Source organism: Natator depressus, chromosome 18 (assembly GCF_965152275.1).
Source record: "Natator depressus isolate rNatDep1 chromosome 18, rNatDep2.hap1, whole genome shotgun sequence".
NCBI lineage: Eukaryota > Metazoa > Chordata > Testudines > Cheloniidae > Natator > Natator depressus.
This window is the reverse complement of record NC_134251.1, coordinates 10,486,115-10,558,203: the sequence shown is the minus strand read 5'-3', so window position 1 is coordinate 10,558,203 and position 72,089 is coordinate 10,486,115. Positions and strand designations below refer to the sequence as shown.

The 72,089-nt window shown below is 41.8% G+C and overlaps 2 protein-coding genes across 9 annotated transcripts in view; both read left to right on the top strand.

The window, feature by feature from the left end:
* The first annotated feature begins 13,148 nt into the window (after positions 1 to 13,148).
* Positions 13,149 to 43,328, top strand: PDPN (podoplanin). 3 transcript variants are annotated; one of them, XM_074975175.1, is made up of 6 exons: positions 13,149 to 13,426; positions 29,196 to 29,281; positions 30,449 to 30,578; positions 34,631 to 34,669; positions 35,389 to 35,500; positions 40,543 to 43,328. In XM_074975175.1, the coding sequence occupies exons 1-6, from the start codon at positions 13,357 to 13,359 to the stop codon at positions 40,547 to 40,549; spliced, it is 444 nt and encodes a 147-aa protein (XP_074831276.1). In that variant the 5' UTR covers positions 13,149 to 13,356; the 3' UTR covers positions 40,550 to 43,328. The 3 variants fall into 3 exon arrangements, with proteins under 3 accessions (XP_074831276.1, XP_074831278.1, XP_074831277.1); XM_074975177.1 differs by having other exon boundaries at positions 35,389 to 35,494; positions 40,543 to 43,325; XM_074975176.1 differs by lacking the exon at positions 40,543 to 43,328 and having other exon boundaries at positions 35,389 to 35,504.
* A 28,414-nt stretch (positions 43,329 to 71,742) lies between these two features.
* The window catches only part of PRDM2 (PR/SET domain 2), a 118,389-nt gene continuing 118,042 nt past the window's right edge, over positions 71,743 to 72,089 (top strand). For 4 of the 6 annotated variants that reach the window (XM_074933951.1, XM_074933946.1, XM_074933950.1 and 1 more), the window contains exon 1: positions 71,743 to 71,865. The gene's annotated coding sequence lies outside the window, so the exon portion shown is untranslated. The remainder of the gene's footprint in view (positions 71,866 to 72,089) is intronic. The other 2 variants (XM_074933952.1, XM_074933947.1) reach the window with 2 other exon arrangements.

The following is a 72,089-nucleotide window of genomic DNA, read 5'->3' as shown; positions in this document are numbered from 1 at the left end:
TGTAATTTGCTTTTGAAACTCAATATCCAAGACCAGAAACTTTTGACAGGTCAAAAACCTGCCGGCGTTCATCCCCTCCAGACTGGGCTACTGCTGACTGTGCGGACAACATGGAAAGTCCAGCTTATGCAGGCTGCAGCCTGCCCCCGACTTCCCTAGTATGAAACTATACAGACACTCATCGCTGAATCCTAGTTCACTCTGAGTGTCAATTCAAGGCCCCAGGTCCTCGTTGGGTTGAACCCTGGCTACTTCAGAGATTGCCTCTCCATTAACAACCCACCAAGACTGCTGTTATTCCAGAGACAATGCAGCTGGCAGTGGTCAAATTTAAGCTTTTGAAAGACAGATGTAGGACATTTTTGGTCAAAGGCCTTTGACCATAAAACAATGTTCTGTGGAGCCAAGACTGAGTGTGACCATTTTCAGACATATTAAAAGACTGACCTTTTTGCCACAGCTTCCTACGGTAGCTGAAGGTGAGGAAGACAGTTAGTAACAAAGCAGAAAGTACAAGAAGCCAAAGAGAAGAGAAGTGAAGAGCAGGTGGTCATCTCAGTGCAATTGCTAATAACTGTATTTGGCACTTACATTCTATGGTGAGGGATGCTAAGAAATACCGAAGACAGATAGATCTGGAACCTCGTGGAGGAATTTTGTGCCAAGTCTATTGTAAGATGCAACACCTTGGCTTATGTCACGTATCTAGATCAACTGACTGAGCACAAACAGTTGTTTTTATAGCCTCTTTTATATTCTTAAGTAACAGTCAAGTAAATCTAAAAACAGCCTTCAATTGGCTTGACATTAAACCCACATTGTTTGGAAATTTCCCACGAAGAGTCTCCATCTCTCTGTGTTTCCGCTCTTAAAAAAATCTTCTCTCTCTCTCAGGGTATGTCTTCACTTCAAAGTGAGCCTGAGTCAGAGCACCTGGGTTATCCTAGCCTGGCTGTGAGCATCCCCACTGCAAAACCTTATCTGTGTTACTCTGTCCCCTCTGTTTCTGCACTCGGCCATGTGGGTCTGGGGGCATGTAGCATTTTGTGTGAGTGCGCGGAGAGGCTCTAGGCTTCTTTCCCAGTCAATTGGGTCAATTGAAGGAGAACTTGTCTGTCTTTCAGGGAGAATTGTGGGAAGGCATTGGAGGACTATCTGAACTTGAGTGATATAGCCTACTTCGTCAGTGCAAAGTGGGTAGATTCCAGCCCGAGTTAAAGCAAAGCATGGGCATAAACCTACAACTTCAGCTCGGTAGGCTAGCCCAGGCATCTCCATACCCAGGTAAAAGGTTTTTGTGTGTGGACCATAGAGGGGGTCGGACTAAGTCCTGGGTAAGGGCCCAGGTTAACTCTGAAGTAAAAACATAACCTCAAATGTTTGCTTGAATATAGTCTCATGAATATAGTCTCATGTACATTTTCTCTGTCGCTTTTCTTCCAGTTTACCCTGTTGAGTTTCCTCTCAACCCATATGAGATACAAGGAAAAAATGTATTACACACCTTGACTTCAGATCAGTGTACATGCTTGCTGTTGTATTCTGTGGTCCCTTTGTGGAAGTGATAGGCTGCACTCTGCTTCTGTCTGAACCCATGAATTTCTCATTTACAGTAGCAGCATGAAACAGTTTTGCTTTCTGTTTTTGTCTATGCATCATGGGCCAGCTGGTGCAGATTTGTATAGCTGCCTCAACTTCAACCAGGCTGTGCTGATTTAGATCAGCTGAGGAGCTGGCCCCTAACCTCTAAAACTGAGGAGTAAATTAGGAAAAGTAGTAGAAGTAAGCTAGGATTTACTGTTCTAATTTGAGATCTCTAAGGCCCAGCACTGATTCAATGTTCTGATTTAATAATCTCTCTGAACTCTACATCTAACAGTCATGGCTGGGCTGACAGGCCTGAATATATTATTTTATAGTCAGGAGTATTAATGTTCAAGGAAGGATATTTGATTGTTTACCTTAGCAATTGTCTACATAATATACAGGTTTATGGACATCCATGAAGTAGAAGGTTTCAGAGTAACAGCCGTGTTAGTCTGTATTCGCAAAAAGAAAAGGAGGACTTGTGGCACCTTAGAGACTAACCAATTTATTTGAGCATAAGCTTTCGTGAGCTACAGCTCACTCTAGCTCACGAAAGCATATGCTCAAATAAATTGGTTAGTCTCTAAGGTGCCACAAGTACTCCTTTTCTTTTCATGAAGTAGAAGAATCTAGAGTCACCAGTCCAAGCCTGTCGGGCAATTTCACATTTCTAAGTAGTCAGCTTCCATCGCCTCCCTCTTTTTCTTTAACTTTACATTTATCTGTTCCACATCTGACTTCACATCCAGATGATTATGCTCGTCAGTCATGAACAGATATCTGCTTTGGGGCCATACAATAAAGCTACTGTGAAACAGCAAACGGAAAGAACAGAACACAAGAGTTTTCAGAGCAGACACCTTCACAGTCTCCCACTCCCTAATCCCTGCATGATGGAAAGTTTGTTGGACTGACATTCTTACATAAAAAGAAAAGGAGTACTTGTGGCACCTTAGAGACTAACAAATTTATTTGAGCATAAGCTTTCGTGAGCTACAGCTCACTTCATGGGATGCATGGGAGCTGTAGCTCAAGAAAGCTTATGCTCAAATAAATTTGTTAGTCTCTAAGGTGCCACAAGTACTCCTTTTCTTTTTGTGGATACAGACTAACACGGCTGCTACTCTGAAACCATTCTTACATAAGTCCATCCAGCCCAGCATCCTGTCTTCTGATGGTGGCCAATAACAGGTGATTCAGAGGGAATGAACAGAACAGGCAGCCACTGAGTGATCCATCCCCTGTTGTCTGATAGCTTCTGGCTATCAGAGGCTAAGGACACCCAGAGACTGGGGCTGCATCCCTGACCATCTTGGCTAACAGCCATTGATGGACCTATCCTCTAAGAGCTTCTGTGGCGGTTCAATGACAAGACAGAACACAGCTTTTAGCAAGCAAGCACGCTGGTCTGTGCTAACGGGCTTCCCCCTGTCAGCTTTCCACCTTCCCCTTTATTCTCTCTCTCCCCCCCCGCGCATTACATTCTCCAACAGATAAAAGGAATACACTGGCTTTGTTTAACATTCTTATTTACCAATTTCTATCTACCGCATTCCTTGCTCTCGGGCCTTGAGCCCAGTCCTGAGAGGCTTCCCACGGTTCATGTCATCTTGGCAAGATTCCAAGGTTGATGCCCTTGGATGGAGCAGTGTGTGCACTACTCCTACACAACACTCCGGGTGTGCCCTGAATGTTGCCAAGCGCATAAACCTTTATGAATCCTACAAGCTTCTCTAATTCTTTTTTGAACCCAGTTATACTTTTGGCCTTCAAATGTCCCCTGGCAATGAGTTGCACAGGTTGACTGTGCATTGTGTGAAGAAATACTATACTTCCTTTTGTTTGTTTTAAACCTGCTGCCAATTAATTTCATTGGGTGACCACTGCTTCTTGTGTTATGTGAAGGAGTAAATAACAAATTTTATTCACTTTCTCCACATCAGGCATGATTTTAAAGACCTCTAACATATCCCCTCTTAGTTGTCTCTTTTCCAAGCTGAAACTACCCAGTCTTTTAAATCTCTAATCATATGGAAGCTTTTCCATACCCTTAATGATTTTTGTTGCCCTTCTCTGTACCATTTCCACTTCCACTATATCTCTTTTGAGATGGGGTGACCAGAATGTCACACAATATTCAAGGTGTGGGCATACCATAGATTTATACAGTGGCATTATGATATTTTCTGTCTTACTATCTACCCCTTTACTAATGGTACCGTTCTGCTGCTACATATTAAGCAGCTGTTTTCAGAGAACTATCCACAATGACCCTAAGATCTCTTTCTTATGCAGTGGACAGCAGCTAATGTGCGGTGATACATGCAAATTGGTCTGTTGATCATTTATTCTGAACTGGAAGTATACACAAAGTTTTGGAAAGTATATGCAAAGAAACACAACTGGCAAATAATGTAGGTAAAATCATTTAGGGAACAATCCAGTACCCTCTGAAGCCAAGGGAAAAACTCCCATTGACTTCAGTGGGCTTTGGATAAGGCCCATAATACTCACCCCCTTTGTATCCACTGGAACAAATGCGAGTCAAGGGTTTTATAACAGAATGGGATCTGGCTTTGCAGACTCTAAAACACTGGGTAGGCCAAATGCTTTCATAGAAATGAGTTAACGCAGTGACTCCAGCTGAAAAGTCAGCAAAAACTGGCACAGGACCGTGGCTATTTAGAACCTCTTCTGGGGCCTGTCCCACAGCTCACTGAAGTCAATGGAAAGAGTCCCACTGATTTCAATGGACTTTCCATCAGATCACTGGTGAATGTAGACCCATCTCTGAGGGCTGATCCCCATTTTTCTTTCAGGAAAAGAACCCTTGGAATCTTGCAACTTCTACCTAGGTAGCTCTGTGAAATGGGGCTATGTCAACTCTATGATTTAATGTCTGACACCGAACTGGTTTGAAAATGGGTTGTTTTTATTTCCATGGAAAATCTTAATGGAAAAACTGAAAACCTCTGCCTGAAAATCCAAAGTTTCTGATGGGAAAATCAAAACAAAATATGCCTGAGTTGTAATTTGGCTGCAGCATACCTCAGTATTCCCCTTTGGGTCAGGCTCCTGGGCCAGACTGCATGTCCCATGATGCACCATGGTCTCTCCTCTTGTGAGCTGCCACAGTGCATCATGGGAGTCCTGTGGCCACAGTGCATCTTGGAAGATGTAATCCAGACAAGGAGCCTATATTGGCAGTATTACATGTTCCAAGTTCAATCTAAATATAATACCATGAATGTTGCAGTCACATTAATTTTTCCAGCACAAGGTAATCAACAAGGCTTAAATGGTGATCACTGTATATTCGAAAATGGATATAAACCATAAAAATAAAATTCTTTCTTTAATAAATGGTTTTTACCTTTGTAAATTTCAAGGTTTTTTTTTCTCGTCAGTCTCCAAATGGATTCCTACAGCTTCCAGACCCCGTTCAAAATAAAAAGCTTTGGTTTGGCTTTGCTGTGCATATTAGTGTCTATTTCCTTGCAGCATCACCTGTACCTTTGGCTTCTGCCTTCTGGCCACTTAAATGAACAAATGGGTGTTCAGTCTTTTACAGTAAGAAATGAGGTGTTTGACTGTTTGGAGAACAGGTAAAGGATTATTGCTGGAAGTCTCTGAATGTGAAAAATTCCACACTGATGGTCTGAAATTGAAGAGGTGTAAATCAACAAAGGATTTGTCCTTTTCACTTCATTTCCTGCACTGCATTGAAATAACCATCAAAGTACCCTTATGAACTGGCTAGTGCATATCTGCGTCACTGCCCTATACGCTGTGGCATCAAATAAACATTCTCCTATAGCTCAAGTGGTAGGGGCCTGGGCTCTTGAAAAGGGAGACTTCGGGTTTTCTCTTTGCTTTCCTCCCATGCAGTTTCTAGTTGACAGAGCATGCAGGGTTAGGGTTAGGGTTAGTTTCTGGCTGGCCCAAGATTTGTTCTAATGCTTTTTTGTTTACAGTGCAGACCCAACTGCTGCTAGAATTTGTTTCTGCAGAATTAGCTCCAATGCAATTGGGACGCTGTTTCCTGTCCCCTTGAAGAGTTTCTCTAGAAACCCAGTTTATAGAATGCACGTCAGCCATTCCGCAGCACTAGAAAGTATACTGGTAAAGAGCGACTGAAGCCTACAATTTGTTATCCTTTGCAAACTAGAATGAACTTGTCTTTTCCCGTTGCCAAATTTCCTGTTTCTGTATCCTGGGGCAGCTGTGGGCCCTGCAAAATTGGGTCAGAAACATAAAAGCTGTTTTCTTCAAGCTTTATTAATTTTCAAGTCATTTCCTGTTTTCCCACTGCAGCCAAAACCACCCCTTTGGCAGGTATTGAACTATGAAAACCCCTGATTCAGATCTGCAGCCACTGAGTAAATGGCCTTGTAGCTGAAAGAAGAAGCAACCCGGAATGATAGCTACCAGGTTTCGTTATTCTGCTTCAAAATGGCAATTTTGCTTTAGTGTGGACAAACCTTTCAGGAAATCACACCCACTCCACAAAGGTCCCTGCCTGACTCTTTGAATCATTTCCTATCCAGAACCTCCCCTCCAACTCGGGTGACCAGATGTTCCGATTTTATAGGGCTTTGTCTTACATAGGGACCCTATTACCTCTCATCCCCAGTCCTGATTTTTCACAGTTGCTATCTGGTCACCTCCAACTTCTTAGAAAGTCATGAACAGGGAGGTCTCTTCCCATACACTGAATGCAACCTTTTGAAAACGGAAATAAAACATGTGTTCCATTATTTGGGCTTGTATTTATTTATTTATTTATTTATATAGCACCTTCAGCTGGGATGGAACCATGAAGTCCAGAGGCTTCAGAAATGGCCTCTGATTTTGGGTGTCCAGCTTGAGGCACCATGGTTCTGATTTACAGAGGTGCTGATCACCCACAGCTGCAAAGAAAGTCAATGGCAGCTATGCATGGTCAGCTCCTTTAAAGATCAGGGTCTCAGGATGGGAACCCCCAAAACAGAGGCATGGGGCCACTCCAGATAACATAGACATAAAAGTTTAGGGCTTGACTCACAACTTGCATCTCCTTTTGCTAGCAGAAGCAGAGGGAAATCATCCCAGAGAGAAAGCAGGAGTGTGGTTCTGCTGCTATCATTCCCTGAGATTTCTTCAAAGGCAAATTGAAGCTACACCTGGAGCTCCATAGGAGCCTCCCCTGGAAGCTACCCAAGGAGCATGTTTCCCAGATGTCATTGCCAAGCCTTCTCTATGACTGGTCCTGCTCGATTCCTGGGCAGCATTGGGCCCCCAACAGAGTAGGGATTATGGCGGCCTTGTGCAGCAAGGTCCCCTGTCCTTCAGATGGACTTTGTGTCACTGGGGTCTGGATTCATCCCATGGATGTGAATCGCACCATCAATAGACAGCAAGGGATTATTTAATTCACCAGAGCAATACAGCCATCTCTGGGGTGACATATGCCAGTTGTAAGGAGAGTGGTCACTTTAGATAAGCTATTACCAACAGGAGAGTGGGTTTGTGTGTATGTGGGGCGGGGGGGCGGGGAGTGGAGAGAAAACCTGGATTTGTGCTGGAAATGGCCCAACTTGATTATCATACACATTGTAAGGAGAGTGATCACTTTAGATAAGCTATTACCAGCAGGAGAGTGGGGTGGGAGGAGGTATTTTTTCATGCTTTGTGTGTATAAAAAGATCTTCTACACTTTCCACAGTATGCAACCGATGAAGTGAGCTGTAGCTCATGAAAGCTCATGCTCAAATAAATTGGTTAGTCGCTAAGGTGCCACAAGTACTCCTTTTCTATATGCCAGTTGTAACATCACAAATCAACATCACACAAGAGCTCACAACAGGGAGTTAAGAAAAAAGCAGGCAATTAAACTTACAGGGGAATTTGCATACAAAGAAGGTGCAGCAGGGCCAAATCATCTGTGAAAAGCCCAGTTAACACAGCCACAGATCCCCTGGCCACACCCCTCCGTGACTGTGTGCAGGAAGCCCACACACCTCTGTGCTCCATGGGTGACAGCCAGGTTCTGGCTCTCTGCACTGGCCCCCTGTTTCAGGCTCATCCCTTCCTGTGCAGCAGATTCACACTGATTCATCTGGGGTCAAGCCCTTCCCCATCTGCAGAGCTGGAAGCACCTCATTGAAAAATATGATCTGAAATCTGAATTTTAAGCTCTGAATCTTTCCATTGACTTCAGTGGTCTTTGGATTAGGTCCTTCTTGCTAAACCCCATGATTCAGAAGAAAAACAAATGATCCCAGAACTCATAATGCTTTTGTTGCTGAGACATTAAACTTTGCTGGATGATCTCTCTCCACCTCCAGCGTCTCTCAGCCTCTGCTCTCGCTAAGTCAGAGAGACAGCCTGGCCTCCCAGGAGGCTGTGTAAATGACTGATCGGGTCAGAAGGAAAGAAGAGCTTATGAAATGAAAACAAAATAGCAGCTTGTGTTCAAGGCGCTGTCTCCCTCCTCCCCTAAAGCATTGCCATTAAAACCTCACAGAGCGGCCCTGTGCAAAACCAGGCAGTTTTAAAGGGTGACTCACCCACTCACAGCCTGGTACATTCCAAACTGAAGAATCTGACTGGTAAGATTTTAGGCTTATAGATATGGGACACCTCTGGCACTCATCTGTGGAGGTCCAGGCACCAGTTCAGTAAAACATTTACGCACATGCCTAAGTCCGTCCCTATTCAGCAAAGCCCTTACACACATGCTTAAATTTAAGACTGTGCTTACACCCCATGAAATCAAGTAGTTAAGTTAAGCACCTGGTGAAGTGCTTTGCTGAATAGGGTTGAACTGTAGAATTGGGGATGAACTGAAGTCTCTTGCTCCACTAACAAAACATTACTTCTCTTTATTTTTACAAAATATATTGGCTAGATTAGTAGAATAACGATATGTGGTGAATGACAGGTTTCAGAGTAGCAGCCGTGTTAGTCCATATTCGCAAAAAGAAAAGGAGTACTTGTGGCACCTTAGAGACTAACCAATTTATTTGAGCATAAGCGAATAAATTTGTTAGTCTCTAAGGTGCCACAAGTACTCCTTTTCTTTTTGTGATATGTGGTGAAATATTTTTTCACAAAGAGCTCTGATTTCAGTGGAGTTATACTAGGGAGGAATTTAGCCTGTTATCTACTTTTAAACTTCCTATCCCTTATCCTAGGTGCATGCCCATACATAAGGAGATTCCCCTTCTGAAGATGATTCTTTAAAACTGTGATTTGGGTTTGTGTTTTTGTTTTTTTATTTGTTTGCTTGGGTTTTTGTTCCATCCCCAGGGTCATAAAATGGCCCCAAATCCCAAATTCCTTCATTTACATATTTCTTAGGGACCTCTCCTTCCATTTTCTCCCTTGGATGTGAATGAACAATTTTCATAAACATTATGCAAGGGAGCCATGCACATGCACCAAAGAAAAGACAGAGTCTAGAGAAATAATTTGTCATAACTAACAAGTGGATGGGTCTCACTAGTTAGTGCTAGCTGAAAGTGGTACTAGCTAAAGGCAGTATACTCCACTGATTAGCACATAGCACCAGGAGTTAAAAGATCTAGGTTCTATTCCCAGCTGTGCCACTGATTTGCAATATTTCCTTAGGCAACTTCCTTTCCTTTTTTGTTGTGCTTGGAAGCTGACTTCATACAATTCTTGATAGACAGATAGATAGAATCCTCTAAAGTCTTTTTCTGATGAGGAACTGGCTGACTTACTGGTCAGAAGAAATTGGTATATATCATAATAGGCTTAGACAAAAATGTTCAGAAGTAGCCACTGATCTCTGGAACCCTCTATTTCTTGAAAGCCCAACTTGAGACACTTTCTGTTCTATCAAATAGAATTAAATGAACTTTAAAGAATAAAGTTATTTAATCCAGCAAACCATATGTCCTCCTTCAGAAAGATTCTCATTCTGAAGCCAACAAGAGATACATCCATGAATCTGAGGACAAATTTGACTCTCAACATGCAAAGTTCTCAGGGTACTGTAAATAGGTTCATTGATCAAGGGGGAAAACAGGGCTAATGTCCTGGAAAGACCCTGAGTTTTCCATTTGTTTTTGTTCCAAATCAGAACAAAACCAAACCATTTCAAATTCTTCTAGGTAACAATATTTTCAAATATTTTGTCTCAAGTCAATCGAAACGTCTTGTTCCGATTTTGACTTTTAAAATTGGATATATTAAATTTTATACAATAATATAAAATAAAGCCCTAGACTACAAGTCATTCTGAAACCAAAAAAAAAAAAAAAAATCTAACCATTCTGTTCTGATAAGGTCAAACTACTTTGAATATCTTTTTAAAATGAAGTGTCATTGAAATCGGCACATTCCTGTGAAAAGTTTCATTTTCAACAAAATCGCATTTTCCAACAGAAAACATTCTGTTGGGAAATTTTTAACAAGCTCAACCCCTGAATAATCCATCCCAGGTTTTATAGGTGACTCAGGGCATGCTGAAACACAGTACATGGAAATATTTGTTTAGTTAGTTCTATGAAGACAATAATCCAGGCAGGCTATAGTCAAGAAAAGCTGCTAACTCTTAAATTAACATTGAGCCTTAGTGTTTAATTCTAATTTCCTAGTAATCTGAGCTTCAACAAGGAGTATGTGGCTATGGGCACTTAACTTACTTTTATAGCTAAACCTTTGGCACTGAATACAGAATTGCTGGAAAATGGGATGTGTCGTTGCTGGAAAAACGGAATGACCAGTGCTGAGACATCAAGCCAAATTCATCACCGGAATAAGAGGATCTTCTCCATTGAAGACACTTATGCCAATAACGCATCCAGCCCCTCACTTCTAGAAGTCCTATCCTTTGGAAACAAGCCCTAGGAATCAGAGTAGCAGCCGTGTTAGTCTGTATCCGCAAAAAGAAAAGGCTAGGGAGGCTGTTACAGATGATGAGTCAATGGGGGGAAGAAAAGGGAAACTTTTCTATTTGTTGCCTCTGGTTCAAGAGGACCATCATGTTCTCCAAAGCCAAATTAGTGGATGGAACGAATGGCACTGAAATCAAGACATCTGTAATTTTGATGGATGGTAGCAGAAGATATTGTATATCATTTTCTGTGGAGTAAATGATTAACATTACATTGTGCAGATGGGAATCAACAGCATTGATTAAGGGGCCTGGTATGTAATGGGTGGGAGGGAGAACATACATAGGTTTTTAACCAGTAAAATAGCACATAGGGAAATTTCAAAAAGACTATAATCAAAATCTTTTAAATAAAGGAGGCTAAAATAAATAAATAAGTAAATAAGTGCTGAGTGTTTTAAAATATCATGAGGTTAAACAAACTTCCATTTTTAATCCAATTTCCAGCTGACATTTTTGGTCCCCTAGGAAGGGGAACATCTTCCCAAGGCCATATACTTACACTGCTGTGAAGCACGCTGCCCCCAGCCAACCAGCTCACTGGCAACCCACCAGTGCTGTGTATTTGCTTGGAAAAACACCCAAAAGAATTCTGTTTATAGCACCTTTCATTTACAGTTCTTTATATACATGGTCAAATTTAGCCTCAGTTTACTCATCTGTACCTACTACTTACGGGGGCTGTGAGCCTTCATTCATTCATGTGTGCGGGCACATAGCTCCTGCCTGTCTGAGGACTTCACAGAGGCTGCTTCCACAGGCCCAGGGTAGATGTGTGTGACAATTAGTTTTGCCCACTTCCCTGGATTTATCGGGTAAGGGGATTTTGGCTCCGCCACTGAGACCCGCACCCCCTATATCTGCCCATCCCCTGCCCAGCAATTAATCCTGCTCCCTCTGCTCCCAGTTCTGCTCCCACATCAGTTCTGCCCATTCCCCCACCCCATCTGTTCACTGCCAACCCCCCAGGCCCCAGATCAGTTCTGCTCCCCCTCCCCCAGTCTCACCTCTGTTTCTCCTGGAGTTCTTCACCCTCCTCCCCAGACCGGAGAGGGCTCAGCAGGGTGCTCTTCTCCCCTTTCCAGGCTGCAGGGACTCATCACCCACCTTGATCCCTTCCCAGGCTGGGTGTTCCAGCAAGGCTGGGGGAGGGGCAGAGGAGCCATCCTGTTGCTCACGGGAGGGCGGGGAGGAGCACAGAAACCCTTAGGGGCTGGGGTCTTTCTGCTCCCGTACTGTGAGAATGGCATTGGGTTGCTGAAGGGAGGGGGAAGAGAGCTCTGCCTCCGTCCTGCTCTTCTCCAGGAGGCAGGCGAGAGAGGCGGGCAGCAATCAGAGAGGCTTCCCCCAAGCAGGCCTGAAATTCCCTAGAGGGCTGAAACGTCTCACGTCATTGCCAGATGGGCTCCAAAATCCCATGACTCGTGCAAAAATCACGAGAGCTGGCAACACTGTAGTTGTAGGGGCTGCAGACCAGCAGAGGCCAGAGGCCCTCCAGGCACTGGGAGCCAGGGCTCAGTCCCGCTTTGGATGCTGTCCTACTGGCATGAGAGCTGTCAGCTGCCCAGACACAGATATATATCCTGAGCTCCAAGCCCACTGCCCCCATCTGGCCTATTGATTCCAGGTTGAGCTTTCAGTTGTTGTTACAAGACTGGCTGGGGCCTTCTTTAGTTCTCATCCCTGAGACTCTTGCCCGTTCCCATCTCCTCCTTTCAGTTGACCCCTTTCCTGTCCAAGGAATGAACTGTCATTTATTGTTATGTGGTGTTTGCTTTACTGGCCTAGTTAAGGAATATCCTAGTGGTCATAAGGTGTTAGGCCTTTGTACACCTAGCACTAGGTGGAGGCCCCAGTTGGTAGGAATGCACAGCACATTGCTCCTAAAGGGGGTGAGGGGAAGCGCAGATGGCCTTTGAATAGGGCGGATCAAGGGACTCCCTATTCTGGGGGATCGGGGTGTCCCAGGAATGGTCAATCCGTTACTCTATCTATTTGACTTAATTAAGCTTCACAACAACCTAACATAGTACATACAGATGAGTAAACTGAGGCTAAAATTAAGTTACTTGTCCAAGGTCTCAGAGAGCAGACTGCTCTTAGTGCTTGCTAGTGCATGGACATGCCAACATATAAATGCTAGATGACCGTTAGGATGTCACTTGAGGATACACAGACAGACACACAATACCAAAATCAGACACTGTGTTTACTAGCAGCATTAAATCCTCTGTTCCACAATTATTTCTCTATCCCTGCGCGCACGCGTGCACACACACACACACACACACACACACACACACACACACACACACACACAGGCTTACTGAGAAGTGAAGAAAACATCAGTTTACTGCTGGAAGAAAAACAGGAAAAATTATACTTTACCCTTGATCCTTAAATATTTTTGAAAGGGGACTTTATAGAAAGGAGGGAACTCCCTGCTCACCTCCTCTGCCTGAATTCCCCTCCCCCTTCACTAAAGATAATGGTCTCAGGCATCTTCTAAAAATCTGATGCAGATCTTGTAACTTTAAACCTGGTCTGAGATCATAATTTTAGTGCTGGCCAAACAGAGTGCAGAGGGCGGGCCTGCCTCTTTTTTCCAAGACCACCTTAGATAGCCTCCCACCCCGAGTTAAAAAAAAAAAATGCTGACTCCATTCTCAGTTACTTTTCTTTAGCTATACAGTTATCAAGCTGGGAAAACCTACCCCTCTAGCTACTGCAGTCAAAGGAATATTTGGAACCCCAAAGTTTTTCCACAGTGATTTCTGCTTGTGAGTTCAACTTTCCCCCACCCTGTCTCTAAAATAATCAGAATTTGGAATAGTTTGATCCCAGGATTGGAAACAGAACTATCAAAGATGTTTATTCAAACTCAACTCCTCATCTTCCTCCTAGGGAGCATGCCCTTCAGGGCATTTGCTGAAGAAGGTAAGAAGAATCCTATGATGAAATTATTTCCAATGATTTGCTGTAATTAACACAGATTGTGTTGTTCTTATTCATTTGCAGCGGGACTGGTCTGTGTTGTTTATTAAGCTCTCCCTTCTGAATTCTTAAAAGCCACTGTTGAGTGAGTGTCTAACGTGAGAGAGACACGTCAAAGTTTTCAAACTGGTAAAGTTTACTGAGTGTTCAAAAACAGTTTTGGTGCATGTTGCCTTTTATACAGGAATGCAAGGGAGTGAGAACTATTATAAGCACTCAGTGAAAGCATTACATCAACAGCCCTTGGAAATGTCTCCAGTTTTACCATGTACTGTGTGCAAGAGGATACTGTCAGCAATGATTTAGTGTAACTGAAATTAAACAGTGGAACCTTTGATACCAAAGTGATTTTTATTCAAAGAACAAATTCTTTGTAAGCAGATTGCGTTGTAGAGTTCAGTGCACTGTAGCAATGGAGGACTTTCGCACTACTTCACTTTCAAAGGGGGGTTGCTAATGCTGACTTCACTATAAACATGTTTGACTGTATTTCCGTATAAACAAGTGTTGTGACAGTTCTTGGGGAAATTTATGAAATGGCAAAAATTATTGATTAAGACAGGTTCTAAGCAAACGTAACTTGACTCTGAAATGTGCTCTGTGCCTGCTCAGGGGGAGTACATTTTGCAAACTTTGTCTTTTGAATTTTAGGTATTAGAAGCATGAAATACTCTGCATTCTTAGAGTTCTTGGATTTTTTTAATCCAGCTAAAATGTGTAGGGGTAGTTCTGATCCACTTACACTGAATAGTACCGTTAGTCCACAATGAGTCACACTGAAACTGATAAAACCATTCTTTGAGTAATGTGCTACTCAATATAAATCAAGATATCAGAATCTGGCCAATAGGCAATTAACATCAATGGGGTTGCAGTGGTGTAATATAGCGGGGTTTTGCCAACAAAGTTCTGCATGACAGGATAATATTTTTATCAAATGTGTTAATCATGCCCAGAATTTTCAAAAGCGGAAAATTATTTTGCAAGCTTTTGCTTTTGGGAAGCTACTTAAGATATTGGACTAGATCCTCAGCTAAATCAGCTCAGTTCTGTTGGAATCTGTGGAGCTATGTCAGTTTATACCACCTGAAGACCTAGCCCACTGACTGTCACTGGAACTGCCGGCGCTTAGCACCTTGGAAAATCTGGGTCAAGGTGTCTAAAGTTGGGCTCCCAAACTTTACAACCACCCAAAGTCAGTGGACACTTTTGAAAATGTTTGCCTATTCCATTTTGTGTTCCCCAAGATAAGCACATATGGCTCAAATCTTCAGTACCCTGCACCTTCTTGTATAGTCCTTCACATCAGTGCAAAGTGTCAAACGGTATTTTTCTGATTGAGCATCATTTTACATTGGTTTTGTACTTACTTTTCACCGGTATAAATGACTACACAAGCTGCAGAGAAATGGTGAATCCGCCCAGAGCTGCTGTCCAATTTTAAATGCACCAGAGTATCCCACTGTGAAAAACGAGGCAGGGAGATATGTAACAGCTATCTGTAATTATCGTAACCAGTTTGGGGGATGTCAGAACTGTAGCTGAAAGAGGACTTTTTTAGTTGTTTAAGAAAAGAAAAAACCCTTACTTTCTCTGAGCAGTGAAGCAAGACGTGTGGCTGTGACAGAGTGGGTGTTGTACCCATCTCCACTGAATGAGTCACAATGCTACAGTTCAAACTATGTTAGCCAGAAACATGTTTAAACACAGCTCTTGCTGGCAAAGTGCTAACATGGTTTTCCTTGGCAGAATGGATAGAGCTGAACTCTGGTGACCTCTGTTAGAAGTTGGTTTACAGAACCGTGCTCTCGATGGGGGAGCTCTTTAATAGTCTAATCTGTCTGTCTGTCTATTTTGGATTAAGATTTTTCAGACACACAATTCCAAGTGGATGCAGCACCACCGTTGGTTTAATCTGTGTCTAGGGTCTAGTGTAGTACAAACAAGACTCAGATGGGCATTTGTACCACGGTGTCATCTAACTTGCACCCATTAGTGATTATGGATAAACAAATCCCACAGGACTAATACAATTCCCTTGGCCAATAAAAACTAAGCTGATTTTTTTTGGGGGGGGGGGACACACTGTGTTAGGCAGAGTTGTGTCTAAACATAATTATTCTGACTTAAATTATCTGAACCTCTGGGCCTGCAAAACTGGCTGGAGATTTTGTGGAAAGGGACATTCCTTGTAAGATTTCTGGTACTTCTTGCTTCCGCTTAGGCTAGAAATAAACCTGGCATTGTCTCTTAGTGGCATTTTGGCCTTTCCATTTCTGGACCTAGACAGAATCTGGAAGGGCAGGTTCAGTCTGAGTTTGGGACAAAGTTTTAGAAAGATTCTTATATGATCTTCCCTCAAGCTACTTAGTGCCCCATATACCCAACCCAAGACCTGTTCTGCTCCTGGCAATATTCCCCTCCTATACTGGTAGTCCACATGATTCACTCTACCATCGAAGCAGGTTGGCAGTATCAGCTACTTCCAAATTTTTAAGTCTTAGCCAAAGCCAGATGTGCACAAAGCATCTGGGGCACTTGTGAGCCAGCAAGCCTTTAAAACATATGATTTAAAGACAGCAGCCAGTGCAGATCGAGCAATGAGCAAAGATACAAATAGCTTTGTGAGGAAAATCTGTGAATCCTATGCGAACGGCCAATAATACACAAACGTTCTCAGCCCCTGGATGCTCTACGACATGTCTGCATTTCAAGACGGAAGTGTAAATTCTAGCGTGAAGAGGCAGTGCAAGTAGTGGGAGGAGTTAGCTGCCCTGAGTACATACCGAGCATCTTGAACAGGTAAGTACTTGGCGTGGCTAACCGCTCCCACACAGTGCAGCTACACTCTGCTTACAGCGAGCTCTCATGAGTATGTCTCCTTGAGCTGGAATTTACATCTTGAAGTATAAACATACTCTTAATGAACAAAGAGCTACGTAAACTTTTCCTTTGGCCTTTGTGTATATCTTAGTATCAGGGAAAAAAATTCCCAAATCAGTTAAGAAATAGTCTTCCAGTGGATATCAGCCCGCATTGCAGAGAATGGACATTGTTTGCTAGTCAACAATATCGGTCTTTCTCCTAACATCTTTGGTTCTATGGCTGGTTTTCTGCTGCAAAATAAAAAAAGTTGTAATCTCTGAATAGTAAAGAGTCACTTTCCCCACCTTGGCTTTGCCTCATATTCATGGCTACTGGTCATTTACATGACAGTAGTTCTCCAGAACTCTGGTCATTTCCCCATGCATCTGCCCCAATTAGAATATTACTTAATTTTGCAAGCATCCTTTATATGAGCAAAGTTAAGTGCAGTATTGGAAAGCTCAGAGGATTTATTTAGAATCAGCTGTTTCTTTGCTAGGCTGGCCCTACAGGATCAGACTCAGAGATGGAAAAGTGCTGGCCTTGTTCCTCTGGCTAGACCAGTCAAGGCAACAGAAACCATCTGCAGCGGGGTGTGGCGGCCAGATACACCAGCCACAGGAAATGTTTCTGACAGTTCAGCAAAATGTTGTCATGCAGCATGAACCACATGGAGCGGCAGGACGACAAAGCACGTTGCAACATAAATCAGGCCCCAACTGGATCCCATACTGTGCATCAGGAGCTTGCTTCCAACAGGAAGATGCTTTCTTAGGTTCACAGTGTTCTCCCATTCACCTGCCTTCAGTGCTAAAAAAAACCACCAAGTCCATATGTCAGTACATGTATTGGGAACCAGCATCAGGCACTCTAGGGTTTAATCGACACAGACTGCATCTTCCTAAATAACAAAAACAAAATCAGGGCAGCGCCTTTCAGAATGTCACTGCACAGCCATGTGTCATGCCATGATTTTCAGTTGCAAATTACCATTAAGAATTATAAGAAAAAGGAGCCAACGTCACTCTGAAAACAGCCACACAATGGTTCCAAATAGTCCACTGTTGCCCCTCTCTGGATTTTATTCTGAGTTTCATGATATTTCATATTTTTGTTAAAGCCTGAGCTGCTGGAGTCATGTGTGTAAGTGAGAACTTCAGCTTCATTTTTAAAAAGTCATTTCCTAGTTGCAGAGAAAAAACTTGAAAATGTGACCCCCACTAGCTCAAAATCCAGAAGGTATATAAAAAGAACCCCAAATGTATTATTTTTCAAAAGGCCATGATTTTTAAGCTAATATGATTATTTGGGGGCCTGACCCATGATTTTTCAGTGTCCAGGGTTGGCAATAATGTGGAACCAACCCAGTGGGTTACAGATTCTTTGTACTTAAACTCTTAAGCAACTGACTCATATAAGAACATCAGAACAATCATACTGGGTCAGACCAAAGGTCCATCTAGCCCAGTGGTTCCCAAACTTTAACAACCTGTGAACCCCTTTCACTAAGATGTCAAGTCTCGCAAACCTCCTCCTAAAAATGAATATTTCCAGGGATTTTCTCCTTTACTTGAGTGTAATTCATAAAAGCAGTGATCTTGGAAATAAAAAATTTGTTTTTATGACATGCTTATTACACATTATTTATTATTAATTATTTATCATTACGGTATTTTTATTACATTTATGTAAACGACAACACTCTTCCAAGATCTCACTTTCCGTAGCTTGTATCACTTTGAATAAGCCTGTTATAAGAAAAGGCTCCTATGTTTCATCAAGGAGTATCAGATGTGAAACAGCATGAAGGTATTTAAGAAGCCAGCTCAGAGAACCTCCTATACAAGCATTCAGGTCTTGAGCAGTCCAGACAAAAAACGCACATTACAACAAAGCTTAAATTTGTTCTTCATAATAATTTTAAAAACAATACTAGCTGTCTATTTAATTTTAAAAACAGCAAAAAATATCCACCTCCCTTTTCATTTCTTATAAGGAGTCTTGAAGTTTAAATCTCCTCAGTGTGATAAATATGCTTGCTTTGATCTGCTTAGCTCTTGGAAGTCCAGGGGCTCTGGGCTGCTGGCCCCGCGCTGCCCGGGGTCCCTAGGCACAGCTCTGTTCGCCATTAGGGAATTTTTCCCCAAGAACTGCCTGTAACATTTCACGAACCCCAGTTTGGGAACCACTGATCTAGCCCAGTATCCTGTCTTCCAACAGTGGCCAATGCCAGGTGCCCCAGAAGGAATGAACAGAACAGGTAATCATCAAGTGATCCATGCATAATAGAAGAAAATAACACACTGCACTTGTAGAGAGAGGTGAGCAGAGGTGGTGGGGTTTGGATCTCGTTCTGGATTAGGTTTAAACTGAGGCTGAAACCAAATCATGGACAAGGAGATTGGATTTGAAATCTAGAGAGCTGCTGTTGTGTGATTTTGTTCTCAAATTTCAGAAAGTTTTCCACCACTTTGAACTTAAGTCTCTCCAGAAGTGGCCATATCAGAGCAAGTCCCAGAAGATAGGCTCCTTGCAGATTCAGAACTCAAACAGTAAAGGGCAGAGGTGGGTCCATGCCCAGGGGTTTGAATCTCAGACTCACGGGGGTTAGACCTGTGGTAAGTAAAGGATATATAGGGATCACTTTGCCCACTACCAAATGGCAATCGTCTCTGGAGTAGAATGAACGAGCTGCATATTACACACATTAACACTATGAACACAATAGTTTATGGCAAGAAGTGAAGAATGCTGCTTCGAAAGGGGAATTTCAGCATGGAGAATGTAGTTACTTGAGGTGGAATTTGGTATGGACACTTGGGTTAATACACCCATTCCTACAAACAATTCCGTAGGGTCTTTAACAGCCATAGGTGCTCAGGTGATAGGTTTTTTTACATCTCATCCAGTAAAAGTCACCTGCCGCACCCCTCAATAATGTGCTGGGGGTATTGCGTCAGTGCATTAATCAAAGGGAAGAGTGTTACCTACAGTGTCACAAATTCCACTTACTGCAGTTTCTTGTTGCTCCTAAGAAGTCTCCCATCCGAGTATTTACCTAAAACTTCTTTTGAGGTTTGGATACAGTTAATCAAATTGAAAGTTCCATTTTTCCAGCATGAACTAAATCTGTGGTAGCATTCGTAAACTGCAGTGTCTGCAAAGTAGGCTACCACATGATATTTAATTATAACATGACATGATGGGGAACTGTTGGTTTGGCGCTGATTGAAACACAAGCACTCAGTTAGCCCATAATAGTGGGTATGATATTTCCTGAGCTATCTCAATGGCCTATATGAAGATTTCACTGGGGGTATTATTAGACACAAATAGATTTTCCTTGGTCTAACTTTCTGATCCCACATCATTGGTGGTGGCTTCTCTCAAACTTTCATCTTTGATGCCTCCCAGACTTAGCCCTCTGGTAAAGAACATTTTAAATAAGAAGTGACTTTGCTCCTAAAATCTGAGAATAAACCCTAAGCACCAAAATTGTCTGATGGCATAATGGAGATGATTAAGCCAGCAGAGAATTTGACCCTACTGGAAGCATGACGAGCAGGAAGGATGACATTAACCATATTGTGGAACAAATGCGGCTCTGGATTTTCTAGTACAATCCAGTTCTTAAACAGCTCTGTTAAATGGAGAGGTGTTTCTTCTTCCTTAATAGCATAATTTTCATGCCACACAATGACACAGCCTAAGCTAAAAATTAACATGCACATTCATAAAACATAATATATCCTGCAATTACCATTTTAATACAAGAAGTGACATGCCAGCTCTGCCCCTTTAAATTAAATGTACAAAGCACTAAATAGAGTTGCAAGGCCTAACTCTGGCTTTAGTTCTATGCACATAACAAAGAGCAAAAGCTGGCCCCAGACCTTTGGCAAAACTATCCAAGCAACATTTTGGAGAGTGGCATGATGAATATACTGCTTCCCATCTTGGAATCATGTACAGGTTTCTTTGCTGCTATATTTGGCTAAGAATGCCACAGTTATATCCTGCAATATTTTTTCAAAAGAAACTTTTATTGACCATAAGGTCTTTCCTTCCAGAAGCAAAAACCAGGGTAGTTTAGCTCCAGCAACATGTGTCTCAGCAACTAATGGGATAATCTGCCAGTTTTGCCACTTCCACTGGTTTCGTAAATAGTTTCAGGACCTAAAAGTTACAGTCTTTTGAATATTAACAAGAACTTTATGTGTGGAGTGAAGTTTGAGACCATGGAAGTTGTGAAGCAGGTGACCAGTTTGCATCCAGAGCTAAACCTAGAAGTTGTGAAGTGCCACCAAAACCAAAATAAAAGAAACTGGTGAGTTTTGCTCAACTCTAGTTGAAAATAATGTTCTTCAAAAGCTCCTATTCCCCCCCCCACACACACACACTTTTTCCTAATCAATCTTGTACTAGTTTGTATCCAGTAGGTAGCAAATACTTTGGGGATGGAAAGAAGCCAGGTTTCCCCCAAGCTTAGGGTAGCATGTGTAGATGGCTGTCCCTTGGCTTTCATGAAAATCTATACACTGTGTGATGCAGTGTGGACTGCACCTCCCATGGTTTCCTGATGTGACTTACAGTAGCTTGATAGGACTTGACATGGTGAATGCACGTTACTTTACATTACAACATAGAATAGGTATAGAAGATATTCTTATGTGGTGGATCAGTTCCCAGATACTAGATGAGGAGGAGGGTTCCCACAGACAGCATTATTTCATAGGGCTTCAGTAACTTATATCAACCCTTTAACTTTACAAATATAGATTTGGGACATTACTCAAAATGGAGTAAATACATTAAAGATGGTGTAGATAGCAGTACTGCTGGGCTGATATGTTAACTACTTCCAGTCTACTACCTCTGTAATGGGAAAGGCATGACATGTTGTATATGACATATCCCTAAGAAATGTACAGTTATGATCAACTTCTAATCTAATCATGGTACTTTGGCAGCACCTGAGTACAGCTGTGGCAAAATAGCAATATCAATAGAAACTGTGTGGGGAAGTCAGTGAAATACCTGTCTAGTTATTTGTGGGTACCAAGCCATTACTTCTTTGGGTGAAGAGAATACCATGTCCATTATAAGACTAAAATCTGCTTCTGGTATCTCCCACCAAAACTGACAGTGGGTTTCTGATCTGAAAAGGAACATTCATATAAACACATGCATTGAACTTAATCTGAAATCTCAGGGCTGTGCGTGCAGCTACAGGTCCATATTCAGACTCTATATACGCGGGTGCAACGTGGATTGAAATCAAGGGAGTCGTACCCATTTCTGTTAGGTTTGAATTTGGCCCCCAGGCTTGAAACAACCCACCTTACCTGGATCGATCAGTGTGAGCATCTGAGGCACACTCACTGGTTCAATTACATTTAAAATTCAAGTTGCTTTGACCCTGACAAATGCTCCGATGCTTTTAAATCCTGAGAGTTAATCACTAGGTAATGATTGCCGATTTCAATTAATGAATGTGAATAAAGTAACTTGAATTCTAAGATGCAATGACACCACTGACTGTTTCCTGTATGACCCAGGTAAATTGTTCGAAAGGAGTGTATTCTCCTTTATATATACGCATATATATGCATGGTCATATGCAGTCTCATGTTTTATGATGTCAGCATATGATGTGAATAAATCCATGCTACGCACACACACAAACCCCCTATGCCTTTACACTACAAAATGCTGCTTTTCAGATTGTATATTCTCAACTTGGACAGAGAAAAAAACAAAGAAAAAGCCTCTTCCAATTTTTGTTAAGGTGGATTCTTTAACTGCCTTTACCTAAATATTCCCATGACTCACAGGGAGTGAAACTCACCACATGAAGAGGGGAAGACCAAAGTTTACTCACCATTTATATCCTACTTAAACCCTATTTTGAGGGCTGAGGTGGGGCACAGGCTGTGTGCTGGCTTTGCACACAGGGGTCTCATTCATTCAGGCTGCAGGGAAAGTCAAAAGGTGGTTTTGGTATCTTCTGTCTTCTAAAGATTCTTTGTTTTTCTTGGAGGTACCTGAGAGACATGCTAACTGACAACTGTCATGCAACTCCTGCCCATTCTCTTGACCTACACAACAGGCATACTTTGAAAGTAATCAGAAGATGCTTTTCCAGTAGGTTGTCACACCATGATAAACAGTGAGCCATGAGCTCATCTTTTCATATGTGGGCCATGGGATGTCTAAGCATTTGAAATATTTTCAAAGCAATACTGAGCTTTCAAAGACACTGTGTCTTGTTGTGGTGTGAGAAGTTGCAACCCAATAGCAGTTGGGGGCTGTGAACTGGAATGCATCCAGTTGGAATTTGGCAATGCAAAATGCACTGATTAAACTACATCTGCACCAATCTACAACTGAAATAACAATGACAAGAGATGACCCAGTGGTAGGAGGGAGTCATGGTTCTAAAGGGAATGTTTATGTTTACAAATGGCTCAGAAATAATAACGGAAACATATGTTGAACTGAACTGCTGCTTTCTGCAGTGGTTCCTGCTAAAACCTGGATCAGCTTGGGTGAAATTGATATCTGTACACATGGTCAGTAATGGACCAAGCCCATGCACTACTTAAGTCCCAATTAAGCCCCCTTTTGAAGACTTAAGTGATGAATGGGCTTTGTGCTGAACACTTGCATGGGGTGAATTTCATTCCCTGTGAAGATAGTTTCCCCCCAGATTTGTTCAAATAATATTTTAAACTTTGGAGTGCTTGAAGGTGAAATCAGATTCCTTTTCCAAGAACATTTTTTCCTCTCCTGTGTGCTCACATTGGTTTGTAATCAAAAGATTACTTGTTAGTCAGACTACACATGCTGGTTTATTACTGTAAGAGCACTTGCAAGCACTGGGCCTTCTACACTGCTTTTACTACTGTAGAGGTGCTCATAAATACTGTACTGCCCCAGTTATGTGCATTTTCTCCAGTATGACTCTTGTGATAAAATCCTGGCCCCATTGTAGACAATGAAAAAATTCTCATTAACTTCAGTGGGGCTGGGATTCCAGGCTCGTTCTTCACTGACTCAGGGTTTGTCTTCACTACGGAGCTAAATCGGCACTGCTGCAATCGATACAGCGGCATCGATTTAGCGGGTCTACTGAAGACACACTCAATTGATGGGAGAATGCTGTCCCATCGATTTCTGTACTCCACCTCAACAAGAGGCGGAAGCAATGTCAGCGGGAGAGCGTCTCCCATCCACATAGTGTAGTGTGGACCCAACAGTAAGTAGATCGAAGCTACATCGACTTGAGTTATGCTACCAGTTGTAGTATAGACCAGGCCTCAGATGGAGTTCATTCCTTGTGTACAATAGTATATGAGTGGGAAATCCATTTAACTACGTTGGTCACTATGTACTGAGAATTAGGGTTGACAAACTTGACAGAGTATGAAGTTTTCCAAACCTCTGTTTTTTGGGGTCAGAGAACTAATGAGAGTTTACAAACCCTGTTTGCCTGTAATTGAAACCCAAAAATGAATAATAGATTTTAAGGCCAGAAGAAACCATTAGATCATCTAGTCCGATTCCTTTATAACACAGGCCAGAGGATTTCACCCAACTTCCAATGTATTGAGCCCAATGTTTGATTATCTGCCAGAAAGGCATCCAGCCTTGATTTGAAGACATCAAGACATAGAGAATCCACCACTCCCGTTTCTTTGTAGTTTGTTTCAATGGTTAAATCACACTCACTGTTATAAAATTATGCTTTATTTCTAATTTGAATTAATCTGTCTTCAGCTCTCAGGGATTGGTTCTTGTTCATATGCTTTTTTTTTCCTTTCCTAGATTAAAAAGCCGTTTAGTACTTGATATTTTCTTTCCATAAAGGTACTTATATACCATGATCAAGTCACCTCTTTATCTAATCTAATCTAAGATAAAGAGATTGAGCTCTTTAAGGCTGTGCATTATATAAATAACTAATGCAAACATACAGACAAAGACAGATTTCTCATACTACCTCTGGCATACAATATTGGATTATTTCACAGCCCCTCATGTCTCTCTTTGTGAAGCTCACTAATGCTCTACTTGTTCTGCTGCATTGTTTCCTTTAGGCGCCCGTAGTATCAAGTAATTCTTAAGGGCTGAAAGCCATTGCACTGCCAACAGAGTAATTAGTTTCCCTGAATGGGGTTCTTGTTGAGCATGTAGTGAACTTCTTTCACTTCCCATGTGGGGTTTTCCTCCATTCATTGGTTTTCTCCATCTGTGCTTATTCTGTGACTAGTGAATAAGGGATGTTTTTTCAGTTGGGACTGGGATTATAACTTTAACTGATCCTCACAATTTGCGTTGTTGAACTCTCAAGCAGATGTTTCTTGATTTACATACAGTATATACAGCATCCTAATCCAAATATTGTACTTTAAAGGCATTACTTTGTAAACCCAAAGAGGGCCAAAGACAAAGTATTTTATTCTGTATCTGCATTTAGACTTTCTCTGTTCAGTAACTGGATTTTTCTTTTTAAATATTTGATGTTTGGTAGACATTTCAGATCTGGAGAAATGCCTTTATTAAATATTTTATGGTTTAGATCTGCTCCGGGGAAACATTTAATATGTATCAGTATTTGCTCTTTTGGAGCTTCTTCAAAAATAGAAGAGAAAAATAATCAAACACAATTTTTTAAAAATAATTTAGATAGAAAAAGGATTTTTACAGTATTTTCCGACACAAGAATGATATTAGATTATAAAATCACTGGGGCAGCTCTTTTTTGTTATGTGAATACAGTGCCTAGTAGGGATGTAAATACTGTTTAAAAAGTTAACTGTTTAAACGATTAAAAATATTTTGTTTAAATGGTTAACCGATCCCACACGGCTCAGGCGGCTCCAGTCGGGCAGTGTGGCTGGGGCTGCTCTGGCTGGGTGGCAGTGCTCCGGACACTCTGGCCACGTGGCGTGGCTGGGGCCGCTGGGGTCAGTAGGCTGGCTGGCGCGGGGCTGCTGGGGTCGGCCAGCCGGCCCAGGGCTGCTAGGGTTGGGCAGCCGGCCGGCCCAGGGGTTAACGGTTAAGGCGAGTTAACCGGTAATACTAATGCTTACCGGTTAACCAGTTAACATTTTACATCCCTAGTGCAATGGAGCCCTGATCTTTGATTGTTTTTTTCATAGATTCATAGATATTTAGGTCAGAAGGGACCATTATGATCATCTAGTCTGACCTCCTGCACAACGCAGGCCACAGAATTTCACCCGCCACTCCTGCAAAAAACCTCTCACCTATGTCTGTGCTATTGAAGTCCTCAAATCGTGGTTTAAAGACTTCAAGGAGCAGAGAATCCTCCAGCAAGTGACCCGTGCCCCATGCTACAGAGGAAGGCGAAAAACCTCCAGGGCCTCTTCCAATCTGCCCTGGAGGAAAATTCCTTCCCGAACCCAAATATGGCGATCAGCTAAACCCTGAGCATATGGGCAAGATTCATCAGCCAGATACTACAGAAAATTCTTTCCTGGGTAACTCAGATCCCACCCCATCTAATATCCCATCACAGGCCATTGGGCCTATTTACCATGAATATTTAATTATCAAAACCATGTTATCCCATCATACCATCTCCTCCATAAACTTATCGAGTTTAATCTTAAAGCCAGATAGATCTTTTGCCCCCATTGCTTCCCTTGGAAGGCTGTTCCAAAACTTCACTCCTCTGATGGTTAGAAACCTTCGTCTAATTTCTAGTCTAAATTTCCTGGTGGCCAGGTTATATCCATTTGTTCTTGTGTCCACATTGGTACTGAGCTTAAATAATTCCTCTCCCTTTCTGGTATTTATCCCTCTGATATATTTATAGAGAGCAATCATATCTCCCCTCAACCTTCTTTTAGTTAGGCTAAACAAGCCAAGCTCCTTGAGTCTCCTTTCATAAGACAAGTTTTCCATTCCTCGGATCATCCTAATAGCCCTTCTCTGTACTTGTTGGTGGAGGTGCTACCACAATACAAATAATAATATACACTACTCCTTAATATCCTGGCTCACCAGAAACAAGTATTAAGCAGTCCTTCATTCATTAACAGCAAATAGACCTCAGGAGGTAAATAATTCTTCCATTTAGAATAAAGAGATAAGTAAGGAGATGGATAATGCACTATACAGCCTTTCGTATGTAAGATGCAAGTTCAAATTCACCCTGGTAGTGACTGAAAGCTGTTACCCTTGATGGCTGACTGGGGTCTGTGTGAAATTGCTTTAGTGATCTTGATCCACTTCCCAGTGGAAAACTACTGCAATTCATGCACATATGAACTGTCTGAGCAGAGAGACCAATCAGGATTGAAGTAGTCCATCTTTCAGGTCCAATTTTTCAGACGTGACTAGTGATTTTAGTTGCCTCAAATTTTAGGTGTGCAAAATGAAACATCTGAAAGGGGCCCGATTTTCAGCAGATGGGTGCTGCAGACTTTCTGAAAATTGAGGCCTTTAAACGGTCTCTCTAGGGGAAAGTTTCCATGGCTGCTTCCCTGCTGTACTTGTTCTGGGCATTTATATAGGAATTTAGGTCAAAGTGTTCAAAACTGAGTGTCTAACAGTAGGGTACTAAATCCATATTCAGGCACCTACATAGAATCTGTGGGCCTATATTTAGGCTCCTAAATCTATATTTAGGCTTCTAAACAGAAACTTCTATATGTGCCTAAATATGGACTTAGAAACCTAATTTTAGAGTCTCACATTTCAAAATCTTGGAATAAATCCTCATGGTTGTCAAGGCACTATACATTCATATACAATGTAATAAAGAAAAAATAGTATGTACATTAAATCAACTGTTCTATAAAACCATTTCATGGGAGAGAGAGAATAAAGCAATAACCCCCTAATGTCAGGCGCACAAGCGATGAAGCTGCTATTAAGATAATCCAATAATAATTGGTGCAAATAATTTCCCCCTAAATAAAATATTAAAACTATGTGGTAAGCCCTGCTTGCTAATAGGGCCCTGTGAAGAGCTTCCCTCTTTGCTCCCACACAAAGCACTGCAAATATATCACTTGCCACTTTGTAAATCACACTGGGACGTGAAAGGTACTGAATAAAACAATTCTATTCATCAAACATATTGCAGGAATACTGTGGAATAGAAACTAGCCAATGAGGGAAGCAAAAAATCAGATACTGATTGTTCAGAGTATTCTGATTATTAAGAGGGATGGTTTTCAGATTTTTGAGCCCCTTGGTCAGGTTCATCTTGGGTGAACCGATTCTCTGTATCTTCCTCTGCCACAACCCCTTTCTTTTTTCATGCCCTCTCCAGGCAATGCACTTATCCAACATCAGTCCTATGTCAAATTTGGGCCTGTCACACAAGCTGGTTAATACAAGGTATACACCATACCTGTGGTGTTCCATAAGCATATCTTTTGATTAAACTACATATGTCTCGGTAAGAAAACACTACGGCCAACTGTTCCAAAACTTGCATGTTTTCAGAATGGCACCAACGTCCATACTTAGATCCCACTGATTTCAATGGGACTCCTCGTGTGCTTAAAGATACATAAATGTTTAAGTGCTTTCCTGGATCAGGGCATTGGTACCTCAGTAGGTAGTGTGGTTTTCAGAGATGTGAGTACCAGCAGCTCCCATTGAATTCAAGCCTTAAAACTCTGTACATTTGAAGCTTTGTCACTGCCTACCCTTCTAAAAATCATTAGAAATAAATAATGAGTACTATGGGAAAAGCTAAAGTTACAAAGACATTTCTAACACTGGGGGCTCAGAATTTCACCTATTTTATCTCTTTGATCTCTACCATTGTGCATCAGAAAGGCCTGAAACACTGAAAATTGCTGGTATTCGAAGCCTTGAGCTGAAAGTTTCAAGAGGAGATGGGGATGCTCAGCATCTTACAGGACTGGACCATTATTTTGCTTTCTGTACAAAATCAGATGTTAAGTTGATTTAACGGATACAGTGACAAATAGATAAATTGTTTGAATATCATCGCTATGGCATTCCATTGCAGTTTAGTGAAATAGTTAGGACAACTGTCTTAATGAAATTATTTCTTGATAGAGACATTTCTAATAAATGCACTGCAGCTCAGACTGGGGGAATATATATATAGTAAAGTATGTATTCAAGGAAAGAAGAACTGGATATGGAAATCAGTGAGTAATTTAGAGATCACTCCACAGCACTTGAAGAAATTTTGTGCAGAAACCAGATGCACATTGAGCACCTCCATCAAGTGGTAACAGGCAAACACAATCTAATTTAGAATTAAACTATATCTGATTAAACTTGCTTCTAGGGACTTGTGTTTGTATTGTCCTTAGTGGGGAAGTGCAAAACCTTCCCACACACATGTCTTTGAGAGTCCTCTTCACAGTTCAGTGCTCTATCAGATTAATTCCAATGGCACAACAGAGCAGCTGTTCATTGTTACTTTAAGTCAATCACAGGTGAGTATTGTTTCGGCCTCCAGGGACCTCTCTAAAAAGCAAAATCCTACTTCTTCCATGTTAAGGCAAGCATCACGAGTTCCGTTTACACAGTACCTGGTAGATTCAGCACCTCTGGCCAAAACTCTAGACAAACTTTAAACATTGTTAATAAAGGACAGCTGACTTCTTGGCCAGGATGCTTAATACAAACCAAGGACCTAGGCCACAAGGTTAAACCAAAGTATATTGCAAATATATGTGTGTAGACATATACATACCGATAGTTTACCTCCACTGCCATATCTATCTATCTCATGTTGAATATACTTAATTTGGAGAATGTTCAATTTAGCTAAAATAAGTGATCATCAACTGAATCCCTAACTCATTTTCTGTGTTTTCCTTAGCAAGCACAGTTCCACTGGAAGATGAAACAATATCAATCGATTTCAAAGACAGAAATGACTCAGAGGTTGAAGAAAGGCCAACTCTGGTGGGTGTCTCTTAAACTGAGGATCTTCAAACCTAGCTGACACTGTATTCCTTGTCTTCTTGCTTTGTCTTTTGAGCTTGTGGCTTTATGGCAATAAGTGATGATTTGTTCCAAAAATGAAGGGTGGCCAAATACCAGTTTTTTGCTTTGCAAAAGTTTGGATGGAGGAAGCTGAAAATAATTATAACATTTGCTGAATTTCACAGACTATTCAGGGCTTGCTGTGCACTGTCTTATACCAGTTCTACCCTGGTGTGCCTCCATTGGCTTCAGTGGAACTGCACTGATGTAACACAATGGACAAACAAATTTGTAAATTTCTACAACACTGGGTAAAACTCCCCTTTCCCTGCCTCTGCATTGGCAATGTTATGCTGTTAGTGATTGCTGGGGCAAGCAGTTCTAACTTTCAGTTGCATTGACTGTTGTTCCTTTACAGTAAAGTTGAATTAGTGACAATGAACAAAAACCCAAGGATTTAATTTTTCCCTTTAGAAACCGATGAACTGGCATATTGTCCTCTATACTGGAAATACTTCCCCACAGCTGCGTTCCTAAAAGCTGGGCTTTAAGGTGGACATAGCTTATAACTGATCAGTAATTCAGCATGTGTTGTTCACACTGCAAATCCAGACAGTCAAATATAGGCTTATATTATTAGTATTAAAACTTGTAGAACACACGACAGCCAAACAGGGCTGTTTCTTTTCTGTCTTTGTTTCATACACTTCTTTTCTGTGAAACCCAGGGCTTGATTCTCAGCTGATCTTGGGCTGGGGATAAGAGGTACCTGGTTGTGGCTCCCTGATCATGTGGCTGCTTCTGACCCAATCCTGAGGTAGATTAGAGCAGCCTAGGGATAGCTGGCCTGCAGCATGGTCACACTCCATCCCCATCAACCCATACACAGGAGGATCTGCAGGCAATTGCATAGGAGACTGCTATGCTTTCTATATGCCCACAGGAGACTCCCCCAAATTAGGGCAGTAGGATACCTTTTCACTCCGTCTATGCAGTTCACTCTAGAACAAAAAGAGCAAAGCTGACCACAGAATCCACACATTGGACTTTATGCAGGGGAGGAAATTAAAGTTCTGCCTTTATATATAAATATTAAAGAGATTGGGTCTTACTTTGTCTTTCTCTTTTAACATTCACTCCTCCCAGTTGCCTACAAGACTGCATACCATAACAGACCTGTTCCCCTTAGAAGAGCTAATGACCACAGAAAGTGCGGTCGCCGATAATGAAGACAGTGAGAACTCTACTGATCCAGATGTTGTTGAAAATTCTGAAGGTAGAAGCCTTTACTTGTGATTTTTAGTTTTAATAGATTGTAAGTTATGTTCACTGAGGTTCGTGAACCTGTCAAAGCCAAGCTGGGCCCATTCATGGCTTTGCACTGAAATCCCATGAATTCCACTTGCAACTGAGTTTTGCTTTGGCGTATAAGGTTTGTTTCAAAACGGAAAGTCAAAGCGGAACTGGGAGGGCACACGTCTAGCCTCGGTATGAAATAGTTCCACAGATCCCTGCAAAGCAAATTTCCTACAGTTGTCTGGAGCAGCCTGGCCTTGGGCTCTGCTTTCCTAAGTACCTGTAACCCCCCACCTCCCGAACTGCTGTTGCTCACGCAAGCAGTTACTGGAGATGTCACTGCCCCAGGTCACTCCCTGTTCTACCTGGATGTTGGAACAGGCTCTATCTGTTGATAAATAAGAAGACATTAAGTTAACTACAGTCCTCAAACAAAATTTCTGTCTTTTGTTCCTGGTTTCTTTCTCTGCTTTTCTATGCTGCAGCAGTTGCATATCCCTGGATAGAAGATCAAACACATTTGTTTAAAAATGTATGTTCTTCTGTCTCCTTACCTGATTCTTTGTCTCAGCTGCCAGCCTGGGCATCTCTTGAGTTTGTTCATTATTAAATAACAGAAGCAATGGTAACCAACTCTGAATTTTACAGAGGGAGTTTCAGACTCACTTTCTAAAGTACGTGTGGGTGATTTGAGATCACTTTCCTCTAGGAAAGAAAACAGCAATTGTGTTTCATCTACTTCTGATTGCTAGTCAAGTAAGGAGTTAATAACACTGGCTAGAGAAAGAGATTGTGCAGCCTCTGTACAAACTTCCCACACACAAGCTCTGGCAATGCATTGCAGTTCCAATCTTCAACACACTAGTTAGTTCAGGCTTGGTTCTTTATTAAGTAGAGACTGTCACTCATGCCAAATTGTAGCAGATTATGGGGTGGATGCAGGCAAATGACTCCTTGGAATTAATATGTGGTGACCAAATTATCTGGCCCCAAGTTTCTGGAGTTCAAAGACATATGCATTAGTTAAGCCAATGCAACATCAAGTTCCTACCATTTTATTTATATACAGAGCCACTTTTTAATTATCGAAAGAGGAAAAAAAATTGGTATCAGTCAAGTATGAAAAAAAAGTCTACGCCGTTTGCTACACAAAGAATGTCTATCATTTAGGTCAGAACACCTTTTGTACTAAAAATCTTCCAGTCCAAAATAAAAGCTCTTTCCCAACAACCATAATACTTGTACTGTGCGCAGTAATGCTCGCTAAATGCTTCTATTCAAGGATCTTACAGTGCTTAACATTAATGAATATACAACACCCCATTCCAAGGTGGGTAGTGTTATCCTCATTTTACAGATGGGGAAACAGGCATAGAGAAGAAAAGTGACTTGCTCAAGGTCATGCAGGACATCAATGTCAGAACCAGGAATAGAACCTAGATTTCCTGAGTCCCCAGCCAGTGCCTTAACCACAAACCATTCGGCCTCATAACAGCTGCAAGCCCTTTATAGGCAATCTCTCTAGTCACCTAAATGAGAGACCCCTTCCCTAAATTAGTGCTGTTCAGAATTTAATACCCAAAGAATCACTTTTTCATCAGGTGCAGCCTGAGACCCACCAATTAACTGCAGCATGATACCCTGAAACTGCACAGTGACACTGGGTCAGTATTCAACAATGCTGCGTCTCCGGCTCCGCTTTCCCCATTGTCCATTGAGAGAGGAGAGGTCTCCCCTTTCTCTCTCTTTCCTCAATCTTTTGGGCACAGAGGAAGGGGATCTCCTGTCTCATAGCAGCTGAGAGGGGATGGGGAGGGTTTCTCTGTCCAAGCTGCTGGATGGCAGGGATTGTTTCTCCTCTCCTTCTTCCTCCCCCACCGCCCCACCCACCCCTTTCCTGGTTACTGTTGGGGGGGGGGGAGCAGGTACATCCCAAGGGGGAATGCACCTCCTGGCAGCAATCACACTGTCTGTGAGTTTGATCAGCATCCCTCCACAGGAAGCGTTCTTATAGTCAATGTCTTAAAGGCCTATGGGCTCCATGAAGATAGCATTCAGGGCTTTGAACAGTCACAAATGGGTTATCACTGATCTACCCTATTTTTTTTTTGGTGCCTTTCATGTTAAAACTAAAGAGGAATGATTAAATGCTCAGGAATTGTGAGAAGGAAAAGCTCATGCATTATTATAAGCATTTTCAAGTGCCATAAAATATTATGGGTGTGCTGAGCTGTCCTAGGCATCAGTGCCCAGTTTGTTGCAATGAGCACAAATATCTTCCCAGTGTTTTACTTTTTCTGTCAAGAGACAAACAAAGCCATCCTAAAAATGACACATTTTCCTTAAAACATTGGCATTGTGTCAAAGCATCCTACTGCTGCACTGTCAGATTGCAAGCCAATAACAAGCTGTGCAGTACAAACTCGGGGGGTGGGGGGGTTGGCTCCATGGAGTGCAGATACTGTAACAGATATGTTCAGGTCAGACAAGCTCATGGCATCCAAAACAAATGTGCCTTCCTGTCCGGTTAGGCATAAATCTAAAGCAGAATCTAAAATAAATAATGAAAGAGTAATGTCTCTGGGCTCAAGCCTCAAACAAATCAGTCCAAGTTTGACTAGCCCACTTAAGGATCCAATATAGGAAACAAAATGATACACCAAAATGATACACAAGGAACTACACCAGTTTTAATATCTGGAACACTGATCACTTCCCTGCCTGTTTGTTGTCCTGATTTTAACCAGGCAGGTGTCACTCTGCAGTTACGTTAGCTAAGATATTGCTATTATTTATTATACAAAAAAATTGTGTTAAAAGAACATTAAGGTTGCAAAGTCAAGCACTCAGAAGTTAGGAAAAGCCAGAGTTAAGGTTATCTGTGAAATCTAATTTATAGCGGTTTTACATCAGTGTAGCTCTATTGATCTCAACGGGGTTGATCCGGATTCAGACCAGTCCAAGATCCCTTTAAATTTCCGTTTGTCTTTGGGCTGGCCTACACTGACAAGTTAGGTCGACCCAGAAGTGAAAAATCCACACCCCTGAGCGACGTTGTTAAATTGACCTAACCCCAGTGTAGACTTGGAAGAATTCTTCTGTCAATCTAGTTACCACCTCCTGGGGAGGTGCATTAACTATAGTGACAGGAGAAATCCCTCCTGTCACTGTTGGGCAGCGGTTCTCAATCCACGGCCCAATTAGCACACAGCTACGGCCCAGGTCAGCTGCGTGCTACAGGCTGCAGGCTCTGGGGTCCCGGCTGCCCTGCTGTGTGGCGGGCTCTGGGCTGCCAGCTCCTCACTGCCACATGGCCCCACATGGCAGGGCTCAGGGTCCAGGCAGCCGGCTGCCACCTGTCCCTATGCAACAGGGTCCCAGCGGAATCTGGGGTCTGGGCAGCCGGCTGCTGCCCGGCCCCACCCAGCAGGATCCGGGGTCAGGGTCCTGGCTGTCGCTCGGCCCACTGTGGTGGGGTCTGGGTTCGGGGTCCTGGTCCTGGCTGCCCCCCGGCCCTGCACATTGGGGGTCGGTGTCCCCGCGCAGCAGGGTCCGGGTCCCTGGCCCTTGCCCCACACCCAGCTCTCTGCTCCTGGCCCCACTCTGTGGAGGGGTCTCTGGGTGGAGGGTGCTGAGCATAGGGTTTCATGGAGGGGTTTAGGTGGGGGGCACTGTGGTTCTCACTCTGCGGCCCACAGTGATAAACAGGTTGAGAACCACAGCTGTAGGGAGTATCTACACTGAAGGGCTATAGCTGCCGCTGTGCTGCTGTAGCATTTTACATGTAGACAGAGCCTTTATTTCAGCTATGATGTTCCATCCCTTCACAACTCCTTCTACTCTGCACTCTCTGTGTGCTCTCTGTTTACACTCACTCCCCAATTAACACCCTATTAAACTGCACACCTGTAGTGGTTTCATTCTCAGACCCGTTGTGCTGTCGTTTTTATAACCTCCCCTACAGTGTGACATCATGGCATGAAGACATAACAGTCACCATATTAAAAGGTTATTTTGGTTCTTTCTTTCCAGACGAAATGGGTGGCGAGCCAGAGACTCCAAAGGAGAAAGGTAAGTAACAAAATTGGCTGTAAAAGGAGTAGATGCACTTAAATCCCAGATGATATACGGCTATGCACTTTTAAAGGCTTTAAAGGGCCTGTCTCAAAGCCCACTGAAGTAAATGAACAAACTCTCTTTGACTCCAACAGGCCCAAAGAAAGTGAGCAAGGAAACTGCTAAACCGAAATGACATATTTTCAAATGGTTTGCAGTATTGTTGTAGGCATTAGTCCCAAGGTACTAGATAGACAAGGTGGGTGAGATAAAATCTTATATTGGACTAACATCTGATGGTGAAAGAGACAAGCTTTTGAGTTATACAGAGCTGAAGAAGAACTCTATGTAAGCTCAAAAGCTTGTCTCACCAACCAGTGCTTAATATGCAATGAAAGAGGTGCAGGGCTCAAGCAATTTTTTTTTTGCTTTCATAACTGAGGCGGCAAGCCTGGAAGTGCCGGGGCTCTGAACTGCCGAGCATAGAGGTGCCGGGGCTCATCCCTGGCACAAATTAAGCATTATCACCAATAGCGTTTGGTCCAATAGGACCTGTCATGTCTCTCTAAACCGAAATGACATATTTTAAAGTTCACAGGATTCAGGAAAGATACCCCAGGAATCGAATGTGACAAAAATAATTCCATTTTATTACAAAGTATTAGTACCTCTTACTATCCGGCCCCACAGTTATGTGGAAAACATGCTAACATCCTATACATTTCCCCACTCAGATGGCCTGGCAACAGTTGCACTGGTTGGAATAATCGTTGGAATCATAATAGCAGTGGGAATCGTTACTGGAATCATCATTGCCGTCGTGAGGAAAATGTCGGGCAGGTACTCGTAAGTAGATTACTAGGCAGGCTTTATGGCTGGAGGCTGCTATATCTCCAGTCTCAGTGATGGACACCCTTCAAAAATTCAAGATCCAATGCAGTCTTTCCATTGATTTCAAAGGGTGTGGGATCAAGCCCCAGGTTTGACTATTGGATTCATTCCAGATAAGCAGCCAAACATTCAAGTAGTTTATCTGAACCCCAGGAGAGACTGGAAAACTCACAGGAATGGGCCCTAATATTTCTAGCACATCTACTATTGGACATAGCGAAACATAGTTTGGGACTGCCCCTTATTGTGGCATTCAGTGCTTCTCATTCCAGTTGTGGCTGGAAAACAGAAGCGAAGGGGGAAAGAGGGGAAAGAAATACACAAGCTTTAAAAAAGTTTGATCAGCATCCACTTCCAGATATTAAATCATAGAACCATAGGGTTAGAAGGGACCGCAAGGGCCATCTAGTTTAACCCCCTGCCAAGATGCAGGATTTGTTGGGTCTAAGCCATCCAAGGCAGATGGCTCTCCAGCCTCCTTTTGAAAACCTCCGGTGAAGGAGCTTCCATGACTTCCCTAGGCATCTGTTCCATTCTCCTACTGTTCTTACAGTTAGGAAGACTTTCCTGCAATTTAATCTAAAACGGCTATGCTGTAGTTTGAATAATTTACTTATTTATTGGTGGTGCTGAGGGAGGGTGTGTCAGTTTCTTTCCTTCACTCCTCCAACTGGGTCATCTACAATCCTTAATCATTTATACAGTAGAGACACAGTTAGTCAGGCAGGGGTGAGCAGAGACAAGAAAATGTACTCATTTGCTGACCTGCTTCTTGTGACAGTCAGTCCCTGGCCAAGGAGCCTTAGGAAATGATAAACTGATGCTGTCACAGCTGTCGGAGCAGACTTACCAGAGTTAAAATCAGACTGAGGCATTTTTCTCTGGAACATGCCTTTAACTTCTCTTTAATATCTGTTTTGTGCAGGTTTCACTCAGTGCATCAACCTGTGGCAGAGTAATCTGTCTCATGCTGGTATCTACACGGGACCAGATGCTAAGATGGGGTTAACTGGCATAGCTCCAGTTCACACCAACTGAGGATCTAGTCCTGTCTCTCAGCTTTAGTGTTTATAAGAACATCAGTACAAATCAAAGGAGATGGACCCAGAGGGCTGTCTCCCTTTAGTCTATTTTTTCAGTTACTTAAACTATGATCTAAATTTAATACTTTAGTTAATTTTTTTAAACCAATTTAAACTAATTTTAAAGGTATCCCTACTGAAAGAATTAGAGCTAAGTCTAGCAGATTCTTAGTCAGAGAGGTTATGCATGAAATTACCCTGGCTGCATACACCAACCAGAAAGATGCAGGTGGAAACACCTATTTAGCTACATTTGCATGTACTAGTCTCTGATTTACGTGCAGAATAAGGCAATGGCATGTGCAAATTAAGCACACTGTTGCACACAAACTCTTTGAAAACCTGGCCCTCATAAAAAACAAATAGTAAATACATAATCTTTTTGTTTTGATTTTATTTGCACTGTTTGATGTCTGGCAGATTTCTGAGTCTGGAAAATAATGGGTTCATTCCCCCAACCTTCCCATGTTTTCTTGAGTTTTTGATTTAAGTGAGCCCAAAAGTCCAAATAATCCTGGCTCTGAAATTGATTAGCTGTGTGTCCTTGGGTGCACCACTTACCCTCTTTGTGACTCAGTTTCTCCTTCTGTAAAAAGGGGGTACTAACCATACCTATTCCACTTAATCAACTAAAAGGCAAATCACCCCGTTCCTCATTGTGCTAAGCCTAAGAAAACAGGCTTGGCTTTGTCTGACCCTGTGGAGTTAGGAGATTTGTCACTCTACAGCCCATTCAGCCCATGTGCTGGCAAGAATGGCTAGTGGGTACATGTAGCCACAAAAGCCTGGTCCCTCTGCCTCCAAGTGCCCCTGCATCCCCCACCAAGTTCTGCTAGGTAATGGCGCAAGTGGAGCTTTAATGGAGTTCAGCTCTATATTGCAATTTTGTATCTGGGAATCTGTGCCTCCTCTCCCCGTAAGGCTGTGGAGAAGGAGAGAGAAAGAAGTGGTTCGGGACTATTTAGAAAAGCTGGATGAGCACAAGTCCATGGGGCCGGATGCGCTGCATCCGAGAGTGCTAAAGGAGTTGGCAGATGTGACTGCAGAGCCATTGGCCATTATCTTTGAAAACTCATGGCGATCCGGGGAAGTCCCGGACGACTGGAAAAAGGCTAATGTAGTGCCCATCTTTAAAAAAGGGAAGGAGGAGGATCCTGGGAACTACAGGCCAGTCAGCCTCACCCCAGTCCCTGGAAAAACCATGGAGCAGGTCCTCAAGGAATCAATTCTGAAGCACTTAGAGGAGAGGAAAGTGTTCAGGAACAGTCAGCATGGATTCACCAAGGGCAAGTCATGCCTGACTAATCTAATTGCCTTCTAGGACGAGATAACTGGCTCTGTGGATGAGGGGAAAGCAGTGGATGTGTTGTTCCTTGACTTTAGCAAAGCTTTTGACACGGTCTCCCACAGTATTCTTGCCAGCAAGTTAAAGAAGTATGGGCTGGATGAATATACTATAAGGTGGATAGAAAGTTGGCTAGATTGTCGGGCTAAACGGGTAGTGATCAATGGCTCCATGTCTAGTTGGCAGCTGGTATCAAGTGGAGTGCCCCAAGGGTCAGTCCTTGGGCTGGTTTTGTTCAATATCTTCATAAATGATCTGGAGGATGGTGTGGATTGCACCCTCAGCAAGTTTGCAGATGACACTAAACTGGGAGGAGAGGTAGATATGCTGGAGGGTAGGGATAGGATACAGAGGGACCTAGACAAATTGGAGGATTGGGCCAAAAGAAATCTGATGAGGTTCAACAAGGACAAGTGCAGAGTCCTGCACTTAGGACGGAAGAATCCCATGCACCGCTACAGACTAGGGACCGAATGGCTTGGCAGCAGTTCTGCAGAAAAGGACCTAGGGATTACAGTGGACGAGAAGCTGGATATGAGTCAACAGTGTGCTCTTGTTGCCAAGAAGGCCAATAGCATTTTGGGATGTATATGTAGGGGCATTGCCAGCAGATCGAGGGACGTGATCGTTCCCCTCTATTCGACATTGGTGAGGCCTCATCTGGAGTACTGTGTCCAGTTTTGGGCCCCACACTACAAGAAAGATGTGGAAAAATTGAAAGAGTCCAGCGGAGGGCAACAAAATTAGGGGACTGGAATACATGACTTATGAGGAGAGGCTGAGGGAACTGGGATTGTTTAGTCTGCGGAAGAGAAGAATGAGGGGGGATTTGATAGCTGCTTTCAACTACCTGAACGTGGGTTCCAAAGAGGATGGATCTAGACTGTTCTCAGTGGTAGCTGATGACAGAACAAGGAGTAATGGTCTCAAGTTGCAGTGGGGGAGGTTTAGGTTGGATATTAGGAAATACTTTTTCACTAGGAGGGTGGTGAAACACTGGAATGCATTGCCTAGGGAGGTGGTGGAATCTCCTTCCTTTGAGGTTTTTAAGGTCAGGCTTGACAAAGCCCTGGCTGGGATGATTTAGTTGGGGATTGGTCCTGCTTTGAGCAGGGGGTTGGACTAGATAACCTCCTGAGGTCCCTTCCAACCCTGAAATTCTATGATTCTATGATTTTATAAGAGGATTTGCTGCTTATGGTTTGTAATGCACGTTGAAATTCTCCGACAGAGCGTGCTCCAAGTACTGAGTGTTGTTATTATTTCCTGTTTAATTTATCCAGCAAATAGGTTTGCTGTGAAATGGATGTGTACCCAATGCAAACAGATCCCTTTCATTTCCAATTTCTGCTCCAGTAGAAACAAGGAAACAATATTTATCTATACATTGTCAATGGAATCTCTGCATACTTTCCATCGCGAATATCATAGGTCACCATAATGAACTGCCAAACTGCTTTTAAAGTATTTTAAATGCTCTCTTGTCACTTATCATTTAACCCATATGTGACTGTGTTTGGAGCAGATATTCCAAGTTTCCAGAGTCCCTTTGAAATCTCCAGCTCTGCTGGCCAACTGCCTCATTCCTGCTTTTGGAAGACAATCTTCCACATATGGTGGAGTCAAATGGAAATGCTATCCCTTCCTACCCTTGGATGTGCCTCTCAACTTTCTACTGTTCTCTGTTTAATTTCTTCCCTCATGTTACCAATTTACCATTGGGAGAGATAGTGCTACAGGGAGATACCACCTCTACAATGGGACAATCAATAATAGACCTGGTAAAATGGTGAGGAGGGGATAAAATTGCAAATATGTCATCAATATCAGGACTTCCATTCAGTTTTTTGTCAGATTTGAGCCCTTACACTATGTTAAAACCCATTCATGAATTTGCATAGCTTCAAAACTGGTCTGCATGGTTTGGTTGAACACACCTGTGGCAATGTTTGCAAAGCGCTCAGATCCTATGATGACAAGGCCTTCTAAGGAGATAGACAGAGGATGATATTTTCAAAAATGCCTGACACTTGCGCTCTTATCAGTCACGCACTTTTGAAAATCCCACCCAGATACGGTGCTCTGGAACAGAACATGTTCTCACAATAGGGTTTAAGGAGGACTTAAGTGGCATTCTGCTGGCCACTGTACAGGGGTGAATTTCACCTTAGGGTGACTGATTTTGAAGTTGGAATACTGAGAGATAACACTGGATACTGCATAGGCTGTCTTCTGTTCACTTCTGACATTCTTGGAATATATTCTAGTACTGACAAGATATAGGAGCAGCAAGACCAGTCCATGAGTGCTTTGCAAAACTGAAAGAAATAAAAATGTATTGAATACGGTATTTGGGGAATGCACTTCACCCTGCTTTAGTAAACGGGCAGCAGAAGCAAGCTGCACTGGTAATAGGCATGAGAGAGAGGAAAATATTAACTGGGAAGGGGAGGAAAGAGGCAGCGGGAAAGGCAGGGAGGAAGATGACAAGACAGACAATGAATATATTTTTCTGACTCTGGGAGCCAAAATAGTATAATGTTACCCCATTTTTCCATTTGTTTTCATAGGCCCTAAAAATAAGTGAAGAAAGAAATCATGTCGTTTTAAGCCAGAAAATAAACGTGCTTCCTATTTTACAACTGCTAGAGACTCTGTTCCTGTATCGCTGAGAGAAGATGATCCATGGAAATCGTGAATGCAGAATTCCAAATCCATGGGGATCCCACACAGCTTTCTGAAGGGATGCTTTACAGACTTATCAGAAATGCAACGATTCATAGGACTTTGATGATCAAAAGTATTTAAGAGGAATGAAAAAAAATGCTATAGAAAAGAAAAACAACAAGCAGAGCCACATGCACCTGAAAGGTGCTTTATAGGTAGTATAAATACAATTGTAGATAGGTGTTAAACTTTGCCAGGAAAAAGTCATCATCTCACATTGCATCCTATTGGTTCCTCTGAAAAGTTAAATCCAGATTCTTTTCTGTTCTAAGCCCACTGTGAAGTCAGAAAGTCTGTTGTATCCTTCAGTGCTATAGATGTTTAAAACCACCAGTTCTTGTAGGATGTTGATCTACTGAATCTGTATTGTTTAGCAAGGTAAGAAAGTAACTTCATCCTAACCATCCAGAATTGACTTCAGAAGGAGACAACTGTATTTAAATTATGTAAGCAAATTGCATTCATGGCCTGGCACTTCAATCATTCTGGTCAGAATGCTGCACTTCTATACAGAAAAACATGGTGGGCCCAGCTGGAACTGAACTACCAACTCATCTCTCTGACTGTTGTGCCAAGACCTTCTGTCTTCTCTGTTGCAGAGATGTGCAGGGATTGGAATACACATCCTAACTTAAGCAATGCTAAGAAAATACCCACTTTTGATGGGTCATCGTAACCTACTACTCAACAAGAGCTGGATTTGATGTGTAGACGATGTCTGAATCAGTAAATGGCATTCTTTTTATACTTTTTTTCCCCTTTTCTTTTTAACTGCATGGCAGGCTGAGTTTGGTCACACACTGTGCAACATCAGATCACTGCACATATTGATGAGGTGTAACACTTCTCTGGACACAACATAATTTTTACCATGGCATAAATAATGCAATGGGACAGGATGTGACTGAGATTTCAAAGTAAAAGGCTTTAAGTTCCAAATGGCTGCAAAATATCATGTTTAGTAAGTGCCTACTCTGGAATCCACTTCTGCAGAGTGGACTAAACATGCCAACTTTTCCAGATTTGCTCTTCTACTTCCTTTGTCTGCCACGATCTATCATATAGAGCTGAGCTTTGGAAATAAAAAATTATGGTGTATCTTATATCAGATTTTGCAACTGTTAGTCTTTATTTTCTTTTATACTATACACAAAACCACTTAAATTCTTACCTTCCTGAATCTTTCTTCCTTCTGTTACTGTCTCTCTATCCTGGATTCTTTTTGTCTTTTACAACCTTTGGCACATTTCTTTCATTAAAAAATCAAGTGTATTTAAAAACGTCTATGTTCCAGTCTAGATACACTCGTAAGAAAAAATGATTTAGAAACAGTTTGCAGTGCAAGACTTGAACTTGTACATCAGTGAATCCTGGTCTCTGGTGACTATGATGAGCTCACAAAGTATAGAGAGACTAGGAGATGAAAGAGAAATTCTAGTGATCAGCAAACATTTTAATTTAGCAAACTTCAAGTTTAGGGCATTTTATTATGGCCTCCATCCCGTTCAGCCCTGTGTTTTGTCAACCTGAACTTGTGCAAACTTTTCTATCTAGAGAAGGGCCCAAACTGAAAAAAATAAATAAATCAAAACTGGATCTGGGGGTTGGGATGTTTCGATACAGGCTTTTGCTCTGGCCCATTTATAGAGTCCAATTTACAGACTTGGGATTTAAAAAAAAAATCTCAGAATTCAGACATGTTTGGATACCGGGTTTTGGTTTGGGCCTGTATCTTTAAATCTATTTGCTTCCGCAGCCACTGAGAGGACATTTGTAATGTCAGAAGTGGAATGTAACATTCTCTTCTTTATCAACAACTAATTATAAAGGATGAACTTCACCCCGTACGGCGTCAGCTCAAGGCCTACGCACCACAAGTCTCACTTAAGGCCTAATTTAAAGACTTAAATGGGATTTAAGTGATGCATAGGCGTCATGCTGGCCCTCTACACACGGATCAAGTTCCCTCCAACTAATGGTACCAGAATATCTTTAGTGTTTGAGAAGCCTGACTTACAATAAAATGGAATATGCCTTCCTGGCTTCATTTTGGGTGACTGCTCTCATAAAAATATAATCAAGAGCTGTAAATTTAAAGGGAGCTGTTTCTGTGACGGACAAGGTGGAATTTATAGTTGCCTACATAGGACGGTGATAAGCATAAAACTGAATTATTGCTGTTCATTTGTTGTTAATTAAGGACTACTGCTATGCAATGTATTTCAACTATCAGAGTGTTGACACCCTAATATTAATCTGTTGTAATGTAAAAGGATATTTTTCTATAGCTATGGAATACATTCATGAAAAAATACATTCCTACTTCACTTCAGTCTAATTTGTCTTATATTTTGTCTACACACAAAGTTGCTCTGATTAACTAAAATCAGTTTGATAGACCATTGTGCTAAACACATGTGGACATTCTCAAACCAATTTAAACATGGTGTGTATCAATTTAGCTACAGAACAATACCTTCCCAAATTAAGCTGAATTGATATACAGCATTTTTAAACCACAAGGGGTGAAATCCCGGCTCCCACTAAGTCAATGACAAGACTCCCATTGACTTGAGTGGGGCAAGGGTTTCACCCCCACAGGCCACATCGGTTTAACTAAAATAATTAAATTATAATTCAGCTGGTATGTAGATAAGGTCTCACACAGATAGTCTCACTGCCATCAGCAGGAGTACTCGTGAGATTTTGCCCAACTGTTTTGAACAGTTCTGACAACTTAGCCTTTAATTGCCTTTTAAATATTAAGGGCTGTACATTCTTCTTCTGGGCAAACACATCTGGTAACATGCAGTGGGATAAGTGAAACTCACACATGTGCATTGAAAAGAAAATATGCCCTGAGGTGAGCATCTCTACAGAATTCCTATTCCATGTGGCTCAGCTCAGATACGGACATTTGTGTTTCTTAATAATTTAGAAATAACTTTTGTATTTCATTTCCCACTAATATCCTTTGTTTTGTTTATTTCTCTGCATAGTTATATGTTGGAATTTTGAGGGAACTAGTTTACCAACAGTATCCTCAGAGGAGGAGGGGAATCCATATTTACCACTGGTATTTTTAAAAGGATTATTATGTACCTGTTTGTGAATCACATTTCCATGACTTTCCTATCTGATTTTAACTTCATACGTGACCTGTATGAAGTTGCTGAAATGTGTGTAAATCCATATGAAAGCAGCAAAGATATTGATTTTTCTTACTGTGGCAAGATACGATTATATGAAGAGTAAATTACGTTAGTCTAGACTCTGAAAAATGTCTTATGTCTGTACTAGAAACTTCCCTGCGTGGTGCACATGACCACTGACCAAATGGATGCCATCTGGAATTATGAATTATTCAGCCATTACAGGGAATATCACAGATTTCACCAGTTTCCTCTGTACCAGTTCAGTTTGCTGCTGCTGACTTTCACTTGCACAAAAAGAAAATAAATCCTTTCCTGTGTCTGTCCCTCAACCTGAATTTCATAGTGGTTAAGCCAGAAGTAAGAGCACATGCTCTCCAAAAATAGCATGGTAGAGGTCAGGCAACCTTTATGGATTGCTCCCAGAGTTCTCCTCAATCATTCACAACATGCCTGCTCAATGATAAGCATCAGCATCCTTATAAGGTGTTTTGTTTTGGGGGTTTTTTGGCCAATAATTCAGAGATTCTCATTAAGAGCCATAAACTACCCTTACTCCATGCATGGAACTGATACAGGTATTCTGAACATAGCAGTGAATTCTGTACTTTGACCATTAACTCACACAAAAAAAGCCCTAAATCTTAAAGGGTGAAATTCACTCTAAGCAGATGGCCAGCTCAAGGCCTATGCACCATCAAAATCCTGTTTTGAAGGCTTAAGCATTGTGTAGGCTTTGTGGTGGGCTTCCAGTCAGAAAGTTTACTATGTAAAACATCTAATCCCTCTTTGTCAAGGTATATCACTTACTTTACTGATGGGCTTTAGCTCCTGGTAATGCTTCAGAGCCAAGAGTACAGCAAGCTGGATTCTGTTTTTGTTTAAGGCACCATCTCCCAAGTATCCAGCTACACTTTAATTAAAGGATCTTTATCAATGGCATAGGAGTGAGCAGCAGAAAGACATGGCTTAGTAGTAGAGTTGGGTGAAACTTGTTGGATGAAATATAGATTCTGTGACATTGAAATGTTTTATGAATTCATGTCAGTTTCTCTGAATTGTTTTGATAAACAACAATCTAAACATTTCATTTCAACATTTTCTAAACAAAAATTTTTGATTTTTCAGCTGGAAACAACTTTTCCTTTCAAAAGCTCCTTTAATTTTTTTTAAATCGTAAACTTTTAACAATTACCAAATTCAAAATGATTTTGTCAAAACTAAACTTTTCATGCAACCTGACATAATTTTTTGTTTTACTTTTCAAAGTGCTGAAATTTTCAAAAAAATTACATTTTCCGTTTGACCTGGAACTATTTATTTTCCATTTTTTGAGCGAACTGAAAAATCCATTATTCGCATAGCTCTACTTAATAATCATTTACAGGATGCCTTTGACACCAGCTATGAGAACAATCATCCTTCCATTTATGATTTGCTCTAGAAGGGATGTTTTAGAGAAAGGATGATCCCTATACAAAGTCACTTTTCGGGTTTTAACTGCACTTTAGGGGTCTGATCCAAAACCTATTGAAGTCAATAGACAGCCTCTCATTGACTTAAGGGGAGCTGGATCAGGTCCTATATAAAGAAACTAATCTAAAGAGAGGAGCTTGTATATAAGAAGTATATTACAGAATACACAGCTGGCTAGTGCCAGATATGATCAGATTAAATATACTCCTGCTGCCAGACTCCAGATCTTATCTTCCATCGCATGCCCCACACATCCCTGAAGACACGCTGAGATGAGGGTGAAAAGGAAGAAATCAACACAAGTACTGAGCAGCATCTACACACCACTTCAGGGCTGATTTGGTGGATAAGCTTTGCAGTGACTCTCTGAGAGGAGGGTAAATTTCACGCTCTGTGCCTGATCTGGTAAAGTTCTGAGCACCCTAAAATCCATCTGGTGTCAGCTGGAGTGGAGGATGCTCAGCACTTGGCAGGAGGAGCTCAGAAAAGGACCTATTTCCATTCCTCTTCATCAGTTTTTTCTGCCTCCACAAAAAGAAAGTTCCTTCTCCTGCATCAGTTCTCCACTTCATATAAGCATCGAAACATAGCTTCTTTTGCTTGAACACCTGCAGTCATATTTTTCCTTTACTGAAAGTTTCCTATTTAAACCCCCCTTTTTAACTTCCTCGGTAAAATCAGTGAATGGAAGGAACGATTCATGATCGGTGCTTGAATAAGAGCAACACCTTTTCACTGGATGTGGGCAGGGTCTGAGTCATGGAGAGTACCACGTTGTTTCCAGTGACATCATCTAAAGTGGCTGCCTCTCAAACTAACCCTGTGCTAAGCATGTACCTGCTCTGATCTTCATGTGTTTAATAAAGAGGACAGGGGGCAAATCTGTTCCTGGTGCAAGTGAGTACAGCTACCACTGGATTCAGTTCGCAGATTCTGGGCCAGACATTGCCTTTTACTAAGGCCCCTTTGTGCTGCTTCAGGGGTGCAAAGGGGCCATGAACCTGACCTATCCACTTAGCTGAAGATTCCGCCCCCGTGGGAGAGTCCCTGGGTGGGGTAAAGGCATTGCAACAATAATTACTGTAATACAATAGTCTGTCTGAGGTTTTTCTAAGGGATGAGCACCTTGGTAACTAAGCACCATACGTCAATTAAAGGAGACAATAATCTTGCTCACAGTAGCCAACCAGACGGCTTCTTTCATTGTTTCAATACACTGCAGTGTGCAAAACAAAACCCAACCCCTCCTACTACAGTGAACCTCAGTTTAGAGAAAATAAGTTATTGTGAGAGGAAAACATGATGTCACTCTAAAGGTTTTGTTGTGTTAGGATCTGACCCTGATTGAAATGCAGGAGCTTGTTATCTGCCAGGAAGTGGTCTCAGCATCTTACATGATCAAGTCCTAAATGCTTTGGGATTATAACCAGGTACATAAAAAACAAACAAAAAACCACCACACACGCACACACAAAGAGAGAGAAACGCTAATTTTGTGGATTCATCTTTTTCTGCATTTGTAGTCCATGCAGGGAATGCATTTAGCACAACTGAAAAGAAAAAGAAAAAAGTAAAGTTGGAACAAAGTGATTTCCAACTTTTTTACTGCCATCCAGCGACCTCACTGTACTGCCTATAGCATGAGAATAGCTCCAAATGAATCACATAAATTCCTTCCATATAGGACTGTGCTTCACGTACAACGTATTTCCATTTCTCTGTCTCACCTATTCTTTGTTTCTTGTGTTAAATTCTAAGCCAGACAAACAAACAGGTCTTATTTTGAAAATGTGTATCTATCCCAATCTCATATATGTGCTACATGTGCATGGTAATGATAGAATAGTAAATTAGATATGGAACATACTTATTAGGCTCTCTAATTCATCCTCCTGCCAGGGCATACTTAGTAACGTAACCAGTCTACTTCTAAATTGTTTCATATGCAGTTGCTAGTGAGTTCCTGGTTCATGGCACCAATTTGTGTTTAGACCAAGTGGTGGCTGTGAACTGATCATAATACAGTAACGTACAGCATTTGTTCTGATTGTTTATTCAATTATTGACAGAACTGCACCCCACATGTGACACAAATAATCCTTTATTTTCCCAACCTGAGGACATCATCCCTGCATTGTTCAGAACTGTCAGTTGCAGAGACATCTGAGCGAGCCAGATAGGCAATGAAGTGATGGGCAGCTTTGCAGAATGGATTTGATCTTCTGAGCATATGATTTTTGATTTGGGTTTTGTTTTCTAGCTATGAAGAACAAGGGAGGAGCACCAGAACAAGAGCACACCGTACAGAGTGCAGAAGGGTCAGTTCCCAAGAGGCGTTGCCAGGAGTGTGAGTCCGTTCCATCCCTAGTTAAAGATTTCTGGAGGGAAACCCCATTGCTCCCACAGGTGTAATAGAAATATATTGAGAATCACAGGTAAATAGTCATACATATATGGATGCAAAGGCTCTAGCAATCAAACACAGCCTGTTCCTAGTTCAGAATCTCATTCCAGTAAGTACAGTGCTGAAGACTTAAAATCCCACCAGTCCTGCAGGAAGGGGATGGTTTTTTTCACAAGAACTCATTGGTTTTCAGTGTGCCTGAAATAATGGCCTTTAGAACGAGAGAAAATTTAAGATTCCAGGCTGCATGGGTCTGTGGGTTAGATCTGTGCTGGAGAGAGGCTTCTGTCTTTTGTTGAGGGTTGAGTTCTGCTTTATGCTTTTAGTTTCCTGGATTCTGAGCTGCTCCAGAGGTCATTCCCCCAACATAAGTTACAACATAAATTAGCAGCAGGTGTTATCTGGGCCTATGCTGTTCGTGCACTAGAGAAGTTCCCCTGAAGGCTGTTATGGCCCCTTTATATGGTCACATTACAGTGCAGTGAGCCCTTGAATCTGGCCATATACATAGAAATGCTAAGTGAAGGGTGCAATCAAACATCAGTTTCAATGAGGTTTTAACTCAACTCATAACAAGGTTTAACCCAGGGGGTGTTGGACTGGGATCATTCTGCCACCAGCAGCAAACAGTAGCCAGCAGATGGGAACGCACATTGCTTCTTGTTCAGGGGAGCAGCACATTGTCTTGAGCTGGTCTGTGAAATCCTGACCTGGTCCCTAATCCAGCAAACTGGATTAGTTAAACATGTGCAAAACTGTTTACAGGATCGGACCCCAGGTCAGCTGGATTCCTGTAATCAAGAGTGCACCAGGGAATGACTGCTCCCACACCATGACTTGTTGGCCACATCAGGATTTCATTCACAAAGAACATTTACCATTTCAACACTTGCTATTGTCAGGCAAACACCTCCAATTCCTCGTCAAGTTCACAGCGGTAATGCTCCCTTTGCAGCTTGGCTCCGGGTCATGAGTGTGACTCTCACAAACAATGGACAGGCAGAGACCAAGTTTCCTGTGAGAAAACCGGATGTCACTGGACCTTCATAAAATGTTGTCATCTCGGTTTTTGGGTGTCTGGGAGGAAGACAGTGCAATGGACAATAAAGGCAATTGTTACCGCGTATACGCTGCAGATATTTTCACTGTAATAACTTAAAACAAGTTGCTGGGGATATGCTGAGTCATCAGAACAAGTTAACACCAAAAAAAAAACAAAACCAAAAACTTTACTGTAGCCATCATAAAAACCTCATAAGGCACTCTCACTCTAATTTTTGAAAGTGTGCAAATCTTTTACACTAATGATTAAAATCAAAACAAGAATTCCATGTTTACCATTAAAATGTGAGTATTATCGTAGATGTATGTTGAAATGGCTAGGTAGTATTTTACACATCAATAGGTTTTCAAAAATCTTAATTGTACATAAGCCCTGTGAGATAAGTATTACCCCCATTTTACAGATGGAGAAAGTGAGGCAGGGAGGTTAAATGACTGCCCAGGGTCACACAGTAAGTCAGTGACAGAGCTACAACTAGAACTCCAGGAGTCCGTAAGATTCAGTCCAGTAACAACTAGGCCACATTACTTCACAGATGAAGTAATGACTTTCCATTACACATTTTTATGTATAACATGGCACTTTTGTGCCCTTTCATATGGTGCATATAGACAGCAACTAATGGCACAGGAAACAGGGTAACTTGACTAATATGCCAAAACTCCTGAAGTGAGAAATGTCCGCTCTGTGGAAACCCAGATTAATTTAATACAGTGGAAACCCCCTCAACATCTAAACTAACCCCTCTTAGACCGTCCGAAAGGTTGCACTGAAAATAACAGCAAACCACTATGACTAACCCGGTAACTATCACAGCTGGCCCTCAGTATCATTCCTGGATAGAGTGGCATAACTATTCATAGTCTCTTCCAGTTAATGAGATTAGATATTAGAATCTCCATCAACATCAGCACCTCATCACTAATAGCTTCTTAATCACACTGAAGTCTATAGCATCTAGTGTTGTTAGTGGTCACCCATAGTTATTAACAGGATCTAGAAAGTGGTAGTGGGTGTGTAACTTGACCCTAGGGGCCGTAATAAGTAATTTGAATTACTGCTTTGTACATTTCTTGCAGCTGTAGCATGGAGCCATTTATGTATAAATAAACCCGGCATCACACTAGCCATGTGTCTCTTTGTCTGGGCCTTGTGGATTTAGGCGTCAGACCAAATCCGCAGCCCCCTGCTCACCAACGAACAGTTGGATTAGGACACAAAGGTCCCCATTCAGTCTAGTAGCTTGTTAGATTTCTCTAGGCTGGAGAGGGTAGATTTTCAGACTCCTGTAAATGCTCAACTGGCAAGTGTCTTAACAGGCAAGGAGCCCTGCAGATTCCATACATTTTCAAGGGTATGTATTCTGTTTCCAGAAAGCAGTTGGAAAGAATGATTGATTAATTACAGAGAGTGTCAATGGAAACAGAAGATTTCAAAAACAACAAATGAGCAAGAACAATTTACCCTCCTGCAATGTAAGAACTGGAGATGTTCAAAAAAGAGGAGGGAGGTGGGGGAGAATCATAAAAATTGAACACTTCCAAACTGCTCTAAAGGAGCCACAATGGGCCATGCTCTATGCTTTTTTAATAAATAATAATAATATAGTCTTTTGCATTTATGCAACATTTTTCATCCTAAAAGATTCCAAAGCTCTTTGTGGACTACAGGCTCAATTCTCAGACATAGGCATCGAAGTTGGAGCTCTCATTTCCACAGCTGAGTGCTCACATCAGCAGTTAGACAGCAAAGGTGCTAAGCTCCTGCAGCTCCTATGGACATCAGCTGGAGCTGTGGGGAACTCAGCACCTTGGAAAGTCACATCCAGAGCATGATTTTAGCACCCAAAATGCAAAATAGTCACTGCACAGTAGAACATAATGAACAGTTAGAGCCAGCAACAACTATGCCACTGCTTGAGAACAGGAAGTGAGGACTAACTCCTCCATTTGGAACCACAGGAGGAATTCAGGTGGGCAAAAGGTAATTGGACAAGAGTCTCATACACACACAATAGGTCTCCCCTGTAGTACCTGCAGCACTTGGTTTTAAAGGTATAAGTTACAATTCAATAGTTTTTGGAGATGTGCTACAGAAAATGGATACTTTGCATATTGCTTTTCTTCTCGATTGGAGTGTTCCTTCTCATTGCCTTAGCTGCAAAGCAACCTGCCAGCACAGCTTATAGATATTCTATAATACAGGGCCAACAATATTAAAAAGACGTACTAATTTCCACCCAATCAGAGCTCCCTTGCTGAGCATGTACATTATATGTGACACTGGTGCCCTAGGGTCAGCTGGACCCATCAGGCATCTCTTGGGCAGCAAAAGCTGTCAAGGATGACAAGGGGAATTTTGGATACACAAAGAATGCAAGTTTGGTCCATCCCACAGACTGTAAGTCAGTTTCCACCCTATTTTAAATTCAGACTTTTACTATTTACAGAAAAAACACTGGGTCAAATTCGCCCCAATGGGCACAAAAAGGGTGCAATTTCCCTTCCCTGCCTGGGGGACCTGTGTCACCCCTGCGGAAGGGTAGCTAAATCTGTTCATTTTCCATGTGAACTGGTTCCCTCTTAGCCTGACTCCCTCCCTTTTGAGGCTGGACCCCTGGCTGCAGATTCCCTAGTGTCATAGACACTGAGCAGCTTGGAATTTACTACTGCTGGAGCCCAAACCCTGGGCTGCAACAGCAGAGTGAATCAGGCCCATTTTGTGAGAACATTAATCATCAACTGGTTTTGGAGAGCAACATTTTGACTTGTCTAACCGTTACGCTTTTCCTTCTGATTCCTTCTCTAAGCAAAATTAGACCATTCAGATCAGTTTAATAGTGGGCAGGAGTTTAACAATTTTATCAAGATAGTGGGTTATTTAAGAAAGACACACCCTTGACTTCCACCCCCAACAGATCTATTCAATGTCCCATAACTCCTAATCGTTTTATAGCATGTGTAGATCGACAAGAAACCTCTTTTCAGCCCACAGCCAAACTACCTGTTTCTATCAAAGAGCCAAGTTTCAAACATGTATTCATTCACTTGTAGGCCAAATGACCTTTAGGGTAGACTTTGTGTCTCTGCTGGATTTCCATCCATGGCTCTTGATGTGTGTACACTGCACACATTTATAAACTGCATTCCTAAAAGCTAAAATAGAAACTTCCCAAGACCAAACAAAAGCTACAGGGATGCTTTCTTAAAGCCTCCCCCAAAATGAGCTGATAGGTAAGAGTAACAGCATTTTATATGCAAGATACATAGTTTTCCCGGTGCCTCTTTTGTACTCCTTTATTAGTCAAATTCTGGTTATAACTAGGCTACTTTCCTGTTGCTGAGCCGCATCTGTCAACCAATATTGGTAGATGCAGAATAAGAAGGAACTAGTGTAATATGATGGATCTATAATACATATAAGGAAAAAACCACACATGCTCTTTTTCCTTTTCAGCCTCTCTTTTCAATACTCTCAGGAGAAAGTTTGAGATTTATTTGAGAACACCAAGTGAATGGAGCCCCAATCCAGCAAAGCACCTTCACAGGTGCTTAACATGTGAGTAGTCCCGTTATTTCAACCGAACCACTCACATGCTTTGCTTCAGGAAGTAGCCCGTGCTTAAATGCTTTACATGCTTCATTTTAGCTCATGCTTAAATGCTTTGCTGGATTAGGGACAAAAGGAGTCCCTTCTAATATGCTCAAGGTTTGCTCTGTATCCATCCGGAATGAGAGATGGGTTCGTGGAATGTCAGCTCTTCTTCCTTTCCTGCTCTTTGTCCTGAGCCTTTCTGATTTTTGCAGTCTCCAATGGGCTAATAAATCTCTACCAGAGTAATTCTGAAGAGGGGAATGTCACCACCTCTGGCTTTTGCATCGTTATAGTTGTAATATTCACATTCCATCCCCAGAGGTGCTGCTGCTTATATTAGTTCTGCAGTGGCTTCCAAATGGCCAGCTTGCAATGCTTTAGCTAAAAAGAATCCAGAAGTGGCATCCAGGGAGAAGGAACTAGATTATTGCTATTTGTCTCCTAGGTATGCTGTCAGTTATTGTGATGCCAAAAGATTAGAGTAAGAGACTGATGAATGGCAGTTCTGCCCAGTAATCTTTTCAGTGCTTGCTTGGAGTGTAGCTGGCAAGCTTGTTTTGTTTCTCTTTCAAGTTTCACACACACTTGCAAATATTTGTAATCTGAATATCTGACCTACATGTTGAATTCATTCACTGAGGTTTTGTGTCCCTGGTCTGTTCCTGTGTTCTTTTGACTGAGGGGTGTTTGTTTTTTAAATTCACTGTCAGAAACAGGTGCAGCACAGACATTAATTGACAGTAAAAATATATAACACACAGCTGGCCCAGTCAACCTTTTGGTAGTGAAATTCATCAAATTAATTTTTGATGAATATATTTGCAAATTATTCACCCAGCAGTATAGCTCAGAATATAAATGCGTATGTGTGTGTTCTGGGGAGAACAATTTATTCTTGAAATTAGCTGAATACATTATTCAACAACTATTATTCAGCCATCTCGTTTGGAAAGGGAGGTGGGTCCACAACGAAACAGTTTGAGAACCATGGATATAACTCTCTTGTGTTTCAATGGTTGAGTGTTCTCTCGGTCAGTAGGTTACTGGGGGCATGGAGTTGTGTTAGAGGAACGCTGGATGGAGTCAAAACTTTCCTGCCCCACCTACATCATCTAGTTGAGTTTATATCCTAATTAAAGTCGTTATTTTTCTAACTCATCTCTAGACTTTTAAATATTGTTACTTCAAACATATCAATCTATATATACACACACACTAAAAGTTTTCAGTTCTGCAAAAACACACCCAACTAGTGGACACTTCTACTCCAACAAACAAACACAGACAATTTTGTTTGAGTGGAAGTAGTGGCCTGGGATGATGCCTGAGAAGTCTGGCTTGCGATTCAGTCCCTGTTCCAAAGAGGTAATTTTAGGATAAAGCCTAAACATCCCTTCAGTTGTAGGCACACCATTATGGAGCAGAATAAATATTTGATTGTGTCAATACTGCCCCAAAATAGCATGTTCCAGCCAGCAGATTTGAAGTAACTTGTAATAGATGCTAATTTTCTTTAACACAAACAGTTTTCTCAGTATGTCAAGTTTATTTGCCCAGAACGAGCATTATGAGATGAGAAAAACCACTGCTTGATCATTCCTCCAAAAGCATGGCTACTGTTCAAAATATACAGTATCATCAGTTCATGGGAACAATGAACTGTCATGTGCTTATATGCCAAGAAGAATACAATTAAAAAAAGTCCCACAGTTTATTAAATCGAAGTACAGCTGCATCTGATAGCAGTATAAAATTCAGGTACACTACCAATCTGACCTGATTGGGCAGTTTCAGGCATTAAAGCAAAATGGTATCTCAGCTGAAGTTAACATTAGGGGGAAAGGGCAAAAAATCTTAGAAACGTGTATGGCTTGATGAGAATAGATCAGGATTGGGATTTTAACACCCCAAAAGAGAACCTTAAAAACCCAGACATAGTTCCTGCAATGTAACTCAATGCATAGGGGTTACATGGCAAAGGCGTGGCGTAACTTTGCATTCTGACTTTTCACCCATGTTCAAAGCTCATTTCAGCTACCAGGGAAGCTGCGTTTTTGTGTGTCTACATCACAGACCTACCACCTTATGCAAGCATAAGGTTTGTGCTCACTGACTAGTGTTCTGCAACCACAGAAGGTTTTGCATGTCAGGGATGACCTGCATTAGGACCGGTTTCAGAGTAGCAGCCACGTTAGTCTGTATCTGCAAAAAGAACAGGAGTACTTGTGGCACCTTAGAGACTACCAAATTTATTTGAGCACTTCATCAGATTCATAGAATGGAACATATAGTAAGTATACACACACACATACAGAGAACATGAAAAGGTGGAGTAAGAGGCTAATTAAGAGTCAGCAACAAATACCTCCAGGCTTGCATACTGCATAAGGCCATGCAAGGACATGGAAGCCACAGACATTTCATCCTTAGTGGCTTTTGCAGCCTTCCACAGTGCAGACCATGGACATGCTTATTTTTATATTGAATCAGGCGCCTTTAGATGATCAAACATTGAGCCTTAATTTTCACTCAGCAGTTCAGTCATGTGGAGAGAACTGCCTTTTTCCCCTTAAAACCTTTTAGAAGGGGTACCATCTTCAAAAGAGGAAGGAGGATACACTGTGACAGGTAAAACTCTTGGAAACTCTTGCTCAGATTCACACATTAAAAGACACTTATGAAGTTTTAGTTAAAGGACTATCAGTTGGAAAAAGAAATCACAAATTCTTAAGATATTGACTGTCATATCACCTTCATCTCTACACCGAGACCTTGAAGGTTAAATCTGGGCGTTCGTACATGTACACATACACACAAATTCATAGATATTTAGGCCCAAGGGACCATTATGAACATCTAAGTCAAGTTTAACCTCAAGCATAACTCATTCCAGGGATTTTTACACAGGGATTCCTGCATCAAGACCATAATTTCTGCTTGAATTAGAACATATCTTTTAAAAAAATCTTCCTGTCTTGATGTAAAGATTTCAAGGTATGGATAAGCCACCACATCCTTGATAAGTTGTACCAGTGGTTAATTGAAACCCAGTAGAGGGGGTGGGTCTCAGAACCTGGCTCCAGCCCAAGAGGGAATATCTACGCTGCTATTTTTAGCCCCACACCCAAGTCAGTTAACCTGAGCTCTGAGACTCAGTTCTGCAGGTTTTTCTCTGCAGCACAGACATACCCCAAATCCCCGTTGCCAGTCCCCTGAATCATCCAGTCCCTACCCTAGACATTTTCTAATGTATTGATGCATACATATTATTCCCGGGAAACCTTTTGCGACTTATGCCTCACTCAAACTAGGAAACAACTCAGCTTCCTGCTATCAGCACTTGTGCTGTTCTCAAATAACACTTTTTCTTTTTGAATGCCTGAGGATATTTTTCACATTCCTGCCCCGAAACATAATGTCATGCAGGAAACGGGAAGAACTGGCAATCCTGCCAGGTACACTCCTGGGAGAAAAAGATGGGACTGCGAGCTCTTCCTTGTTTCCTGTCTGCCATTCTGTACTGAGTATGTCAGGAGACAGGAATGTGAAGAGGTTCCACGTGCAGTCTAAAAATGTATTCTAAAAATGAACACTAGCTTTCTTCTTGGAGGAATATGCTGCCCCCACCTGTATCAGAATTCTCATTAATACCAAAGGGGTCACTGCGATCCTCTGGTCCCGACGCCCAGAACTGTGACCCACTGTTACCCCTCTGCCTTAGCAAGGGTGAGAGCTTTGCTGATGCTAAACTGTGTGTCTGCTTCCTGACACACCAGCCTGTCTGCGCTGCCAGAAAATTCTTTAGGACTCTGCCAGTCAAAACCTTGCCTTGTAGGTAACAGTCAATGAACCCCATCTCCTGAGACGTCGGATATCTCCCTGCAGTCCATCTCACTGGACACTCACAGAAGTTATTAAGTTCACTGTCGTCAAAGAGACAAAGCACACACCAGCCTGTCAGGTTAGCTGAAAACTCACACTTCACTTTACTACACAGCACGCAGATAAATTTATTCTTGTTTCATTACAAAACTATTAACAAAGAACAGAGATTTAAGTGATACTAAGCAAGAGAAAGAGAGAGAGGTTTGGTTATAAACAAAACAAAACACGCTTTCTAGTGACTAAAACTTAACATAAGCAAGTTAGAAAACTGCTTAGGCAAAGATTGTTTCTTACATCAGGTTACCAGCATCCCTAACCCTCCAGAATACGGGATCCAACTTTCACAGGCTCGGAGGCAGCTGTACCTATGTCCCATCAGTGAGGGATGCCAAAATGGAATTTTGCTTCTACTTATATTTTCCCAAAGTCATGGTTTTGTCACCAGAGTCAGGCTATTAATCACCAGCATTTCACTTGCTTTCATAAAAGACCTTGCTTGGCACACTTTTGTAATACTGCATACAATCAGTTGATTCAATTGCTTATTCTTTGGGGTTCAGGCCCCCTGTCCTCCCTCTGGGGTGTCTGGACCCTGATCATCACAGTCACAAGAGGCAGTATGTGAATCTTCTCAAAGATTCATTTCCAGTCTTTCCTTAGCCAGGATGCACACTGCACTGATTCTGTGGGCACCTAGGCTAATCTATACAATGCTCTGGCAAGAGGTGCTAATGAGTTGCCCATTTGGGGCCACTGATTCATAAGCACCCAGGATGAAACTCTTCATAGAAAGGATTAAAGACACCAGGCAGACACTGCCCTCAGCAAGGTGTTAATGGTATTGTGTGAATTAAGGCACTCTCCGACATCTGGGCTGTTGGACCTTTCTAAGCTTTTTTGTGTGTCTGCAAAGCAGTAGCACAAAAGGGAAAGGGGGGCGGTTAATAACAGAGCCACTGTATCCAAACCATCTGGTCCAAGTGGAACTTTGGATTGGGGGTTCCCAGGTGTAGAGTTCAGGAAATGAGGGAGGAAAGGGGGCACAGAATATTTTTTGTGAAGCCCGGAGACAAACAGATGCTCAAGACAGCTCCTTCTTGGGACAGGGCAGTGGTAATGTGGCCTTTCCTGAGGTTACTTGCTTGGAGTTTGTTGCTAGTCTTCTTTGAAGCAAGACGACTTGTGCACATTTTGTAAATAAACAACGTATACTAAGAAAATACCTGACTCTGTGCCATCAATTCCTGCTCCAAATGGGAATCTGACTCGCAAGGCCCTGAAATCTACTACTTCAGCTTGGCAAAGGAACAGCAATGCATTACCTGAACAAGACTTCACAGTACACAACAGGAATAGAACTCAAGACCTGCTGTGACCAAAATACCAAATAGCCCTGACAATCAAACAAAAGAAGTCTCTCTCTCTCTCGCACGCATAGGACAGACATTTCATCCAGCAGAGGGCAGTGGCACACATGCACACTCGGTGCAGAGATTGCCACTGACCCTGGGCAGGTGCACAAGACTGGAGGACAGAGGACACGAGAACTATTTTACAATGTGTACTAAAAATGCTTACAAGCTTTTGCAAGTTCTTCAGGACAGGGTCAGAGTCAGTGTGTTGTAACGCACATTTCCACAGGATTCTGCAGATGCTCTTATCGGAATACAAAATCTTTACAAGGGGGCCTCTACCTTTGGGCATGAAGATTGCTGCTGAAAAAACAACACCACCATTATCAGTTGATAACCCCTTGAACACTAGGAATAGCCTGGTCATGGAAACTGCAGTGCCGCTTTAATTACAGTGTCGTGGAGGTGGGATTAGTATCATTTGCCGAATCAGAGATGGCCTATATGTTCTGTGCTACTGTGGGAGAAAACTAGGTTTGAGTCTCAGGCTCTACCGCTACAGGTTGCTAGATTTTAGCTCTTCTTTAGGTTTATCTAGATGAGCAAAAGAGGTTGATATTAGTTTGAGGTGAGAGAATACAACTGTTTTTCTAATGTATGTAGATGCAGGTCACCTTCATTTAGTTTAACACCTAATCTCAGCCTCCTCTGCTAGCCTCAACAAACCCTTAGAACTTGATGGGATATTTGTGTTATTTTGGTTGAGAAACATGAAGAAACAAAAAACCCCTTCTACCATACAGCTTTTTGCCATTCCATAGCACTTGTTTACTAGTGAAAACCATTTAGTTCAGGCAGCAGCACAAGACTGTCTAGCTGGTCCAGAGCTAGATTCACCCAATTGAAGCTATCCTTGGCACTAGGACATGGCTGTTTGTAGGCCCTAAAACACTAATGAGATCATGAAAACATTCAGTGCTATTAACCGTGATGCATGGGGAGATTAAAAATACCATCTGTTCATTAGGACCTAGATGTGTTGGCTCTGGGAAATATTTAACCCACCCATTGCAGTTTAGTCTTTTAAAAACTGCTTTTCAGGGGGGATTCTTCTAGTTAATGATGTAACGATTAACAACATAATACCTTGCTTTCCCAGGGAATATCTTGGAAGCAGCCTTGTAGAAAGCAATAACAGAATGTATGTGTGAGAAAGGGGAAAGGAGGGAATGCTTTGTTAAAACACCAGTATGTGTAAATTGTCTGAAATACCAACCAGACCAGGTGTGCTTCACAACAGGAACAGGGTAGAAACTACAAAAATGCCTTAAACACCAGTAAATCAGACTATGGAGAGTGACTAACAGTGACACACAGGCAGAATATTAAGAGGGAAGAATTCCCTATTGCAGGCCAATAATGCAGATGTTTCATTATAATTGCATGCTTAGTAAATTGTATCCTAGCACCAGCTAGTGGCAAGAATTAATGGAGACATTATTATTTACAAGAAAAATAGAGAATATGTTTGTCACAAGAAAACTTCCTATCTTCCATCCTTTTAAACATATAGAATGTTTTAAATAAAACCAAGGCTATGAAGTGGCCTCAAAGGTCTTGTCTATACTAGTTGTTTTGGAATCATAATTCTGCATAGGTGCAGCCCAACATGTGGTAACACTGGAAGAAGCTCATGTGTTTTTTCCCATTCATTGTGCTATTTAATCTGCTCAGATCCAGACCTGTCATTACCCAACATTATTAGCTCATACCAAGAGTTTAAGGCCTAGAGAGGTTGCTTTAATATTTTTATAACGTTCTCCCTTCCTTTGAGAGGTGAAGCTGGGAATGGGCAAGGCAATTAATTGTAGAGCATTGATTCAGACTCAGTCACCTCACTAGTGATGAGCTCACAGTCCTCTGGTGCCTGCTCCAACTCCCACAGTGCCTAGCAGTTTTAGAAGAAGGCAGTCACAAGGCCCTGGGAGATTGCTCTTATATGGGTCACCACCTGATACCACTCAGTGGAAAGACTTGGCACCTGCTGCCACACCTTTTGGCTGCTGATGGTTTAGCTTAGCCTTTCACCCTGACTGGTCAACAGAGTGAGTCAGGATCCAGTGCAGATCTCAATGTCAAGTTATTTGTACTATGGTAGCACTTGGAGGCCACAACTGAGTTTAGGGCCCCATTGTTTTAACTACTGTACATATAGTAAGAGTCCCTGCCCAAAAGAATTTACAATCTAAATATACTCCTCAGCTGCTACTGTCCCAGCCTGGCCTGATAAGTTTGTCTATGTAACTTCATATAATATTACAAATGTGTGTGCCCCTGATGCCTATTTCTCTAGTCTTCTCTCCACAACTCAAAGCTGCCAGAGATAACAGCCATGGCACAGCCAGTCATCAGAAGTTTTAAAAGCTCGACAGTTCAAGCTGGGAGTGGATTTTACAAGCCAACATGCAAAATAATTTGAGGGACTTGAAATCTTAGCAAAACAAATAGGTGAAAATTTCTGCCAAAAAACAATTTACACTGATTTCACCTAGCCCTAATCTTTATCCCCATATCACAGATGATATAGATGATGTACAGAGAGGTGAAGTGACTTGATTAAAGTCTCTAAATGAGTCAGTGGAAGAGCCAGGAATAGAACCCTGTGTCCAAACTCTCCAACCTCTACTTAACTCACTAGACAAACTCAACCCACCCATAGTAGGCTGTAGTCCTACATCACATTTCCTCCCACTCATTCATACAATGCTATGATGTGTCTCCATGTGGAGGGTTATTAAAATGGACGAATAAAAAGACAGGAAATAAATAAAATAAAAAAAGAAAGGACAATGCTTAAAATAATCACATAAGAGTTATTTGCTTATTCCTATGCATACATTTATATTTATGTAAATTCAATCTTTACTTTGATAGTCTCCGTTTCCTTCTGTAAAGAAAAGGTATGAACTGCCAGGTAACAAAACACCTAAATCCCATTCTACCTGGATCTTTCTGGCTGAATAGAAAGACTCATTTAATTGATAACAAAATGTGGTTCAGTCAATATCCACTTTGCTGTTAAACTCAGAACCCCACCTCTGCCTTCTGGATGTTATACTTAGTAGAGTCTTTGTTGAAACCTCTATTCAAAGCTTGTGCTGGTTACGGTATCTTTCCCCATAGGGGTAAGACCTTGTGGTGATTGTAAGTTTAGACAATGTCTTTCGGTTTGAACAAACTTCCTGATTGCTGCTCAGAATTGAGAGTGTTTCCTTTGATGGACCCAATCAAGTTTAATATTTAGGCTCTTTTGAGACAGACAACACTCCTAGGCTGGCTGGTGCGTAGGACCTTTGAAGCTGGCTGAATTAAAAAGTGGAACCTTCCCCGGAAGCAGGTAAAGGCAGGATGGGTGCTTCTTCAGCTCTCTCATGCTTGATGTAGCTCAGTTTTCATCAGCAGTCTTAATAGAGTCCATTGGGTACACTTCAGAGCATTTGAAGTGGACGCTAGCAATCTAAACAGTTTAGAGAATTCTTTCACCTCACTGGCATTCAGAAAAATTCTATTTGAAAAGCAGACAATATATAGAATTCAGGCCTAGTTTGAAAAATAAATCTCCCGATGCTTTTTGCCAAACAAGCAGTTAATTTGTGTCTTTATTGCCATTACCATGAGAAATTGCTAGCATTAGCCATAATAACACCCAGAACACTGTCTCCTGTGTTTACCAAAACAAGCTGGAGTGGCACAGAGAAGTTTGATAATACAGACCTTGTTCCAATTAGCAAAAGAAAAACACATATCAACATACCACAGGTCAAGTTATTTTCAAGGCTACTTCAGACTGTATAGCTCATAGATTCCTTCCTAGTGTTCCATATTTCATTTGCCTGCAGTTTTATTAGTTACTGTTCATATTAAGGTTCTGTAACACACATGGGGTAGGGGAGAAGGATCCTTAAAGTGTGATTATGGTTAGAAAAGTGATTATGTAAACAAGTCACCTTTTCAGTCATCACATCTTCTCCCTGTATTTATTCAGAGTCAGATCTGCTGACTCTTCTGAGAAAAAAAAAAAATTTATTCCTGTTTGCACTGAATATATTATACGTGTGCATGCATGGATAAAACAGAGAGGGAACCACATTTTCTCCCTTTAAGAGAGAGTGAGTTGAATTCTGTTCTTGTTTGTGCAACATATACATGATAGTTAACTAAGTTCTGAATGCAGAATTTTTCGTACGGTGCTGACGTACGGAAAGGATCCAGTTTGACTTTCAAATCCCAGGATGAGTGTGCTGGGCGGTCATTTACCAAAACCACCTCTTTATTTGTAAGCCAGTAAACAATGAACCTGCAATGCTATCTAAGTCACTTGTTTCAATATAACCACATGTTAAACAAATTCTGAAAGCGACAAGAGGCTCATTCTGACAGAAGGCATTGCTAGTTTTCATTGAGCTGATAAAAAGAGGTGCGGAAATCAGAAACTTGGGGCTAAATATAGGGTTATTTTAACTACAGGCAACAAGAATGTGTGTGCTCTGTGTGGTTCATTCAAGTTGTTCTTTGGGAGAGGAGACTAATGTTTGTTCTATAGCTATACCACAAGGCTTTTTGACATAACTCAACTTTTTGTTGACAGTTTTGCATGCGTCTACAGCTAAATATGTCTCCCACAGATGTAGCCCCCCTCAATACATCATCTCCTCGAAAGACTTAAGTCCAAAGCTGACATACTTCCACTGACAAAACGCCAGGGTGGACACTGCTTTACCTGTGTCACCTCTGCCAGTCCTCCAGCAACAGTCGCACAATGCCCTGTCCTCACGACAGTGACTGCTCTGATCACAATTTTGAACTCCAGTACCCAGGGGTCACAGATACTGGGAGTCTGTCCCCTCCTTTAACATCCTCAGAATGTTTTGGAATTGCCTTTTTCTGGTTGCCCGCCTTGACGTGCATACCTACTGACCCACCTTTGCGAGCAGCCAGCCATGACGGCTCAGTGTAGAGATAACAGAGCCATATTATGTTTATTTTTCCTTTCTCAAGCAAAATGCACAAAGGTTTTCAAGTGGAAAAAAAAACCCACTAAGAGTATAATTTAAACAAACGAGCCTATCTATGTGGCTCTTTGGATTAAATGACAGATTTGCTAACTCTCACAATTTTATCACCAGGCTTACAATATTTGATATTTTTCTTAAAGCCCAAGCTCTGAGAGACACAGGTGATTACATGAGATGCTCAGCTTTCATTTAAAGTAAAAAATAAGTTTCTAGCCCTCATGGTTGCGGAACGAGAACAGGAACTCTAAGGGCAAGACCAGAAGGAAAATGAAACGAAACTGACATTTATTATTTTGTAAAATGCCATGACTTTTAAGCCAATCCCATGACTTTTGGTGGCCTGACTCATGATTTTGGAAGGCTTGGGGTTGACAATCCTAAAATCATGAAACACATAAATATGGCTTGCATGTTCAACATCACTCCTAGTCTGTGCCCGTAATCAGGTAAAGGTCTGAGGACTTTACTGTTTGAAATAAAATGGAAATTGAATTGTATGTCTGCATGATTGCCACCAGATGGTGCTTATTTTCATACACAGTAAATGCAGGAAAAAAGAAGAAAGCATTTCTTATATGTGAGTGGCCAGATTCATGAAAATGACTTCAAGTAGAAGCAAACATGTGGCTATCCCAAGAAAACCAACCAATGAAGCCAAACAGGCTGGCAGGCAACAGAGTCTAAAGGCATCCAGTCTGACATATTCTATGCCAAAGTTAAGCAGCCCAGTTAGGTTCAAAATGGCTGAATGATCAACCACGGAGAAAGAACACGGAGAGCTGAATCATTGATGGACCCTGAAATACAAAAGACTGAGTCTTGTATTAAAATACCACCGAGGGAAGAGATCCTGAGTTAAGTGTTGCATGAGACAGTGAGGTTGCTACTGGAAACTCTTCTGTTTTAAGCTGTAATAACAGAGTTAATAAGGTGTCATGTTCACTGTCTGTTTTCGGTTTGTTTTTTGTTGTTGTTTTTTCCTTAATGCTGCAGACCTGCTAACTTTCACACATTCAGCATGAGACTCACTCAGTCCAGGTTGAGTCTGAAGTCTTTTTTTTCTTTCTTTTTTTTTTTTTAAAGTTCCTCACTCTTGTGAGAGAGGATTTTATGATTTGTTTTGACAAGACATTTATTATCTCATATTGCTCATTTATATGATCGCAGCTTGAGGGCCCTGATAATGCACGAAGGAACTGTGCTTCACTTATACATATTTTAGTAGCTCACAGTAAACATAGGTTTCAAGTAAGTAGAAGCACCTGGCTGATGATATTAAATTGTTGTGCATAAAGATGAAAGTATGGCCTCTACTATTTTTTGTCTTCCGTAAGTAAATCTGTAATGTCACTTCTGGATTGCAAATGCCTTGGTTCACAGAAGGAACTCCAATTTACCCAGTGTCAATACCTTTGTTATTGCAGTTATGAAATTAACCTGTTATTTCCAGAGACAAATGTGGCTTTTGAATTCTGATGAAGGTTCTCTCTTGTGTTGGACTCTATAACTTTGAAAATGTACTGTCCACTGCAGAGTTTGCAGAAGCCCCCTTTCGTATGCTAATAAGACTTTGACAGCAAGAGGAGTTGAGTCTCATCAAAGTTTTTTCTTGGGTGATATTTCTTCCCCTTCAAGGTAAACACAGACTCAAGAGCTAGTATTCTACCTGAGAAAAGCACCAGTTATTGCAACCGCATCAGACCTTTGGTTTTCAGGAGGTTTTCATGCAGCCTACCATGTATTTTATGTGGTCATCATAATTGTTTAAATAAAAAACTGTTTTAAATGCCAGCCAGTAACAAGCGAATATATCTCTCACTTTCTACATTTACTATATTTACGGTTTACTGAATTAAAGCAGCAAATGGTAAGAAATACTAGAAAGATTTAGACGATCTGGAGGAGAGTCAGAAAACAGCAACAAAAACATGAAGGGTCTGATCTAATTTACAAGGAAAGATTAAATTTACGTTAGGAACGTTTTTGAAAATTTGCACCAGTGAGGTATTTATACCCGTGCAAATTTCTCTAATGTCCCCAGACCTAAATATTTATAGCCTGATTAAATCAAATACGAATAAAAAGTTCTTGTAGTCTCTCATTAGCTTTTAAGGATATGAACACCAAGGAGGAGTAGAATTGTTTTGGGTCTAGTGAGCTGTAAGTACGAGTAATGGGATAAAACAAGGAAAAGGTAAATACAAGCTGAAAAGTTTTGTAACAGTGAGGTCACCAAAGATTTCCTTTTCCCAAGGAAGGTGGTGGAATCCCTATGATCTGACACACATAATATTGACAAAGCACCGTTTATCTGTCTCAGGTATTTCTAAAATTGCCTGTTACTAGGATATCTAAGTGCTGACACTATACATTAAGGAATACAGCTGGCTGAATAATTCAAAAAATAATAGGTGAATATTTACACAGGTAAAAGAGGTGAGTTCAGTTCATTTGGTTTTGGTACTGGGATAGACTGTCTCCTTTTCTTACTTGGCTGAGCACAGAGTAAGGGATCCTACCCTATTCAGTTCACCAAGATCTTGGACCTGAATACCTCATTCAGAGCACAATTCCTGCTCTCCCAATATTCCCTGATGTGAGCAAATAGACTGTGAGAGGACGGAACCTTGGCTCTACCCCTCCCTCACCTTACTCATTGGCTACAGTAGCTGGCCAGGTAGAAGAACTTTCTGCCCCACCAACCCTGGAGCAAGAGGGAAGGTAATCAAGGAATTGTGACATAATTCAGTCCTTAGGCCAAGCAGTTACGCATGGCCCCTGCCTAAAGGCTCAGACTGGCCCATCCATATGACCCAATCAGCAATATGAAGATTTCAGCAATAAAACATACGGTATCTTCTAAAAACTGTAATAAAAACCAATGGTCACAGATGAACTTTCAATTTGTGAGTGACAGAAATGAATACCTTTTTCTAATGCTCACCATTGCTTCTGTTAAGGGCTCATTCTTTGTAAAATGCATTAAATATCTCAATTAAATTTTTTTAATTTTAATTTAATTAAAATTTAAATAATACTAAGAAAGGGCAAAACCAAAAGCCTGGATCCAAATCCACTGATCTTTGGATTTGATCAAAATCTGAACTTGGATCGAAGTTTTGCAAATGACTTCTATATATAGAATGGATCAGTCAACAAAAACCTAGAGCTGAACATACCAGAACCTTGGACTCTTTAAAATCTGGATCCAAATTCTGCAGCTTTAGTCCATCTCTGGTTTTAAAAAGTAAGTTATGTGGCTACAAACAGCATTGGTCATTTTAAAATCATGTTGTTTTCCTTGCTGTAGTTTAGAAACTGCACAGATTATGTTTTATTACATTTCATTGTGATCCCCAAACTCACTTTAAATAAAGATTTTAGTTTAGAAATAATTTGGCTAATACTCTCTCTCTCACTTTTTGAAAAGATTGTGAAGGCCTTTCAAATGAACAACTGAAAACATTAGGCTTAGATGAGAATATATGCCCACTTGTGAAAGAGAACAGATGGACTGCAGACAGCCTACCAGTACATTGGTGCATCTACCGCCAAGAAGCAGACCACACAATGATACCAACCTCTTAGTAATGTTTAATTGGAAGAGTAAGACTATATCAGTCATCCCATTGTTAACATGCTAGAGGTATTAATTATCTAAAGTGCTGATGGAGTGACAGCTTCTGATGAAGGGAGTTTTAAACTGAAAGATCCTTTTTTTTCTTCCCCTTGAAAATGTGCATGTAACCCCAATTAATGATTATTGCAGTTCTGCATATGTATTGAAAGGCTAATGATATCTAGTGCTTTATATCTTCAAAGTACTTTACAAACATGAACTAATTAATCTTCAAAACAAACTTGGGAGGTAGCCTATGTAACATCCTCTCATTTTAGAGAGGGAAACTAGCAGAGAGGTCAAATGATTTTCCCAAGCCAAAGAAAGAATTATAGTTTGACAGTTCCTGGGTCCTGAAAACACTAACTCATACCTTTGTCTATTTCCCTGACAGCTAATGAAATCCTATCTATTATCAACAAACCATCTTAAGAGCTTTGGAGGGAACTATTATTGTATTTGAGTTTTTTCTGTTCATGTGATCTCTGCTGCCTGCTTTAGTGTTCTATTCTTGTTTCTTAAATAGCATAAGAAATATTTATTTTTGTAAAGACGAACACTGTAATAAAGTTGACTTTGTGTTAAAACAAAGCTGTATTTTCTTCTTCAGAAGCAATGCTACTAGTGATTTGGAATTAAGATATATGTTCGTGCACATGAATGTATCTAAACAGAGTTTCATAGCATGTCTAATATTAAATACCTAAATGGGTAAAAAGAAAAATGACTGTAGGTCATTGCCTTAGATGCAAGCATAAAGCTAATTCCAATGAAAAAAAAAAAAAGAAGCACAAAATACCCCAAACAGTTCTATAATATAACAAACTACCCAACAAAACCTGACTGCTTCTCCAATACATAAATTAAGCCTACATTTTATTTTAAAAAGTGTGTATGGCTCTCTTGCTCTTTTATAGGGAGACAATTTCCCAGAATTCCCACTCACCTGTTTCCTTATGCCAATATCCCAAGCTTTAGCTTCCAGTTTAGGACTACATTTCCCATGATGACTTTTAGTCAAGTACCTCCAATCAGCTACAAGCTACGTCTTTAAATCAGGCTTCTATGGGGTGGTTCCTCCCTTAAAAAGGAAGGAAGGTTGAATCAATTCCAATATATGAAAAAAAGTTTTCTCCTTCTCTTCTCAGAAATGGGTGAGTAAACACAGATCCATAGATAATAAACATTGTAACAAAACTAACAGGGTTTAAAGTCTTATGGAAAAAATATTATTTTGCATTTAGTGCTATAGTTGTGCATGGTGCTTTAGAGGTGAATAAATAGTCAAGATCCCCTATCCCATGGAGTTCATAATCTAAATTAGACCAGAACATAAAATGCCAGCATCTGGGATATAAGGAGTGAGAGAGGAGTGAAAATGGAGTGAGGAATTCTGCTGTTAGGGCAACATATATTTTTAAACATGAATGAAAATCTACTTTCATATGGGTAAGTATAATATGTAAAGGTAATATGTTGTATTCTGCATGAGGATAATTAGTAATTACTTAAAGAAACCTTAATTCTAAATTAACTTTTTTGTGGGTGGGAGGATTTGTGTGCGCCAGCCATGTTCCCTCCCTTCCCCATTTGCCTTCATCCCTTCGAACATAACAAGTCTCCAGTTTCTCATCAGCATTGAGGCTTGGTTTCTATTAGAAAACTTGCATCGGTGGAATTAAATTGATTAGTAGTACCAGTGCAAACCCTTAATATAGATGCACTTTAAGATTTTTCATTTATGCTTAAACCAATTTAGTGTACTGTAGTAAGCTAGAACAGTTTAAGCATGTCTATGTTGATGGTTTGCTGCTGGTGTAACTAGATTAGTTTTAAATTGGTTTTGTTACACTGGTGCACATTTTCTAATGTAGACAAATCTTGAGTATTCCAGGTGTGAAAAGTGGCTGATCGACCTTCTAAAAAAAAAAAGAGAGAAACAAGTATAGTAATACATTTACATTTAAACAGAGCCCCTTTCTTTCCAAAGTGCTTAACACACTATGAACATATAAATCCACAGAAATGCATCCACCTCTGGGTATAAGCGAGGTAGGGATCACCATAACAATGGAGGAAAAATTTTGGCCAGGACACTGGAGCATGCTCCTGCTCTTACAAAAATGAGTCATGGAGGCTGAGGTTTTCAAAGCAGTACAAAGGAGTTAGCCATATATCTTCCACAATAGAAAAAAAAATCCTTTGCACTGACTTTAAAATCTCAACAAAGGAGCTTTAATGTCCATGAGGCAGAAAGGGCCTTAGTTATCAAGACTGTCCCTTGCAGACTACAAGGAAACTCAGTTTATCTGTCTTGAGAGAAGTGCTGAGAAGACCCTGCTGGGATCTGAATGTCTGGTTCTGAAGAATCTTGCCATTACAAACCGGAATTTAGCTTATCTTGTCGCAAGAGCTTTGTAGGGTCTAACTTATAAAAAGGTTTCAGAGTAACAGCCGTGTTAGTCTATATTTGCAAAAAGAAAAGGAGTACTTGTGGCACCTTAGAGACTAACCAATTTATTTGAGCATAAGCTTTTGTGAGCTTATAAAAAGGATAGCTCATAATCAAGAATGTTTATTTTGAAAATACTTGTCTGTGTATATTCTGTACAGTCTTTGAATTTACCAGACACCCAGCCTGAAGTAACTACAAAATCTAAAGGGGGGAAGGGCATCAGTGATGAGCAAGGAGGTGCCTTGGTGAGCTACTCTGCCACCCAACTTCTGGGAAAGGTCCTGGGATTTCTGACAGGGTTCTGTCCCTGAACATTGATCAGGACTTCATTTCTGAATCAGTCTCTGGCTAGCAGGAGTTAAATTTGAAACTCTACTCACCTCTCTGCTGGAAGGGAGAAGAAGTTTTCTGCCTCCTCTCCTACATCCAGGATTTCCTTGCCTGCTACAAGGATGGAGGAGTGGGTTTTGCTATTTTCTGTCCCTCAGAGATTCCTAGTTATTAGGAGGGAGAAATGATCTGTTCTTGTTATACTCCTCTCCTTCTCCAATTTTGTGTTCTTGGGACTTCCTCCATGAATAACTCCAGGACCTGCTTCAGCTACCTGTAGTTTCGACAAGCAGCTGCAGTGAGAAATGAACATTATTCTTGACTGTTTCAGTGCTGACCACAGGGTTCTGATTGCTGAAAAGCAGCTGTGAATCTGGCTTTTGTCCTGGTAATTTCACGCTGCTGTTGCCTGGCATAGCTATGGACAACAACAGAGGCACGGGAGTTGTTTGGCTTCAGACTCTGCACTCTTTAAAGTTGAAAGGTTTCAGGATAGCAGCCATGTTAGTCTGTATTCACAAAAAGAAAAGGAGTACTAGTGGCACCTTAGAGACTAACCAATTTATTCACGAAAGCTTATGCTCAAATAAATTGGTTCGTATCTAAGGTGTCACTAGTACTCCTTTTTTTTAAAGTTGAAAGGTTATCTTTGCAACCATAAGTGTTAGAAATTGAATGGGTTATTTTAAATTAAGCAAAAATTGTCAAGTTAGGCAATTTTTCCTTGCTTGCTCGGGAAAGTTTCCAAGTCACCATGTGGAACAGTATTCTTCAAACCAGATTTTTATAGTTTGTATTGATACTTTGCCCATATTTATCAGTAGTTTTACTCCATCTTTTTATATACATGCACAATTTGAAATCAAATCAAACTACAAAAATACCATTCTGCATTTTAGATCTCTAAACCATAAACAGTCTGGTAATATCAACCCTCTCCATCCCCAACTGTGTTTAACAGAAGAATCCTTCCCCATTTATGTTATGAATGGCACATTCTCCTCTTGTCTATGGAAGAGGGAAGAAAATCAGGCCACCTAATTCTATGTATATAGAATTTCAAGTTCAAATCCTTATAGTCAGACTATACAAAGAGAGACCCTATTATACTCAATGATACATACGCATAAATGTATCAAGAGATGAGCCTACTCTGGTTTTTCATTAAATACCTGCTCAGAAACTACAATGAGAAGATGTTTTTTTGCTACAGGACATCACAATATGTTTGCTGTTTCAAAAGGACACTAAAATTTCACATTAGGTCCCAACAAGTCAGGAATTTCACCATCACCCTCCCTTTCTACACCTGCCAAATCTTACTTTTTGGGAGTAGGGAGGTCTCTCAAACCTGTGCCCCCGATGATGAAGTGTTTCTCTGACATTTAACATCTCCATTCATTCCAACTAGTTTCTGACAGCCCCTGAGCTCAATCAGCTTGAGGAGTGAGAAGAACTCCCTTGTGGAGCTGAACTACTGAGGGGAGAGAAGCAAGAAAGGGCTAAGAAGGGAGAAGAATCTGCCCTTGGGGGGTGGGGGTTAATTATGGAGGTGAGCACCTGCAACTGATTTGTCAGGAGGGATATTGAGGGAGGGGGAAGAGTCACAGTTTGGGTGTCTTGGGAAATGGGGCCTTTTGAACTGGTCATAAAATGGGAATTATATTTTTAAAACTGAAGAAATTGTCCTTCCTTTTCATCACAAAATTTCAATGTTTCCTCACCTCTACTTTGAGGGTACTGAGCCATGGAGGAAGGGGGTCAAGGTTGAAGTTTTGGGAGTCTTGAGAGTTTGGGAACAAGTAGGGAGTGGGCAGAGGAGCGGGTTGGGGGTTTGGGGAAGTGACTGGGGAGGGGGCAGAGGCAGGGCATGGGGAAGGAGTTTGGGACTGAGTAAGGAGGGGGCAGAGGTGGGTTGGGGGAGTAGGGAAGGGTTATGGGGAGTGGCCAGCGGTGGGTTTGGGGGGAAATAGGGAGGGGGGGCACAAGCAGGTTTGGGGAGAAGGCAGAGGTAGTTTGGGGAGGAGGGAGAGGACAGAGGCAGGGTTGGGGGGAGTCGGGAAGGGTTTTGAGGGGGGGCAGAGGTGGATTTGAGGCAATAGGGAGGGGGCACAGGCAGGTTTGGCGGGAGTGGGAAGGGGGTAGAGAGTTTGGGGGAGGGGTTGGGGCAGGGGAAGGGGGCAGAGGCAGGTTTGGGGGGGCTGGGGGGTGTGTGTGGAGGGGGCAGAGACCGGTTTGGGAGGGTTGGGGGGTGTGTGTGGAGAGGGCAGAGGCAGGTTTGGGGGGAGTGGGAAGGGAGCTGGGAAAGTGGGGAGGGGGCAGAGAGTTTGGGGGAGGGGGTTGGGGCAGAGACAGGTTCGGGAGGGTTGGGGGGAGTGTGTGAAGGGGGCAGAGACAGGCTTGGGGGGAGTGGGAAGGGGGCTGGGGCAGTGGGGAGGGGGCAGAGAGTTTGGGGGAGGGGGCTGGGGAAGGGGCAGAGACCGGTTTGGGGAGCGGACTTGGGGGGGGGGGTGGAAGGGGTAGAGGCGGGTCGGGGTGACCCGCAGGAGACCTGGGCGATGTCTGGGGGCGGACCTGGGGGGCACTGGCTCGGGGTTCCCTGCTGGGGAGGGGGGCCCGTTCCTCAGCGCCCCCCTCCTCTCGACGTCACTTCCGAGGCCGGAGACAAAATGGCGTCCGGCTGGTGCCGGAGCCTGGGGCTGCTCCGGGCCACTTAGAGCCGGGCCGGCCGCAGGGGCAGGTGGCGGCGGCGGCGGCGCAGGTAAGAGGGACCCGGCGGCGCTGCGAACAGACGCCGCCGCTGCAGGGGGGCCTTGGGTCCCGGGCTGGGAGCCTCCGCACGGGGCCGCTGGGGGCGCCCTACCCGGAGCCGGGGGACGGGCCCTGGGGGGAGCCCGAGGACCGCCCTGCGGTGGGAGGGGCGGTCAGGTGGGTCCCTGAGGGCAGCGCCGTGGAGCCGGCTCCATGGGATGCCCCTCGGCCGGG

What these genes read in the sequence shown, in the direction of transcription:
- PDPN (XM_074975175.1), top strand. Translation starts at nt 13,357, where the DNA reads ATGTTTATTCAAACTCAACTCCTCATCTTCCTCCTAGGGAGCATGCCC. An exon ending in CAGGGCATTTGCTGAAGAAG is followed by an intron (nt 13,427 to 29,195) that starts GTAAGAAGAATC and finishes TGTTTTCCTTAG; the next exon opens with CAAGCACAGTTCCACTGGAA. An exon ending in AGAGACTCCAAAGGAGAAAG is followed by an intron (nt 34,670 to 35,388) that starts GTAAGTAACAAA and finishes TTCCCCACTCAG; the next exon opens with ATGGCCTGGCAACAGTTGCA.